This window comes from Peromyscus eremicus, chromosome 3 (genome assembly GCF_949786415.1).
Source record: "Peromyscus eremicus chromosome 3, PerEre_H2_v1, whole genome shotgun sequence".
Lineage (NCBI taxonomy): Eukaryota > Metazoa > Chordata > Mammalia > Rodentia > Cricetidae > Peromyscus > Peromyscus eremicus.
This window is the reverse complement of record NC_081418.1, coordinates 17,912,913-17,985,001: the sequence shown is the minus strand read 5'-3', so window position 1 is coordinate 17,985,001 and position 72,089 is coordinate 17,912,913. Positions and strand designations below refer to the sequence as shown.

The 72,089-nt window shown below is 37.5% G+C and overlaps 2 protein-coding genes across 2 annotated transcripts; both read left to right on the top strand.

Annotated features, from left to right (window-relative positions):
* Positions 1-30,528: 30,528 nt before the first annotated feature.
* Calcr (calcitonin receptor) lies at positions 30,529-64,272 on the top strand. Its single transcript, XM_059256498.1, has 13 exons — positions 30,529-30,600; positions 35,750-35,909; positions 37,261-37,371; positions 39,707-39,819; positions 41,566-41,657; positions 43,260-43,386; positions 44,325-44,435; positions 53,850-54,003; positions 56,984-57,044; positions 57,126-57,192; positions 58,044-58,262; positions 59,593-59,634; positions 63,860-64,272. Exons 1-13 carry the CDS (start codon positions 30,550-30,552, stop codon positions 64,139-64,141), a joined length of 1,590 nt encoding a protein of 529 aa, XP_059112481.1. The 5' UTR covers positions 30,529-30,549; the 3' UTR covers positions 64,142-64,272.
* Positions 64,273-70,472: 6,200 nt separating this feature from the next.
* LOC131905661 (GTPase HRas-like) lies at positions 70,473-71,069 on the top strand. Its single transcript, XM_059256497.1, has one exon. It carries the CDS (start codon positions 70,500-70,502, stop codon positions 71,067-71,069), a length of 570 nt encoding a protein of 189 aa, XP_059112480.1. The 5' UTR covers positions 70,473-70,499.
* Positions 71,070-72,089: the final 1,020 nt, after the last annotated feature.

Genomic DNA, 72,089 nt, shown 5'->3' with positions numbered 1-72,089 from the left:
TCTATTGTGGTAGGTATCAAATCTATCGCCAAATACATATCAGGATAGCACTCTGTCACTGAATTACATCCCTGACCCCTTATATATTCTTGTTATTCATTTAGTCCTCATCTTACAATTGAGAAAAATCCAGTTCAGATTAAAGCATGAGCTGAAACACCTCATCTAGTTAGGTGATGGAGTTAAGGCTCGACCCTTTCTCTTCTCATACTCCAGTTTCTTTCATTATCCTCTCCCACTTCTGTATGCATCACGACCTTTGTTTTCGTGGTAGCCCACTGCACAGCTCTGCTGATGGCAATCTCGGACTCATGTGGTTTGAATGTGCCTCCAACATTCTGAAAATGTACACCTTATATGTCCTTGTACATATGGACACAGCATGAGAGCTTCTCAGTAGGAAAAGCAGAGGAAATCTAAAATGATTTATTGTACGTATCAGGCCAGTGAGAGATGCTTTAAAGCAGACTCACAGAAATTGTATAAGATCGTCAGAATACACAAGGAAGACCCTTCAGTGAATAAAGAAGGTTGTAGCTGAAGGTCATAGATTTAATGAGAAAGTAGACTCGAATGTGAACCAAATGGTTGTGTATCTGTAAAAGAAGGTTCACTGGATGACCAGGGCACATCAACAGATCCCTTTTCCTAAAGTGCCGATCCTAAGTTTCCTCATGAATCTTTGCTTTGTGGTTAAGTTACCTATACAGTGACCTGCTATGTCTAGAGTACAGCATAACTTTAATTGTTGATAGGAGGTTAAAATAGTTGCATACATGGATTTTTTTCCACCCTAATGCTAAAGAATAAGAGGTTTCTGTCTTTTTAGTAAGAAAGCAGAAGTGTGCTTTAGTTCAGTCCTCGGGAGAGACAAATGAGGAAGGAAACCAATTCCTTTTCCTTTCTTCCACGGGGCTTTTTTTTTTCTTAGTGAAGCATTCTACTTCTTGTTCAAGTCCCTCACACATCTGGAACTGAAATAGCGGCTTCTCATATATATAGATGCAAGCTAATATGAGTACACCCCATGTTGTGAGAATGAGTAGCTTAAGCTTTTTTTTTTTTTAACAGTTATCAATTAGGTTTTATACTTTCTTGTAATTTGGGTGCAAAATTGCAGCAGAGAAATTGTCACATGGTGTGTCAATCACCAGATAGGGATATAGCAAGACTGAGTCCCCAAGGACAGTTAGCATTATACTAGAGAAAGACACCAATGCGAAGTGTGAGCGAGGCAATGGGAGATAATTCTGAAAATTTCAGTTGTTATACTAATTTATGAAAATGGCTTTAAAATATTTATGCTAAAAGACAAAAATATTCTTCAAAGATTTACTTTGTTCCATTAAAAATTAGTGAGTAGAAATATTCAAAATGCTTTTTCAAGTGCCTGGGTACTTTGCCAACACCTCCCCGCCACCACTCAAAGTGAACTAGAAGAGACATTATGGCATCTATCTTTGTAACTACAGGTTCGTTGCAGAGAGTGGGAATAATTTGTATCCAATAATAGTCTTGATTTTTAATATAAATCCTTTGCTGAGCCACAAAAGGACAAAGGCCTTAGCCTATATCCCAAAAGACTGTGCAAGACCCCTCCTGATAGCAATCTGGAAAAACGCAATCAACCCAGCTTTGCTGGAAGGGGATGATGAGGAACTGATTTATGCCTTAGCAGATGGGGGTGGAAATAGAAGAGTCTGTCTCATTGGCATCCAATTAAGAAGGTCTATCCTTAGGATATTATTCACTTGGGAATCCTGGTAAAAGATTCTATGGAAACTTGCTTAACTTTCACCAAATTTAAAGTTACAATTTGTTAACAGTCTTGCCAAGTTTTCCCCCATGCTTTCAACTTCTTTTTTATCCTTTTGACATGGAGGTTGATGTTTGAGGCAAGGATTTTAATGTATGTCTGATGTTTTAACCTCCCAAATAATTTCGGCCTACCCATCACCTCGTTGAACCAAAGCAGTGTTTCTAAAACTTAAGTCCAGAAAAGCATCACCTGAAGAGTCTGTCAAGTATCAGCATATGGGCCCCATTCCCAGAGTGTCTGATGTAGGCTAAGGTGGGCTGATACTCACAGTTTTTGTATCTAATACACTACCAGGTCTTCTCAGTGCTCTTGGTCAATCTATGACATTCACAAATAACCCCAGGCATGTTTTTTGACCTGCATTCCTCCCTGCCTTCCAGTAGTTCCAGAAGTTTCAGGTTGGCTGCTAGTGTCCAGTGCTGCTTGGCCTTCTCCAGGCTCAGTATTTTTCTGCACAGTGAGAAGGTCAGCAAAACACTGATAGAGCATGGTCGCTTCTGAGGGAAGCCTGCCTGGAGTGGGTTGCTTTGTCATTACTTAGGCTTATAGTATTTCTTGTCCTTCCAATATTCCCAATTTCAATATTTCTCAATTCACATCAGGAAAAAAATAGGTTAATTAAAAAAGAAATTGACACTTGTTCTACTTAAACATTGATTAATATAATTTAAAAATTATATTTAAAAGTCTATGAAGCGCTCACTGTCTACGTCTTTCCTGAGCTTCGGGGAGGTGCAGAAGGAAAATGAAGCTCTATTTTCTTCAAACAAGCATTCATCTAGATCTTGAAAGATGAAATTTTCAAGAAATAGTTACATTTTTCTTTCTAAAACAAATGGCAGTGCAAATGATTTTCTTTTAAATAGAAAAAAAAAAAAAACAAATAAGCACTACCAAGCCACAGTGTGCAAAAAAATCACAACCTAACAACATGACTGCCTTTGAAACTAACTGCCACTGACAGAATACTTACATGAAAAGCAAGAATTACTTTATTTCCTACTAAAATTAGAGGTAGGACAGTAGTTACACGAGTTTCTGTGTCTTTTGCTTTGTTTATTCTCTTCGTGACCAGTTTAACAATGGATATATTTGAAGAAATAGCAGAAAAGTCCAAGTCTAAAATAGGTTTGTTTGTTTATTCAAGTTAGCCACTGTTTTAGGCAGTGTGGCTCAGTGATAAAAGATGAGGCCACATATCCTTGCGAGTACATGAAAGCTGAAGATAGGCAGTGAGTAAATGCATAAACACATTACATAAATAATAATAATAATAATAATAATAATAATAATAATAATAATAATAAATTGTTTAAAAGTGAGGGCTTTGTTTATGAAGGGCCAACATGCCCTGAAGCTGAGGAGAGAATACCAATGGTATTGATACAGAAAGGAAGAATAAGGGTCTAGCTACACACTGGAGTTTAACTTGTGACACTATTGTCAAATAAAACCCACTGAGAAAATAGCAGACAATTAGCAAAGAAGTATACCTTCTACAATATTACAAATGAATACTGGTGTACTAGGAGAAATATAAGAAAATATTTTTTTTTATAAACCAAGACCTAAGCATCCTAAGCAAAACATAAAAAATGATGACTATATTCTAATAGTGATTATGTCTTAAAATAAAAAGAGTATTACCTATACATAAAGCAGACAGATTTCATTTAAATGACACTCTACACACAGAGATGTATAGACACACACACAAAGACATATAGACATACACACACACTAACAACACACACACACACACACACACACACACACACACACACACACACACGTGTACCATTCTAAAACCTTACAATCATTGTCGTAATTTTAGCACTCAAGGGGAAAAAAGCTGTTCCTTTCTTCCCACATTTTCATTAGCTTAACTTAACCATTCTGTAGTATATGCACACATTAAAACACCACTTTATAAAACACAGGCATGTATAAGTCTTGCTTGACAACTTTAATTTTTAAGGATATTAGTAAGTATGTGTTTTTATCATCACTTGTATATACATGATCTGAGAATTAGCAACATCAGGGAACTCCCCAAATCACTGTCAGAAATTAGGCAAACCGAAATCTGAACTCAGACCTCCTTGAATCATAGATAAATTATCAAACACAGGGAAAGAAAAGTTCCTGTGAACTTAGAAGAAAGAGGAACAAACGTTTTAAATGGAAACGTTATAAGCAGGGAGTTGCAAAAGAAGAGAAAAACAGCCAAAGTTATTATACTAAAAGACTTGACTTCTGTAGTTATCAGGGAGAAGCAGAAAATATTATTACTAACCCAATATTTCTACTTATTGTCTCCTTAACATAATTGTAAATCCGCCGGGCGGTGGTGGCGCACGCCTTTAATCCCAGCACTCGGGAGGCAGAGCCAGGCGGATCTCTGTGAGTTCGAGGCCAGCCTGGGCTACCAAGTGAGTTCCAGGAAAGGCGCAAAGCTACACAGAGAAACCCTGTCTCGAAAAACCAAAAAAAAAAAAAAAAAAAAAAAAAAAAAAAAAAAAAAAAAAAAAAAAACATAATTGTAAATCTTTTGTCCCTGTCTTTTAGTGTCTCTAGAATGTTCTTTTTATTACTATTTGTAATTCTTCAAAAGTGGATGCTGCCTAAACACAGAGAGGACCCTTCAATGTGTTACAGCAGACACTGAGCTGCACTGGAAAGATGCCCATTGCATATTAAGAAAAGAAATTCCCAGAAAAAATACATTTAAATGGGTTAATGAGTCTGTTTACAGTGTTGTACATTCTATACATAAAAGTACAAGGAATGTTAGAGTTGTTGATTTGTTTTACTTCTGAGAAGTTATATTTAAGAACTGGTGTCAGCCTATTTAATCTGTTCAAGTACAAAGTAAAAGTTCCCTTTAACTTACATTTAAATTTGAATTTTTAAAATTCCGTTAAAAGAATTATAAAACAATAAGATATTTTAAAATAAAACCTATTAAAAGGTGATGAGCACGTAGCCAGGTCTTGGGATGCAATTAGAACATCCTTTCTATCTCTCAGGTGGGGGCATTAATGCCCTGCAGATTTAGACTCCACTTTCATACTGAGAGCAAAGCACCCAGGAAAATCCCATCCTTATTTTCACCATCCAGACCTGCCTTGCTATTTTAAAGCAGTCTTGCCCTATTCTTGACAAGCTATAGTTAACTTATAGCTAGCTAGTGGATTCAGGAAGCCGTCCGTACCATGTCAAACCCCTTTTCTCTCTAGGTTTCCTTTCCATTAAAGGTAAATTTTATCCTTTTTACACAGTTGAAAAAAACCACAGTGGATACGGGATGTTTTAACTAAAATTAAAATAGAGCACAAATATGATTTTAAAAAAAACAACACCTCAATCTACCAGCCAGGCCAAGTCTAGTTTTCTTGTCATCATATTCTTGTTTTCTAAAACTCACTTTTTAAAGATATGATTTGGGAATATATATTATTTCCATATTTCCATTTCTGCCTGTTTTAATAAACTTGGTAAGCACTACGCTGTGCTTCATCAATGATTCTTTGATATTGTTGCTTGCCTACATCAATAAACACTTTAAAAAGTTTGGAACTCAGTATCTTCACTTGGACAACTGTTTGAAAGGATTTTTCAAACAAGTTGAAGACAGGCACCATCCAAACTGTTGCTTTTAATTCTATTTCATAAATGACTTTTTCACATGTGAATCATAACCAATTTATTTGTACCAGCCCTATGACCCCAGGAGTGTGAGGCCCTGCCATTTCCTCCATTGCCACTTCCTAATGAGTTAGCCTTCCACTAGCTTCCCCACGGCCCCTCAAAGGCCTGAGTTAACTGGGCCTGCTCTGTTTTGCAGTATGAACATGGTGGGGCATAGGTGAAACCTGATTGCATCAAAATCCCCTTCTGACAGCTCAGACTCCTGACCACCTACTATTTCTCAAAGGGATTTTCCAGCCCCATGTAGAATTCTGACAAAGGAACAGTAGTTTTGCTTGCTCTGGTCAGTACTGCTCATATAGAAATTCCTAACACCCATCAAGTCCCAGGGAGATGGAGCCTTGACGTTTCCTGTAGCCAGCTTCGCCAGGCTGTTTAGTGCGGTAGTTAATTATAGGGACTGTGATGTCAGAGATTCTCAGATCAAACATTCTACCCTATTTACTCCCGAAGTGGCCTAAAGCAAGCAGCTTCACATTTCGTGCCTCAGTTTCCTCTCGTTAAGTAGGGCTGTTAGTTCCTGCCTCCCTAGGTTACTATGTCACTGCTAAAGGTTCGGGGTGTGACGGTAATGTGGGTAAATAACCGAGCATTCCTGATAGTGTGTACTACGTGAAAGTGCCCTGCCGGCCCACGTGTTATACATGTGACTTGGCAAATGGGATATCCACTGAGTCTGTTTTTATAATTTTGCATTTGTCCTATTCCTAAAGAGTAGACTTCCATTTGGATTGACGCTTGGCTTAAACTAGGGACAATATTGCTGATGGGTCATAAATTTTCTCGCCAATAAGCTATTGATGCAATCTGTATCCCTATTATCCGGCTATATCACCCCCCATTTCCTTAGCTTTAAGATTCTATTTTGTCAATTAAAAGTGGAATATGACATCAGGGGGGTCACCCTTAATCACGAGTCACTTGTACCTCTAACTTCTCCCTCATTCACCCTCCTCCCACTCACACCCCTTCTTTTAGAAAAGCATGTATACCCAGTGTGCTTCTAAATCTACAAAGTAAAGCACAAGCAGGTCCCCTTAAAGTGTTGAAAACTTCTGTCTGTTTCTAAGAAGTGTGACTTCATGATAAATATACTGTTGAGTAAATAGAGCTTCAAATAAAGGTTATATTTACAATAGAAGCATAATTTATACACCAACTTTCATGATCATTTATTAAAATATACACCCTCTCATACACCAAAACCAACAGGAAGCATTGAAGCAAACTTTCATGGGAATTCATCAAACCCCACAAAAAGCTCACACTGTGTAAAAAGTAGATCAACAGTATAAAGGTTTATCTTTTGACCTTGGCAAGTTTCAAAGTTGATGTTAAGGTACAAACTTCTTGAACAAGCTAATATAACAAAAGCAAAAATGGTTGGGTCATGTTCTTATGATTTTTGATGTTTCTGCTCTATTTTGAGAAAGACACTAGTGCCACATCTAGGCACAGTGAGAGTAAGTGCCACACTAGAAGATTGGTTGTGACCATGGAAGTGTGGAGAGGTAGACTCCGCCCTGCGTGGTTGTCCTCCCCACGTGGTCTTGGATCTCAAATATGTCTCCTTGACCCGTCATATGTAATGTACATTTTGTTGAGAAGGGATTCTGCTAACCCTGATGGAAATCTCACTCCATACTTCTTCATCACCATTACCTTAAGCTTCTTCTAAAATTTTTAGGGAAAATTAAAAACCCACAAGAGTAAATTTTTTCTTTCTACAAGATGAAGTTGTAAACCTAGCACCATAAAATGTTAATTCAGGAATGGGCCCTGCTGGTGATCTTAATGAAACCTTTGCCTGCTCAGGGATCCTGTCCTTAATCCTTCCTCAGAACCTCCAGGTCTTTTCCTTATTGGCCAGCTCTCTAACAAAATCTGTCCTGCAATTCACACCTGTGGCCCTTTAGAAGCCAACCTACACTGTCTTCCACAGGGTCTCGGTGAACAACTTGTCCATGATGTATCTCCACCATTTTGTTTTAAAACTTTCTAAAATAAAACAACACATGTCAAAAGAAAAAGAAAATCAAGATTCTGGCTTCCATTGGGTAAATATAAAAGCATATTCTCTTGTCTTCTCCGTTCCACAGAAACAAATGTTGTGTGCATATTATCTAGTGGGAACGAACGTCTGTGGTTTGTTCCCAGGAGCTGTCAGACATGCTACACTGAACATGGCCTATCCTGTCTAAATGAGCAAAAGAAATTCCATTTTTATCATATCAGAGGTGCATTACATAAGAGATAAGAGACTTCTATTCAGCCTCCTTCCCCGTCATTTCTTCTCATCGCCTGTCATTTGAAATTCACATCTATTTAACAATAATATATATAATTATTATAATAATATAATAAATATTATATATATATTAATATAGCAACACTTCATGTATGGAGATACTGACAAAAGATGAATAAATGCAAATATCATTCATACAAAAGCTATAGAACAAACATGATTAAACTATGCTTCAAGCCAAGAAGTTAGAATAAACCTTGGTTTATTTTAAAGCATGTATATGTGTATACCAGTGGAGTTTAATCTGTGCCACTCATAATCTCTTCTGAGTACCTGCTATGTCTGAGGTCTTGAGAAGGGTGTATCATCTTGCTTAATTCCACAGCCACTTTGTAAGTTAAACAACTCACCTTGTAGAGGAAATTAAAAGTTTGGGAGGCAAATTAACAATGGCCAAGACCACTTAGCCTTAACTTATATCTTCGCAGAAGTCAGGACTATGTGCGTTCTATTTTTTTGTAACACTGATTTTCTTTGTTTTCAGTATAAATATTTAAATTTAGTGGACTTTTTAAATTAGCATTGATAAATATTTTACATACTGCTAGTTGATAACTTATGTTATCTGTGTGCATAGAGGGTTTATAACTGTCTATTTCCTCTATCCATGAGCTATAACCCCTTCCCTGCCAAAAAATAAAAATAAAAAATTGTTCTAAGATGTGTTTTCCCAAAAGGTCAGGTGACAGTAGCTAAGACATTCCTATAACCTTTTGGAAAAATGCCCTTCATGTTTGCCCTAATGCCTATCAATAAACCTGTGATTGTGGTTATGGGGTAGATCTACAACAGCTAACACTGAAAAAACCCGTGAAGGAAGGTTGTATGCTGAACGTTCTTGTTTGAACATTTTAGTATTGTTCTGAATATGTGGCTCTCATTAGCAAAAGAAAAAAAAAGCCTTCAATAGTGAAAGGAACATAATTTGTTACCAAAGTTTTCAGAGAGTTTTGACTACATAGTTCAGACTTCATCTGGCTGAAGCCTTGTGGCTGAAATATACATTTCCAAACTGTTGAGTGCGTTTCCTAGGAGTAGACGTGATGTCCAGCAGGTGGCACAGTGCTAACATCAGTGTCCTTTGTGTTCAAAGAACTACCTTCTTAAACTTGGTTGCAAGTCTCAGGATAGCTTTATTTTATACCTAGAGTGCTTAAATATATACCTCAGGGCATTTAGTTTATTTTTGAAAAAATACATTTTAGGATCAAATGATTTTGAGTTCTGGTATTTTTGGGGGGGGTAATATGTTAATCTGAGAGCCACTTATTCCTTCTTGCTTCAAAGATTTATACTCTCTGTTTATTTTTATTTTTTTCCTCGGATATAAGAAAAAGCATATAAAACTTGGAAATGGGTCTTTAAACATTACAGACTTTTTAGTAAACTTCTTGTAAAGTTGCAAAGCCAAGATTACTGCTGTAGAATTGGGGGTCTCTAGTGCCACTGGTATCTCCTCTGCATCTGAATTGTACTCAAAGCTAGGCAGACAACAGGCAGCTGAGATCCAACAATTCTTCAGGCAATTCAGATTAAAGCCACAGCACACTGTAACTATTTGAATATGTCATGTAGGTACTTTGTCATCCTCCCCACACCCAAGTGTATGTGTGTGTGTGTGTGTGTGTGTGTGTGTGTGTGTGTGTGTGTGTGTGTTTAATCCAAATGGAAACCTTGCTTAATTCTAAAGTCATTCCATCAGCTTTGATTACATTAGCAGCTTTGTCTACAAATTTACTTATGAAAGAAAAATAGTATCATATAGTAGTGAACTGTAAACAATTAAATGTCCTATACTGAGAAAAATCAAAAGGATCGCACCTCACATTTTGACATCTGTGATATGTACTGAAAGCAGGGCAAAGAATGTTGAACTCGGTCACTGTTCTGGAGTAAATCACTGTATTTAACTGTGTTGCTGGTCTGCCTCTTTAAAAGATAAGACATTGAGTGACTGGGACGATCATTCAGCTTAAAGCCCTCTGCTATACCAGCATATGGCCATGCTGGAGAATTTAGCTCCCTTTGAATATTTTTACCCAAACATTGCTTACTGCCCACACGTCACAGTTAGTTACAAACATAGGCCTTTGCTTTCCATCATCTCCACGTTGTAAGGACTCCATCAAGCCCTTGAGCTACACTTGGGTCCTATAGCCAGCTGGCCTGGGCTTATTCTCAGATCAGACTCTTAGTTCCCATTTTGGTTCTTACCCTGACCATAATTCTTACCCTAAAATTGTTCTCTTGGGGGACTCTCTATGAAAAATAATAACCTCATCCTAGCCCCAAGAGTAGTGTTAGATCATCTAGGGTCCTTTTCTGAAACTGGATGGTTTACAAATTAAGCAGTTTACAAACTAAGAATGCTCAAAAAACAGCTGGAAACTTTAGTACAACAGGTCTTAGTCTCTTTTTTCTACCCAATACCCTCTTCTCTCTCACTCTATTTCCCTAGTGGAAAAGTAGTACAAAATTAATAATCATGAGAATCACATGAAAAGTGAGATACTGCCCATAACTATCAAAAAAGAGGGTCTGGGAAAATGACTCAGTGGATAAAGCACAGCCCAAAGTTGAGGACCTGAGTTCAGATCCACAGCACCCATGTAGAAGCCTGGCTCAGTGAGATACATCTGTAACCCCAGTATGTTGGGGGAGGAAATTGGAGTGTCCCTGGGGCTCTCTGGCTATCCAGCCTCACAAGAATGCTAAGCTCCAGGTTCAATGGAAGATACTGTCTCAAAATATAAAGCCAAGAACACTAAAGGAAGATACTCATGTCCAACACTGACCCCTGGCCTCTACTCAAACAGCATGGCTGTGTACATCTGCGTACACACAGACACACACACACACACACACCCCACATAAAAATAGATAAGTAAATGAATAATGAAGCAAGCAATGGAGGACTAAGTATCCTTATTCACTGTTCAGTCTCTAAGATTCTATTTGAAAGAAGACTTCATTGGCCAATAAAACAGACAACTGCATTCAGGCCCCCCACTGTCAGCATCATTAAATGAAAACACACAAACCTTACATGACTCTCTGTCTATACAGCCTTTCTTGAATTATTGGCAGATGTCTATCAACTAAAACTTTTACATATTGTATTTTGATCACATACTTTAATTTATTTCTTTTCCTCTTTCTGAAAAATAAGGAAATAGCATACTCAGTGAAGTACTTTTCTTACATGAAAATAATTTTTACTTGATTGCTTTTTAATCTTACCATGAAAATCCTCTGGGAAAAAGGAGTATGCAAATTGAATCTTAAGAGACTCAAAATAAAAATTTTAATTCCTCCACTCAGGTGTAGACACATTCATAAAAAAAATACCTTTGAACTAAATTAGCTTTATAATTATTAGAAATTTACAACTGGCCAACACAAATAAACGGGTTAGCATTTTAATAATCACTAAGAATATGAAATAAAGCCTTATAAAATTTTATCTTAATGAGATTAAGTTTTTGTTTATGGACTTTTTAAAAGGTCTTATTTTAATTAGTTCGTGTGTCCTTGGGCAAAGATTATATAATGCTAGAAGTACACAGAATTCAGCATTAATCCCATTCATAAATTTTTGTATTCTTTAACTTCAGTGCTGAGAAAAAAATGTATTTTTGTTTTAAAGCAGATGATATGGAAGAGAAATATTATGAGTGTTATGTCCTTTGATTGTTTGTTTGTTTGATTGCTTATTTAATTTGTTTTTTATTGGTTTTTCTGAGAATTTTCCCTTAGTTGTTTTAACTCTTCCATGGCTACAGGTCAAATAATTGCATGATAATTGATCATTAATTAGGAGTAGTATCTAATTATTGTTTAACTTAACAACTTATTTATACTCCCCTCCAATAAAGAATCAGAAACCGTAATTTGCAAAAGCACTCCTTAGTTATTAAAGCAAATCACTTTACCAATACAATTGATTCTTAAGGAAAAATTATTATACCAGAAGATGTAGTATGTGAGATTGAGGAAGGATGAGAGGTGGACTTCCATGTTTTACCTATCATTGCACAGCATCGAAGAAGAGTTTTTATGAAAAGAGTTAGAGAATACAGGAAGTGTCATGTCCCTCAAAATCCCTGAAGGAGACGAATTTTCAGAAATAACACATACAGAGTTGGAGCCTTACCGTCAGGAACTGTCACTCAAAATTATTCCTATGCCCACATTACATAGCATTCATCAGCAGAGCTGGGGCTATGTGTGGGCTCATTTGAAGAATACAGGGTAGGGACGTCCAGAGACACTAACATCCAGGCCCCTGAGGCATGTCTACATGAATAGACACTTGTTGCTGGGCTTACACATTAGGACAGTTCCACAAATTCTTCTTTTTTTTGAAGCAACAGCCACTGATTCATGTTCTGGGCACTTTGATAAGATGGCATGTCTGAGATCCTCTGGTAGAAACCAGTCGAATGGATACAGAAGTGGCTGGCTGGGTCTCGTTACTTTATTGCGACCAGCTGTTTACTTTGAGCGTGAAGCATGGTTTTCTAAGTTTAATAAAAGCCTACTGGGGTTGAGTTCTGATGGGGTTGCCTCTGCTCTAATCCAAACTCTACCTGGACAACCTGTGCAACTTCTAGGGGCCACACAACTACTCTGCCTCTTTGTCCATAAAACAGAACAGCTACTTCTACCCTTCTTCAAGTTCTTTATTCAAGGGTAGTTGGTATTAATGTGGTTTTGTGGGGAGGAAATATCACATAAAAATACCCAAATACAACATTTTGCTCCTGAATTTTAAGGCTTTGGAATTTTAAGGAGAAAAAAAGTAGAATTGTTAGCATAGTGACAATTAAAAATAAAATTTACTTAATACTCTCCATTCATTTCTTCAAATAACCGAAAAAGCTCTCTTCATCCAACAGATAGAACACAATAAGCTGAAGTACTAATAGAGCATAGTGAACACCTATGGACTTCAAAGACAAGTGGGTTCTATTAAATGAACACATGATGTCTTCGGGTTGGATGTTATAACTACCAGCTAGAATATGCAGACTAAAGTTCTGGCTACCAGATATAACATGCAGGCTAAAGCAGGCTCTGCCTTCTTACACTTGAATAACATTTCTAGAAATTTCTAGAAGCCCTACCACTCTTCTTGAACAGGTCAGCCCATGAGATAAGACCCAGGAGGGTCATCTAACATAAAAATCCTACCATGAAGAGTCATCCTTGTTAGAGTTAGTGAGCTAAGGATGTCCTGAGAATATAAAGTTATCATCTCCAAAGATATTATGGGCAAAAGTTTCGGGTAACATAGCATTTACTTCAGTCCTCACACTATGTCTGTGCACTTACAGCATCTTATTTGATATAACAGGAAGTGAAATCAAATGTGTGTGTTTGATAGTGTGTGTTGCCATTTTACATACTTTAGCTGATGAGGAAAACCTCACTTTGGGTTTTCAAAACCAACACGGAGTGCATTAAGGAGGATTCTTTTTCACTCCAGCTCTCAACCTTATCATCACCAGGGTCATGTGAGGTCAGTCTTGGAACAGCAACAAAACAAAAGAACAGTAACTTCAGGGAGTGGACAGTTATTTCTGTTTAGACTTTTTAAAAGTTAAAAACACTGTCTCAAAAAAAAACCCAGCAAAAATAATTGGTAATAAAAGCAAAGCAATTCTAGACTCAGAAGTCCCATGAAGTCATCTCTACTCCTCTTGCCAGCAAAGGGTCTTTTTTAAAACATGTTCTCAGGATCCTTGCCAGCCTCAGCATCAGCTGCCCCAACAATGGGGTGTCCATCATTTCACTGGCAAAAACTCCATCCAAGTCCAGCAGGCTGATGGTCTTTGACCTGAATTTCTCAGTAACTGTAATCCCAGCACTAGGAGTATACCATATTTGATTTCTGTTAAATTCAGCCACATAACGAATTTACTTTGTTGGATCTTCTACATCTGGAGGCAGAATTTACATAGTCTAGTTTAAATTCTTTTAATACGCACTATTTAAATCATCTTTCCATCCTAAGTCTCCAGTGAGCAGGAGGCTAGAAATGCTCCCAAAAGAGAGCCACATACGTGAGAGTCATGTTTTATTAAAGAACCAAATAGGTTCTTTCAGTCCTGATAAAAATATCAACAGGCATGGCCTGTGCCTGCATGGAGTCTCCTGGTTACAAAGTACACCAAGAATCGTGTGTGTGTGTGTGTGTGTGTGTGTGTGTGTGTGTGTGTGTGTGTGTGTTTTCCTTTCTACCAATTTAACACACAGCAGATCCAACTGTGCCTAAAGAGCATCATAAGGGAAAAAGTGCAGGCAACAGTGGCGTGTTTTCTGCCCTTCTTGAAGTCTGAGGGTAGTGTGGGACAGCTAGCAGGAAAGATGAGCTCATATTCAGCCTGGGAAAACCGCAGCAACGCCCTTCCTCCTGTTCTGCGTGAAATGAGCCCCGAGCAGCGTGAAATCCCTGACCGCAGGTGTGGAGACGCGCTGTGACATAAATATCTTTGCTGCTTAGCAGTTGGAGGACGGCTGTGGGAAGATTTGTCACAAGCTTCCCTAGCCAAGTGTGACTCTCTAAAGAAATGGTCAGTTAGGCTACAGTGCTGCCAAGGCTCGAATCCCGCTCCAGCTCCCAAATAAAGGACCCATAAAGCAGAATTAGAGGAAGGGGCAGGTGAGGGCTCAGACCTTCTCCTTCTGGAGAGAAGAAAGGGTAGGGGGAAAGAGCATACAGCAAACCCGCGTGGTCGAAAACAAGGCTAAATTACATGCATAGGACAAACTATTGCCCATACCACACTACATAAGGTATTCTAAAGTGCTTTCCAAAAACGACCAAAATTAATAAGAAAATATGTGCACACACATACACTCACTGTAAAGCAACTGACGACGGAGGGAGAAGTGTGCATAAAAACTTCCAACTCCCCTCAAAACGAGTGGGACACGTAAATTAATGTAGTAAATACACTATAATTGCTTATTGGTCCAGAAAAGTTACTTTGTTTTATTTTACTGTTTTTAGTTGTACCAACCAGCCTTACCTCAGAAGTGGAGATGCCATGCAATTTTAATTTTTTTAAACTTTCCTTCATTTTTGTTGGTATCAGATAATTTTTCTTACGTTGCTCAGTTCTGCTTCATTTTATTTTCTTATGAGCATAAGCAGGATTCGGTATTAGTTTTAATAAAATGAAAAGTTACTGTGTATTGAGAGGAAAATATATTCCAAGCATGTTTACTGTTATAATTGACATTTTGCTCTTAGGATTTTTTGTAAATTTTCTGGATTCCATTTGTTCTCCTGTTTGTTTTTATTTGTTATTCCACATAGTCTATGTGTTGTTTAATTTCAATTTTCTCAAAACATTAAAAGCAGAAATCCTCTAGCAATTAGTAAGTGCCATAAGTATAAACAGGTTAATTTTAACAGGAAAAAATACAAATAATAATAACAAATGTAGAGACAAATTGTACCCCTCTAACTTCAAGCACTTAATTTCAATTCTCATGCTCTTTGATCCAAAAAAAAATTATCCAGTGTTCTTTTTGGTGTTTCATTCTAAAGCTATAATTTGATTTTGTTGCTCTGGAGTTTATAATCCAATTTGTATCTATTGTTCAGCCCAGTGGAGTGAATTTACATGGAAATCGTGTATTATAAGTTATAAAGTGAAAACACATCTGAATTCTTTGAGTTTTTATCAGATGACAGTGAGTTTTAACGTCAAAATAATTCTCATCTTTCTTAATGAAAGTGAATTTTTGATACCAATATTGAAGAGGTTTCTATTGAATCTTTCCTGATCAATGATGAATAAGAAAAGTGATGTTTGTATTAAATTGACTTATAGAAGTATCCGAATGCTTATTATTCTGATTCTTTTGTGCCACTTCAGTATAATACAGAAGCATATCTTTTCCTTAGAGCTCTCTTCACATTTGAGTTTATTTTTAAATTTTTGAATACAAATTAAGTTGTTTTAAAATTTAAATGAACAAGAAAAGAGAGAGTTTAATGTGTGTTTAAATAAATTGCTAGTAGATAATAAAATTGCCTTCAATTTTGCTTTAAGCCAATGTTAAAAAGAAATAGATTGAGTTACAGTCAGATCAAAATAGGGGAAAATAGTGTATGGTTAAGAAGAGCTTTGCCCTGGATCTCACGACACCCCACACATTATCCTTTATTTTACTGAGTGAGACATAGCACAAAAGACGTAATTCCGGTTGTACAAAGGGAAATCAGCTGCAATCGTGCTAGCCAATTGCTGTGCGATTGCCTGCTGTGCACCCAGGAGGGCGGGCGGTGCATCCACAACCACCAGTTCTTGCTCACCTACATTCACGTTGTTTCGTTGGACTGAAAACTCACCAACTCCAAAGTTGAACTACATGCTCCTCAAATCCTGTTAAACTAATTAGTATTCTTGATCTACACCAACAAAAACTAAATTTCAATTGCTGTAGCAATTAAGGGTTTTGCTCAGATGACCCTTGAAGGACAGCTTATGGAAAAGGAAGGCAACAACCCTGTTGCTTCTCTCAACCCCCACTCCCCAAATCATGGCATTTAATGTGGCAATACTATAACTTAATTCATAGTCCACACTTAAAAAACTCCCACCAGTTTCTCATATCAGAAGAAAATAATTGCAGAAGGACATGCTTAGCACTAAGGAGAACAAAGAGTTAAGACAGGACCATAGACCTAAGGAATTTAAGCAAGCATAGAGACGTACTCTCCTAGTTGGAAACTGTTTAATGTGAAGAATAAAATTTCACCTTGTTTGAGATCTATTCATGATGTGAAATAGTTTCTAGTTATCATGACTTGAGTCCAGAATAAATTATGTTAGTATTACAAGAAATACTGGTTATACTTGAAGAAATAGAGGATATGTATGGAATAAGAACCTTAACTAATAAAATTTTAATAGTAGTGAAATTTGCATTCATTTTTGTACATATTCACAGGAAAAAAATATTGGAGGATTCCTAATGACATAAAATGGTCTATAAATAATATTGAATTTAGAGAGTTAGTATTATCATCACGACTTGATCACTCACTAATTTAATAAGAGTGATCAAGTAAGTGTTCAGTTTTCAGAACCTCAGTCTTCCTATCTGAGAAATGAAGACAGTAATGATCCTCTGGTGGTTTCTAAATAGATTGAGGCATTCCATGAAATAGCCAATACAAGTTGTTTCTTTATATAAATATTGAATGATGCTATACAGAATTACCTGTATATGTCATAGCACTGCAGGCTGTATGGATTTTGGAAGGCTAGATGTTTCTAAAATCAATATGCATTTCTTCAGTATATAATTTTATCAAAAAAATATTGGAGGGAGGGAAAAACGCAATAAAACTATCGCTTCACAAGAGCAGTGTTTTCATAAGAATAATGCTAGTTCTCTTTGGCTTCTGGGCATACTGGAGACAAATGAAAAAAGTCAGAGGGCCATTTTCCTCAATAGTTTGACAGTACTGACCTTATAAAGCAATTAGGCCAAATGAGTTTAGCTCATGTCTAGTTTTCAAACATTACTGCATTGATCAGGATTTGGGAACATATCTTTCACCCCAAAGACAGAATACTTATGATTTTTTTGAGATTATTCTACTTTGGATGTGAGCAATCAATTCTCTGTGGCATAGGTTTGTATTGGATTTCTACAGATAAACTCTTGGGTTTTTGGATGAAGTCACCTCTGCCATTTATATCATGAAGAATTGTATCCAATAGACTACAATGTCCTTCCTCCCAAAAATCCAGCCAGATGGGCTGTTAGTACATCTGTTATAACTGAGAGAATCATTCCAGCATTTGAAATCAAATGCTTTACTAATTCCATGTTTATCAGCCTCTGACTGAGGTTTTGGCTCACCAGGCAGAGCAACTATACAGCTTTCTTTGTTTAGTAGCACCACTCATCTGTAATGATTCCTTCAAGTAACTGGCACTCCCTGATGGTGGGAGTTTCTTCTATTCACACCCCCTGAAAAATTACCTTACTGTTATAGGGCAATAAAAGTGATTCAGCTAACATCAGACCAAGCAACAGGGCTTCTCGGGGTGAGTTAGTGGTTAGTGGAGAGTGGAGGAAATCAAGAAAAGCTGAACAGAGCTCTCACCCTGTCCTCAGCACTGCTACACTCTTCCAGCTCAACCGTATCAGCCTTGGGAGCTCTTTGAGACCCGTGGATGTAGCCTTTGATTTACTCTTGGGAGGACTTCATTAGAAACTGTCTTTACATTTTTCCAAAGGTTGAGAAGGAACTTTTGAAGAGGGCAAAAATTATGTTACCACTCTTTAAAATTACTATTGATTATTATTTCTTCATACTATCAATGGATGGCACTTTATAGAGTGTGTGGTAATGGTCCACTAGTAAAACTTTGTTCAGTAATGCTTATGGTGGGAAATGTGGTACTATCAGAGCGTGGTAAGCATCCATCACTGTTCTACAGCAGCCACATAGAACTTGTATTATCCTCATAATGTATTTACATTGCTTTTAAAAAATATATCAAAGAGATTATTTTCAATCTAGAGTATATGTTAACAACATATTCGAGCTTTGCTTATTGATTTATTCAGAACACTGAATATGTTACAGCTATAATAATTAAAAATAGTGTCATGCTAATTCCTTTATGATGATTAGCATATTATTAAAGCTAGCTTCACAGTGAGTTTTGATTGGGAGCTTGTTAAGTATGTTTTTGAGGTATCTCAACTATTTGACATTTTTGAACTGGAAACTGGCATGAGAACTGAATAAAATTAAATAATAGGAGGCTAAATGTAAATATAAGATCATGTATATTTGTACTCCCCTAGAGTTCTGGAGTTGACCTGATGAGTATGAAAAGATAAATTCAAGGGAGATTTAAAAATTGTATATTGTCTGTTTAGATTGAAAGTTTGCTAATTTTATCATGTCTTAAGATAGTTTATGATTTTCTGCACTATTTTGTGATATGTTAAGGTAATATGCAATTGAATGAAATATTCCTGAAATCTTAAGGCATAAAAACTTTAAACCACATTGAGCCTGGCCTTCATTCTTAATGACCCCCACCTTTAAAAAATTCTTTACAGAATGAAGTTATGTTTTTAACATCCTAATAATGTTATGTTAATGAAATCTTAATTCACCTACATTAATTCTAAATAATTCAAAATAAATACATGAAAGGTAAAGAGTTAAGTATCCCACCTGTAACCAAACAATGCTAAGTTAAATAAATATAAAATAAGAATTTAATTTGTACATTTCCACTTTATTTTCAAGAGAAACTTTTCTTCAAACACATCTTTAATGAGAATCATCTGGGTAACCTATGGCCTCACCACCAAAGAATGCTGACATCTAAGAGGCTCATGAGTGTTGCCCATGTGGCTGTCTATCCCAGAGACCACTGAGAGAAACATTAGCCTCACTAAAGAACCTATTATTCTTCTAGGACCAAGGGATGTATGTACAGTATAGGAGGTTGTATAAGATGCTGTCAGTAGCATCCAATAAGCCCGTTTGTCTCTGTAGATTGAGAGGCTTTTTTTTTTCCCATGGACTGTGCTAATTTCCTCAATCAGGAATGTTAGCCAGCAGCACCTGTGTGACTAATTACCATCTGTGTTCTCTGGAACCTTGCTAAGAGTAAAGCATGTCAAAGATCTCTAATGAATTTTAAAATGCGCCACTTGTGGATAATCTTAGCATTTTGTATGTTAAGGAAATTATAGACCTCCTGCCCAATATGTTACATTAATCCACCAAAATAAATTTGAGCCAACACTTTTGTATGCTTGGGCATTAAAGTTAAGTTAAAAGGTGGAAATGGTTATGTAATGAATGTAGTTTCCAACAATGAAGACAAAACCCTGGTCAACCTGCTGAGTTTTCAGATAGTCTGGCACTCAGGACAGAAGATTATAGTCTTGATTATTTTTATTTATAAATCCAGTAAAGTGGAACTGTTTTGATTTATAAATTCAAAACTTCTGTCAGTCGGGGCTTCCTGTTGGGACTCCCTTAACCTCTCTGTGTGCTCCCTTGTTTCCATAATACAACATGATTGTGTTGTCCTACCTCCTAATTGAGAGTAATATTGATGGAAAGAGTTCTTGTCCAAACTTAACTTTTTAAAATAAAAATAATAGTCAAAATGTCTATTAGTATACACGTATTCACTGTGGCTAACCAACTTGCTGAGAGATCCTGCTGTAAACAGCATCACTGATAAAAAGCCCTGGGGACAAGGACTCTGTTTAGCATGTAAAGATACAGAAATACTTATTTGTGAGTCAAAGTGGAACACAAATTGAACTGCTACCTGAAACACAAAGGGGAAATGTGCACCTTATTGTGCCAGCTTCCCAGGGACTGTTCAAAATGAAATCGTAATCACTGACGAGCCCCAGACCTTTGTCTACTTTCTGTTCACCCATTTATCCAGTGTGCAAATACTAACGCCTAGTGTTCTACATTCTTAAAACTGTACCTTGGATGTGTATTTTAATAAGCATCAAATACCTCCCAGATATATGATGTTTAAACATGAAGTTAGAAGACAAATTAAAACATCCCTGATACACATCAGATAAATGTTTTAAAATTAAATGGGACAAAATTGCAATAATAAACACACAGCTTTTGTGGGTCTTCAGATTGTGGCTTTATTTTGCAACTATAAGAAATATTTATGTTTATGTTTTGTTTGTTGTTTTGGGTTTTTTGTTTGTTTGTTTTGTTTGTTTTTGAGATGAGACTTCTCTTTATGGCCCTGGTTGTCCTGGAACTTGCTTTGAAGACCAGGCTGGCCTCAAATTTATAGAGATCTGCCTTCCTCTCCCTCCCTAGTGCTGGGATTAAAGGCATGAGCCACCACCACCCTATTAATATTTGTGTTTATCACATGTCCAAATATCCTTCCATTCATGCATGAATACCTCCACATGTTAAAACCCTAAGTTGGTGGGAATCAGATGCTTACAGCTACCAAGCACAGTATAGTTACAGTTGAAACTGCAGGTAGGAATTTCCTATGGAAACAAGGGCAGTCCCTCGTCTCTCACAACACTGAGATGAAGCAGTTGTTTAAGTGCTCTACCAGTGTCGGTCCAACAGAGAGAATTCTTTCCTCCTTTAAAGCACATAGGAGGCATATGGAACTATGTTAAATGCATTTCCAAAGCCCCTGCAGCTATATGTAACACATGACACAATTATCTATCTACTGAATTAATGCATGAGGAATATTAGCTTGTCTCTTCCTGTTTCAATTGCATTACCTGCTTGATGGAATAAAATTTTGAAAAAAAAATCTTACTTTATATTATTTAAAGTATTATATTTAATATAATATTTAAAGTATTCTATTAAAATGTCATGAAATCTTCTTGTAAACAGCCACCTAAACACACATAGGCAACTCAAGTGCGGTAGTCTGCAATGCTGATCTAAATGTATATTATAAATCACACCCTAACCTTTTCCTTTTCTATTGTCTGTAATTCAGAATCAGTGGCACACTTCCTCATTTCCCCATTGCTGTGTTTTGGAGCAGGTAATGGGTATTCATCTTGAAAGGACAAGTGTTAGCATGATGGATTGGTAAGATGGATGCCACAGGCGATGGCATCTCACCCAAGCTCTGCCACTGTGGGCAACATCACCTTGGAGAAAATTACAACATCATCCAGAGCCCAAGTTTTCTCACTTAAATAAATAAAAATAGTCCAAACAGAATTAAACATGAAATTCATACACACACACACACACACACACACACACACACACACACACACAGACATGCTTGCATGCACACACCAATTCTTCCCCAAAGAGTACTCAATCACTTTTAAATTAACTTAATATTAAATACTCTATAATCCCCATTAATAATAGTAATCAAAAAATATTTAAAGACATACTGAAATAATTTATTTTTTAAAAAATAATAACAACTTAAGGATGAATATTGATGGCTGCTATCCATCTATTTCCTAATATCTGAAAACATTTAAATTGACAAGCTTCCATGTATAGATTAAATTATTTACTCTTGATTTCATGGAATAAAAGAACAATACTTGTGGCCATAAAAAGTAAGATGTTCTCAGTAAAAGTGAGGTACTGGCTCCTCTTGCTTTGGACTAGCTGATGTGCTGTGGCTTGCTTCTAATTCATCTTCTGTTCTCTCCTTTAATTTGGAAGGCCCTCTCCTCCCCCTGGGATAATTGCCATAATGTTAGTATAAACATAGTTATAAGAAATTCTCCCATGTTTTTTCTTAACTTGTAAGCAAGTCAGTGAGCTCTGGTTCAGGGGGATATGCTTCCTCAAAAAATACAGTAGAGAGCAATGGAGGAAGACATTTGTTGTTAGCCTCTGGCTGCCACATGCATGGGCTCGTGCACATACACAACACACACCATATATTCGAATGAAAGGGCTAAGAGACAACTTAGCAGTTAAGAGCACTTGCTGCACAATCGTGAGGACTGGAACTTAAATCCTAGCACTCATGTAACAAGTCTGCTAGCCTTCAAACACCTGTCAATCCTGCTCCAAGGGACCTGATGTCCTCTTCTGGCTTCTGCACAACCATCTACACACACCCACACACCTGCACACTGATGAGCATATGCTAATGCATGCGTACACATAGACAAGTAAACAAAAGCTTGAAAAATATGTGAGCCTTATATATTTAAAGATAAAGAGACTGGCTTTTACAAATATGCTGTGACCTAAACTGCAGACCAGACTCATACTGAAAGCAGACTCAGGTGGAAAGTATACTTCATTATTTACTCTGTTGTCTTATGAATTGATTTTCTAGAATGGTAACAAAATCTTATCTACATAGGGACAAAGGATTAGAGTACAGATATTTGGGGAAATCACACACACACACACACACACACATTTCCATCTTTGTGAAATTAGTTATACGTATGTGATTATCATGGGAGAACATGATGAATAAACAGGGAAAAACTGGAATCATATTTGCTTCCTTTGAACAAGAAAGCATTTCCCCCTTGGCACACACAAAAATAAAACATATGAGGTATAAAAATATAATTAAAATTTGATTATAACTTTGTATACAGTGAAAAGTCACAGATACATCTTTTTTAAAACTGTAAAGAGATAAAATATTAAAGATAGTTACTTTAGAATGGTGAGATTTGAGCCACGTTGCTTTCTTTGAAAAAGTTTTTTTCCATTTTATTTAATAAGGGTTTATTATCTCTACAATAAAAAATTAACTATGGTAACTAGAAATATAATGTGTTATAAGTAGAGTCCTAGAGTCATAAATACATCATATAATAAATTTTTATAAAATATGAGAACCCATTATAAAAACTTCTACTTGTTTGATTTTTAATATCAGAATCTTACTACTTCAAAAGGGTAGTGACCACATTATCAAACTATCAGATTTAGATTAGACACTGGGTTTCTACCAGCTAATGACTGGAAACACTTTCTGACTTATACTTCAATATTGTGGCTCAGATTTGCAAAATTAAGATCAATTTCTGGGTTTTGAGAAGTAGTCTATAGAATTTCGGGGGTTTTGCTCAGTGGTGGAGCACCTTTGTAAGAAGTATAACTTTCTCTGTTCAATTCCCAGCCCTGGAAAATACATAAATAAGTCATTGGTAAAAGAAAAATTGAAAAGGAAATCTGTTTCCCAGGACTTACTGTTTTAGTTTGTTGAGCCAGTGTATGATGTTGCCCTCTGGTCTCAGACTTACTAAGGAGACACTTAAATGATTTTGTAAGACCTTCTGTGTGCCTGCTCAATAATGGGGGTGAATATGGATTAAGTAAACACATGTGGGTCACAGTCCTTGTGAAGAGAAACATCTAGAAAAGACATGGGCATTTGCATTATATTATTGGAAAGAAAATTCAAAGCAATTTTCAAGGCCATACATGGCTGAAAAGGAAATACATTAGCAGCTTGATTAATAGTTTAACTTACTATATTCTGTTATATGTCAAAGTGATCAGTACTGTGAAACAACATGATTAGCATATTCATTTAAAACGTTCGGTTTTGTAACATGCAGTTATATGGCAGAGTCATCTACATCTTCCCAGCCATCTGTCTGTAAACCAAACAAAAAGGCAGGAAACTAACTGAAAAGAAATTGATTTTTCTCCATCTTTGCTATTCTTTTCTTCTGAAAGTTTTGCTATTGCCATAAGAGAATATAACTGTTTTTACATGTTAATTATTTACATACTTGTCTCTTCCCTTAATTACATATATTTTCATAGCAGCATGAGAGGGTTTATAGAAAATGAGATAAGGTGAATGGGTTGAAGCTTGGGTCACAGATGACAAACTGAATTGCTCCTGGCTATGCCTTAAATGAACTTTGTACTCTGTATAAACCTCTCGAGTTCTTCGTGATCTGGTTTATTTACTCAAACGTGAAAATTTGAAGGGAGTTGTAGAAGTAATTAACTTTAGTTATAAAATATAAAATACTTCACCATTATAAGTTAAATTCTTCACACTTTAAATTCCGCAAATGGATCAGTGAGACGGCTCAGCAGGTAAATGCTCTTGCAGCTGAACCTGAGACCTGAGTTGTCCCCAGGACCCCCACACGGTAGATTTTTTTTTTTTTTTTTTTTTGGTTTTTCGAGACAGGGTTTCTCTGTGTAGCTTTGCGCCTTTCCTGGAACTCACTTGGTAGCCCAGGCTGGCCTTGAACTCACAGAGATCCGCCTGGCTCTGCCTCCCGAGTGCTGGGATTAAAGGCTTGCGCCACCACCGCCCGGCACACGGTAGATTTTTGCTGCCATGAACAGTCTAAGGTTAGTGTTCTTTCAGCCAAATCTATGCTCACATACGATTTCCTTACAGTATGTTCTGAGCAGTGAATTCCTGAATTAAGGTGTACTCAAAACTTTAAAGCTCTGAAAATGGATGTTAGCCAAAAACGCAGAGCTCCTGAGTGGAACTTTCTAATGACTTCACAGTGGAGTTTGGGGGTCACATAAAAGCCGCCTACTTATTTGTATTACAAACTTGGAATTCACAACATTTTAAAGGATTAAATTCAAACCATTTTACATTTTAACAAGAGGCAATGTTCCAAATCTAAAATTGATTTCAACAAAAATTTTAAGTAAGACTAATAAGTAAAAATGTTAGGCAAACTGTTACCCTAAGTATGCTAATGATGGAAATTATAAGCGTCCCCATATTCACATGCCATTACTTTGTGTCTTTATGGAAATTAGACCTTTCAATTATAATAAACCCCCACAGTCTTAGTTTATAAATTTTATGCATACTGAAAGAATTCTTTCAGACTTATTTAGATGGATTTTTATAACATGCTAATCTGTGGTTAAATTGAAATAAAAAATAAACGAAAGAAAAATTGTTTAATGCATCCTAAAACATCATATTCGATTGACATTTTCTGAACCACTTTTCAACTCAAAACTGCCTGTGGTACATTTTTCCACTTAACATTGAACTCAGATTGTAAGATCCACCTCTATTTTAGAAATTTTTCAGTTATGGAAAACATGTCAATAGAGTGTATATATATTATTTCATCAGAATCAAGCACTGTAATCAATGTATGAAAATAATATATGTAAATAAAGCATACACACATAAGGAAATGCTGGACACACATCAATGTAATGACAGCTATAAATAATTATCCATATGGTGTATTGTATAGATATTATCCATCATTACCAGTCAAGTGACATTTTGCAACTTGGCTCTTAGACTTCTATCCAGCCTTAAGCAAATGATAAGCCATGAGCAAACTCTTTCTTATTCTGATGTCATTTTCTTTTTCTATAAAGTAAGCAGGTTCATATCTGCTGTCCCTCTTCATGGTTCTCATGAGATACAATAGAATAACAGAAGAAATAGCCAATTGTTCTGTACTGTTACTGTTAGGAGTGGATGCTATGACAAAAAACTTAATTAGTTTAAACATTTGTTAACATAAATCATCACATTGATCTTTTTTGGAAATGGAAATTGTTTTCACATCCTCACTGGAACATTTGAATATATTAAGTGTCATTTGGTATTTCTTATATTCCAATTTTCTTTGAATTCAGTACATTTAAGACTTTCCTAGGAGTGCATTGAGAGAAGTCATATTCATCTACCAGAGACAAGTAATACAAATGTATCAGGAGAGCATTGGTAGTCAACTCTGGTGTTCTCACAGTCTCCAGTTTGTGTGAAATGTTTTGTTATGTTATGTAGCAGGCTCTCCTGTGACAGTGAGATAATAGCTCCTAGGAACAGTAATTATTTGCTGGGGTGGGGCAAGGAGCTTATCATAAATCATTTGTGTTGTCACTCATAAGGAAAAAGGTTTCATAAGGACAATTTAAGACCATGTAATTTTCTTTAGAATCCTATAATACCCTTGTGTGTGTAAGGGGCAGGTGCAGGCCCTTCAAGAACAGCCCGAGAGTATCCACTCTGTAGGCACAATTACCTTTTAATTAGACATTTTAGGTTGTCAACACAAGTCATAATAATTCGTGTCATCAAAAGAAACATAATTATCTTAAATATTGTAAGATATCCAGCTGAATTTAATTCATCAAGAGTGTATCCCCCATGTGTGTACTTACCACATGGTTGCTGATTCCATGTAATTTTACAAAGGTCTCATGAAAGTATCTAAGGCTCTGGATCACTTGTATTTCATACTGTAGCAATCAAACAGAAGACTTTTCTAACAAGAAGAAACTAATATGGTGTACTTGGAAAAATAAAAGCATGGGCTGGCGAGTCAAAAAGACTTGGGCTTGAAAGTTCTCCGATGAGTGTCTTCATCTCTCTGGAAAGTGGTGACTTCCTCTAAAAACTGAAAACATCATGAACCAAATGGCATAGTGGCAAAGAAGGCAAATAGCCTGAGGCCTGGTCTCTCCACCCAGGCGTTTAGTTCCCTTTACCCACAAAGCATAGTCAGCTGAGACCATAGAAAGTTTAACCATTATTCAGACTGTATCCTGTCCATCACTGAAAAGGCTGTGATTTGTGGGTCTATATTTCAGCAGGGGCTCCTACAGAACATTAAGCATTGCTTGTTATAAGATAAAGAACTGTTTCAACTAGAAGACATTTAAAATAGAGATATATATATAGCTGGTCTTAACTAGGGGGATCTGTTGGTACCCTTCCCTACATTGCTTTTATATGAGCAATGCATGCCTGTCCCCCAAGCAGATCTCTTTCATTTGCTGAGATCAATCTGTTGTTTATTCTAGCTGGTATTTTATTTTCTTCCAGATATTTGATATTCATTCCTAAAATTTTCATTGAGTACTTCATTAATTTTTCAATGTCTCCTGATACTCCCTGTCACTTCATTTGCAATAGCTACCTTTCATAACTATGCTACTAGTTCATCTACGTTTAATAATGACTTTAAAGTACTGGCCAGTGAAGCCCAACAATTGGTCTATGAATGGGTTTACTTCTAAATATTCTTCCCAACTTTAAAGTATAGGTTATATTTCCCACTTTTTTTGGGGGGGTTAATCAAGATGGGGTTTCTCTGTGTAGTTTTGGTGCCTGTCCTGGATCCCGCTCTATAGACCAGGCTGGCCTCGAACTCACAGAGATCTGCCTGACTCTGCTTTCCAAGTGGTGGGATTAAAGGTGTGCGCCACCACTGCCCAGCTATTTCCCACTTCTTAATGTCTAGCAATTTCTTCATTTTGAGTGATTCTTACCTAAGAGTCAATGTCAGTATGCTCAATAAATTCTTGGCAAATTACTCCTTATAAAAATACATGTAATCCTAAAACCATAAGCTACCCATTTCCAAGGATTGGAAATTTAATTAAAAACTCTCCTAAATATTAATTTACCCTACTCTCTAGTGTATTTCTTAAGGAATTTATATTACACCTTGAGTATACTGAACATTTGTCATATATATATATATATATATATATATATATATATATATATATATGCTCCAAAAATTATTATGAAGCAAGCATCATGATCAGACTTCACTGGGTAGATAAGCTAAATCAGTTTCCTTAGGAGAAACAATGGGCATGTTCTGCTCTTTACTAACAGAGTGAAGTTATTATTTTTTTCAGAAACGTAAATTACTTTGTTGTACTAAATGGGAAAACAATGAGGTTTTTCCTAAGTGGGGGAAGAAAGGGGTGACAGTTAAGGACACTAAACCCTTGGGGGTCTGACATAAAAGTAGGTCAGAGACTGAGGCATTAGATAATCATGAAGCTAGACGTAAGTTATCACAGACTCTATGAGTGTCTACCCAATATGGCAGGTCATGGATTTTACAGAGTAGAGGGGAAAAACATTACTGATTAGAGGTAATATTTGGTTAAATAATTTGTGTTATCAATTGAGTACCAAATATTGCTTACATTTGACAGTACAACTAACTATCTTGTGGTCTATTAGTGAGCAGCCATGGGTTTGTTTCAAGTACATATGTTGCAAAATGTCATTATTTTGGACTACACTTAAATCTTGTAAGAGTGATAATATGTACTAGGTGAGGCAAATATGAAGAGGTGGGTTGGTTTTTTTTTTTTTTTTTTTTTTTGCTTTGTTCTGTTTGTTTTTGTTTTTCCCCATTAGAGGAAATTTCTAATGGATCTAACCAGTGACGAGAATCAAAAGGGGGAAATTTGGACCATTTTCTGGTATATTACTGAACGTGATCTGTCTTCATTCATGTTTTGTTGAGAGATATTTTTAGGCATCATAATTATCTTTCATTGCCACTGAGATTCTTTCTCCTTTATGGTTTTGTAATTACATTTGCAAACTACATTTTTAACACCTAATCACCATCAGGGCTCTCCTAAGGAATGCAATTAGAAAGCTAATCCAATATTCCTTTTTAAATATTGATAATTAATACTAATTCAATTTTTATATCAGCATGCTCATGATAGTAGGAATAAAGCTTTTGTTGTAGAGAAAGGCCCTCACTAAAATGGATTTCCATTGGCTTAATTGTTTTCTTTTAATGTATGAGTTATCCTTCAGGGGACTGTTGTCAAATAGGTTGTATATCTTTCACAAAACAGATTTTGTTTGCCATGCCCAGTGAAATGACTTTTTCCTTATATCCCCATTGCAATACTCATCAATTTTCATTGATAACATATATTATTAAAATCAAATGAAGACCACATGAGAATAGGAAGAAGCAAAGTGCTAGAGAGGCCCACAGAAATCCACAAAGATACCCCCACAACAGACTGCTGGCAATGGTCGAGAGACAGTCCGAACTGACCTACTCTGGTGATGGGATGGCCAAACACCCTAAATGTCGTGCTAGAAACCTCATCCAACTACTGAGGGATCTGGATACAGAGATCCATGACTAGGCCCCGGGTGGATTTCTGGGAGTCCAATTAGCGAGAATGAGGAGGGTTTATATGAGCGAGACTTGTTGAGACCAAGGTTGGATAAAGCACAAAGACAAATAGCCAAACGAACGGAAACACATGAAATATGAACCAATGGCTGAGGGGTCACTGAGGCCTGATCAGGCCCTCTGAGTGGGTGAGACAGTTGATTGGCCTGATCTGTTTGGGAGGCATCCAGGCAGTGGGACCGGGTCCTGTGCTCATTGCATGAGTCGGCTGTTTGAAACCTGGGGCCTATGCAGGGTCGCTTGGCTCGGCCTGGGAGGAGGGGACTGGACCCGCCTGGACTGAGTCTACCAGGTTGATCTCAGTCTGTGGGGAAGGCTTTGCCCTGGAGGAGATGGGAATGGGGGGCGGGCTGGGGGGAAGGTGAGGGGGCGGGAGGGGGGAGAACAAGGGAATCTGTGGCTGATATGTAGAACTGAATTGTATTGCAAAATAAAAATTTAAAAAAAAATCAGCATGATTGTTCTTGATTGCTTAGAATTCCTTTATTTCAGTTACGAAATGCAAAGTAGCTATGTAAATTTAATTTTCATATTTATTGTTATATTTAAGCCTCAAATAAAATATAAGAAAATATGTTGTATATGCAATGTTTTATGTATATATCAACTGTAATACTTAGACTTTCAGATCAGTAGCAAAAAATACTGAAATTGTCATAGTGAAAATAGGTTTTAATGGGCTGATTTGAATATCTGATAAACATTCTAGTAGGTGTTGTTTCCTCTTGTTTGTTTTATAGCATAGTACACATGGCTTGCTAAACTTGAGAAATAATAATAAATTATACTAATTTTAAAGTTAGTGTTAAATTGTACCTATGTACTTCTTGATAATCTAAAATATATTTCATGACCTCATTATCTTATTCATACACATTTCACATGGCTCCCCACCACCCTGTTCAAATATATATCTTTCCTTCTTTCTTATAACCTGTATTAAACTGTTTTATTCAACTTAAAACCTTTTAAAGCCAGGAGATCTCATTTTAGCTGACAAAAAATGTTAATAGACATGATCAGAAAATTTTAATAGTGCCTTAAGGACAACATTCGAGTTAACAGAAGGGACAATGGAACACGTACCTGCAAGTATGTCACAGGCATAATCGTCGTGTTTTCATGTATTATATTTAGTGGGTCTGGAGTAAACAATATAAAGGTATCAGAGCTATATTATTTTAAATCTTTGTTACTTTCATATTTTTGTAGGAGAAGGGGGAATCTTCGCAAACCGAAGATGAGGTTCCATTTGCTGAACAAGTTCACACTGATGTTCCTGCTTCTGATCGTAAGTGGAGACAATTATTCCACTCCATGTTAATAAGCATGCAGAGCAGGGAGGAGTGTCTGAGTGTGGGTGAACTGACAATCGCAAGGGAACCAAAACTGAGCTTCTTCAAACTGTCATTTTTATTCACAGTTTGTTAACAAGTCTTTCCTTTGAACTTTTGCTCGTTTTAATTATTGTCATAGTTTATCTAGACAATTGAGTTCCATTTGTTTGGAAAAGTTAGCAATAATTTGATTCATCTCTGTAGTAGAGAAAGTTGAAAATTTTCTGGATAAGGTTTTTTTTTGTTGTTTTTGAAATGAGGATTTGAATCATGGCTTCTGAACTCTTCCTATACTTTTAAAACATCTAAATTCCACCAGTCTAATGATTGATTTCTGATATTTTTCTGTTCAAAACTAAGAATGTTCAGTACTTGAGGAACCATTGGCACTCTGTAACTCTTCTGCAGCTTTTTCATATCAGGTTCATATTACATAACTTCATGTTTCGTTATTCATAAAGACTTAGCTAGTTAAAAGCATAATTGCTTTAGGAGACACTATCAGCATCTGTTTGCACCAACACACTGTTACATCACCTTCAGTAGCGTGTAAAAGGGAGAGGAGCAAAAAGGGATGTCAGAATCCTTGCTCTATCACCAAACTGAATCACAGCTGTCAATACATATCATTTAAAATCTCACACTATATACCAAAGCAAGGATTGCAATGGGTTCCAGGACATCATTTACTCATTCTCTACCATGCGGTGGCAGGTTTGCAAGTCCACCTAAATTTCTTCACCTGTATAAGTAAAGAAAAAAAAGTACTGGCTTTCTGTAGATATGAAGCTAATTTGAAAGGGAACGTTCATAGACCAAGTAAATGTTTATGGGAATGTCTAGCAGTCACTTTTATCTCTTAGTTTATTCTGCCAAAATAGCATATGATTTTAAACTGTGAAAATTTCTTTAGCAAAATATAATTTTATGTAATTAACCCAATATTTGGAAATTCAGGTTACTTCATATCATAACTCTAAACAAAATACCTCAGCGAGAATGTTGTAGAGGTAGACAGTTTTATTTTGCTTATAAATGCCTAACCCTTACATAACATTTATAAATGTAGAAGTATGGTATTTATTGATCATAAATAATACTGTTATTTTTCATTCCTCAGGTTAAATCCTGATAGAATATACATAAACACCTCTTAACTTTGTGCCATAAAACACATAATATTGGGCATGATTTTATTTTTTAATATTTTTTATTATTTAAAGCAATTTTTAAATTTAAATATATTTTGATAATATTCTTCCCCTCTCTGGAAGGACTTGGGAGAGAGATATGCATGATTTTAAACAACTACTAAAGATTAGCAAGATAAATTAGGCTACAAATCATTTTAGTATGTTACAAAGCCAACACAGATCATATTTATTCAAAGCTTTTACTAATGTATTTTATAATATTGAAAAGAAAATGCATGTATTTACATGAGTTATAGGCTTTAATAACCATGGTTTATAGACATATCTTTTCTACCAAACATGTTTGAATAGGATATACAAATGGCTCCATGGTTTCTACTATAACAGAAAGAAATTGTGTTCTTTGTATCAATTATGTATTTCTTTTGGAGGACATTTCCATCATATAAAATTTGACACACCAATTTTTTTCAAAACAGCTTATTTCACATTGATATATTTCAGAAAAATTTGAAGTAAAATGCTCTTAATAAATCTAAACCATCAATTTTATATAACATAATGATGTGAAATGCCACCCCTAGTATATTTATTAAATTCTACCAACTAATTTCCCTATTTGTCCTTAAAGTAATTTTATTTTGTCTTTGGGCCGCCTCCTTCCTGTGGTCTCGCCTACGTTAATCACACACTGATGGCCACTCTCTGTGGGCTTAGACAGTGGTGCGGACATAGTGAAGACTTACACCATACTGGCGGTGATGCCAGTGGTGGTAAGGACAACACTGAGGAAAACAGAAAAAGAAACAAGATTCTTCTAGAAGTATTTTGATTTTTGTTATCACTTGTCTACTAAGTTGTGTTCCCCCAGAAAATACCTAGGACACCAAACAGGCATCGGATCACAGTAGGAAAACGGGGTGAACACTTTAGAGCACTTTCTCTTCTCCTTAGTTGTTGTGAAAAGTATAACTAAAAACCACAAATAATCACAACCTATACATTCAGTGCTAAGGACAGTGACCTGGAAAGCTTATTAATCATGCCAATTTCTAAATCTAGCCAATATTCTTTCTTACAATTATTTTATCTAATTGTTTTAATTTATGGGTTATAGTGGGATCATTTGACACCTTACAGCGAGTAATGACCAGAATAGGTTATTTACTACTTTCCTCTCATTCAATGTTTAAGAAAGTTGATGAACACTTACTCCATTGTGAGCAATTGTGCCTGATACAATCACAAGCAGCGCTTCCTGCAGCACAGTAGCATGGATCCAGTGAGCTGGAACCAAACAGAAGAAAGACATATTGTCTCCTATCAAAGTAGGAGTTACCTTAGCATATATTCATTTCATTTGAGATGATTTTCTTCTGTCCTTCATGTTTAGTATGAATTAAACCTAGAATATATGCTCCTTGAGGGCAGAAACCATGCTAACAAGTTCACCGCTGAGTTTTCAGGACCTACAACAGGACCTGGCATATGGGAGATATTTAGAGTATTTACTGGAAAAAAAAAAAAAAGACCTTCTGAAACCTCACCTGCCAACTGCCGCTGTGGCAGCTTGGTTGTCATATGTGTGATGCCACTTCCTACGATCTTCCAAAATGGCACCACATATATGGTAGCTAAACTGCTACATGGAACAGCAATTAAGATGTAGATAGGTAGGTAGGTAGGTTGGTTGGTTTTTGAAGATTCATGCAACGTGCTCATGTCCCATTGCCACCTTTATTAGCACGGTATCATATATTTGTTGAATCACTCATAGCATAAACATAATACTTAAAATTAGTAGAATCTTGTGACATCTTCCATATTGCTTGATTGTCTCATGATATCACTGCTGGCTTTACTTTTCCTTTTTATTGTTGAAAATAATATTATCTCATTAGCAAATTTATTTGCATGTAATTATTAGAAAAGTTTATTTAACAATGTAAAAGTTTTATATATATATATATGTTGTTTTTAAGCAGTACTAATTTCATGATTAGAAATATATTATATATTTCTATCTGCATTTACATATTTCTGTCTGCCTATCTATCCATCCATCCATCTGTAAATGGAGTACCCCAAGGTGCATATAATTTTAGGAAGAAATTCATTGAGAGATTCAGGAACCACTGGGAACATCTCACCTTCAATGTTCAAGCAAGGACCAGACCAGGAGCAGGCCCAGAATGCTGTGGCTCATCTGAAAACAGAGGTTCCGATTTTTCATTCTTTCAGTGTTGAAACAATCTCTATTGAGCCAGGCTCCAACCCCAGTTCACTGGAGTTTGTTTCAATATTGCAAGAATGGTAAGTATGAAGCTCCTCCAATCAGCAGAACCATGCCTACTCTCACTCACATGTTATTCCCACTCCTACTAATGCTACAATGTGTGAAACCTAATAAAGATGTCACTGAAAACACACAAGTGTAGAGTTTTTCTGTTTAGCATCCTTAACACATAATATTCCCCCCAGGCTACCATGAATTTCCAATTAATGAAAGAACATTTCTTAATGAGCTGCCAAGCATATAAGGACAGAGTTCAGAATGTGGTTTGGAAAGACCCATACCTAAAAAAAAATAACTCCTAATGTCTAAAATTTCTAGTATAAAATATGTATCCATATATATGAAATTCCAGCTTCTAATTTAATTAGAAGACAATGAGAAGATGTCTCACAGTTAAACATATCAAGTGAACGTTTCTCCTGCATGGGACAGTAATCTTCCCTTCTTTGGTGGTTTAGTCATATTAGTTTGGATTTTAAATACACTCACATACATTTATACACATGTGAGCAAATAAGATACAAAAAGCAAGCAAAAATAAGGAAACCCTTCAAAAATCTTTTTAAGCTGAATAAAAACACGTTCTAACTCCCAATGGGATATCTGAGAATGTCCTCATGGACGATTATTGTTCTCAGTGTCTGGTGTCAGGAACATGCACAGTGCTTGTGTTTCTAGACTGTAAGCTCCACTGGAGCAGGATTCACACCTGTTTCCTTCAGCACTGGTTCCTCAGTAATGTTTGGCTTGTCAGTTTCGGTAAACAATCACACACATACACACGTGGACAAACACACAACTTATAAGAAGCCAAGACCTATGGCACTGATTAAGTGGGAAAACAATGGCAACCTGTTCTGAAAACTGATGCACCAATATAAATATTTAAGAATTACATTTGCCTTCCTCATTGAAAATGAATTACTATGTGTAGGTCAAGTGCTAATGGAACCAATATGAAGAGCTTAAAATCAATTATTTTATTTGTTCTGAGGGATAAACGAGGCAAATTTTGTCAGAGCATATAACCCATACCTGAGCAAAACTTAGCTGAAAATATCCACTAAAGAAACATATTTATTTCACACTTTCTATTTTTTGTATGTGAGCCATGATTCTTAAGATTTCCAAAAATGAGCCAGGTGGTGGTGGCACACGCCTTTAATCCCAACACTCGGGAGGCAGAGCCAGGCAGATCTCTGTGAATTCGAGGCCAGCCTGGTCTACAGAGTGAGATCCAGGACAGGCACCAAAACTACACAGAGAAATCCTGTCTGAAAAAACCAAAAAAAAAATTCCAAAGATAGAAATGTTGACTATAATGGAGATGTTTTGGAAATCAAATTATTTGCTTTGCTTATGTGTAAACTTTATAAAGACAATAAAATTAAAACAATAGGAGATGATCAAGATGTGTGTGAGTGTGTATGGTTGCTCTACATTCTCAATAGCAAATGTATATTGTTACAAATATAAATGGATAAAATATGAATGTGAAGTGTAATCATTTTAGTATAGAATATTTTATTGGAATCTTGCATAAATGTTGCCTATAAAATGAAAAAAAATGTTTTCATACATTTAAAATCATCACATTTATTTATGTGTTAATTTATGACCTACTTGTAAGTAATGATTTTACCTTTTATACAGACCTCAACTCCAGTTCTTCAGGCTTCTTCCAACGACAGTGACAATGAGCCCACCCATGATCACGAGCCATTTGTCTACTTGGTTGGACGCAAGAAGCTACTGAAAGCCCAGTACGGTTGCTATGACAGGATCCAGGAGATGCCCCCTTATGATGGAGAAGGTAAGAGAAGTCATGTGAACCTTTGTGTGAAACATCATTTCAGACTGTGTCATCCTAAGGTATATAGTGATGAAGAGCTAAAATGGAATAGATCCACAGTTCTCACATTGTGGTGTGCTTATGCATTTTGTGCAGCAGATATGATGATTTTCCCCTACTTCATCTAACATCATTTTGGCTGACATTTGCCCCTCTGACAAAATTACCACAATAACTCAGGAATCACACCTAATAAGCAGGAACAACACAGGACTGAATGGTGGCAGGGAAATGGAAAGCGATGAGCAGAGAATCTGCCTGAGGCAGAACCTGTGCAAACCCTGTCTTGTTTGGATTAATTAGGCATATCTTTCCTTCCATGTCAATTCATTGACAACTCTGCTATTTCTTCTCTCTTGCTACCCCACCCCCAGTTCCATGGGGACTAAGAGGGGGAAAGAAGTTGCCACAGTAAGCATTGTTAATCTATGTCCTTCTTTAGAGTAACAGCCCGAATATTTTCAGGGCTGAGCATAGTCTACTGGCTATAGAAGTCCCAAAGAAAAATAAAAAGGAAGAATGTTGCCCGCCAAGCTCTAACACAGCTTTTTAATTCTTTTCCATGTCTCTGCAACTCTTGAAAAGATTCAATTAAGACTTTTGTGTAACCTTGAACATTCTAAGACAAAGCTACTTAGCAAGAGGGAAATGATTAAATATACTCTCCTAATACACAGAGTCTGCGTTAAGTAATGACTAAACAAAAAGGTTTATTGGATGCATCATACTGATATGCTTTATTAAATTAGAAAATATCCTCACCTCTATGTCAATTGATTTCAGATTTTTGAGGAATTCATTTGTGCCATGAATTTTGATAAATAATGCCTTCGCTAAATTTTTCTTCAAATTGTTATGCAGGCAGTGGTAGTAGAGCATGCCTTGCCTTACATGTTACAAATTAAATTCAACTTCTTGGTTGAATACTTTTCAAAAGGTAAAACTTCTATAAGTAAAAACTTATAAACATACCTCAGAGCCCATTTGATTAATTTCTGAGTGGCACTTTAGATTTCCTCCACGATTAAATAAATAGACAGAAACACAGTGTTGGGGACTGCTTGTTTTATGGGAAGCCTAACTTCAGAACCTCTTACAAAGCAAAGAAAGAACCCTGCCTCTCATCCAGTGAGATATTCTTCCACAGATACACTAAAAGCATTTGAAAGTTGGTTTCCAAAGGACGAATGCTCGTTTGAAGTCTGATTAGTCTTGATTGCAGCAGTAGAATCAGCCTTCTGAGATACCTTCAGATAAGCAGTCTTTTAGTTAAGTCGCATCTTCCGATGTCAAGTTCTTTCTGACTTCCCAGGCCCATATTGCAACCGTACCTGGGATGGATGGCTGTGCTGGGACGACACTCCCGCCGGAGTCACAGCCTATCAGCACTGCCCAGACTACTTCCCGGACTTTGACACAGCAGGTAAGGTCTTTAGTTTCGTTTTCTGGTTTTGTTCCGAATTAAAAAAAAACTTGTTAAGTGGACAAGTGGAACCATATCCATTTGAGCTCTGGAAGTTCCGCAGCCGTGTTTCACTTGGAACATCACTTTTCACATTGTAACGTGTTTTCATACTTAGTATCTCCTTTTATCTTTCCGGTATGTCACACAAAACCACAAGTGACTCCACCTCGACACATGATGTTGAGACTTCTCTATTTAGAATTAAATATTTCTTAGTCTTCATGCAAACTTGCAGAAGTTGTACATTCGTAACTTTTAGGAGAAGACATGTTGCTTTTTCAGGCCTTGGTCCTGTCAACATATGTATTGTTGGATGCCGACACAGAACGCTCAAGCAGAATAATGGTCTCAGAGGAGCAGTTTCTAAGTGACATGAGAGACTAAAGGGCTGATGCCACTTATTTTAAGATTGTCATGTATCCAAACGTAGGGGTCTGGAATTGAGGTAGTTCCATGATTAATACTTAGGAGTAGTGCAGTAGCATGTGGGTAGTATGTCCCAGCCTCAATCCAGAAACAAGGCAGAAAGATGTGAGTAGAAAATGGGATTGGGTAAATTGAATCTAATAAAAGATGAAAAAATCCAGGAACAGAGGTGATGAGGGTTTGGAAGGCTCAAATAAATGTACTGAACAGCTGTGCCTTAGAATCAGCGGACACCAGATGAGCCTGGTAAGGCAGGCACCAAAAGGTTAGTGGTGATAGCCACACAACTACAGGATCTGCCTGGTCAGAACCAGGAAAATCATATCCAGCCACTGTAGAAAAAGAAAGGTTTGTCCCATTGGATTAAATTTAGAAGACACTGAAAGGGATATAGAAACCTTAGTTATAAAAGAGGTCCTGATGATACAACTAAATGGGATAAGCTAGACACAAATGTCAGTCTCTAGAAAAAGATGAGATATGAGTCAAATGGTTTTGATCCAGCTAAAGGTATTTAAGTGTCTCTGGATCTCCATAAGAGCAAATAGGAGCCCTTCTCTGAGGCAAGATCTGGAAAACACTTTGGGGGATTTCCTTAAGGGAAGATCTCACTTATCACTGGAGCTAGAACAATAGATGTAATCAAAGTATAATTATAGGGGCTACTTTTAAAACCAATGTGAAACAAAATAAAAACCAGTGCAGGCCAGACACTTCTAGGAATCTCCTTTTACAGAATGGTACATGAAGAACGGGCTCTGTCCAGTGCCCTAATTCTGAACTGCATTCCCGTAAACTGGAACCAAAATGCTGCATGACAAGAATCCTTCAGGCCCTTATTATCTCTGCCCAACACACAATGCTTCATGGGTCTTGATCTGCAGCTTTGTTTAAGGTGACTTGGCTGGAACAGAAAAGCTGGTCTGCAGTGAGGCTAGGGGGCCAGTTCAAAAGCAGCAATGGGCTCTTGCCAAAGTAGCTCTAAATATTGACTTCAAGGCGAGGTTTTGATAAGCAAAGTGGAGATTCCAGTCATAGATCCATCTTCTTGGTCCAGTTTTTGGATGGAGACATATTAGCTAAGAGACAAATTCACTTCTAAAGAAAAACAGATCTCCAATAAATCTGTCTACAACACATTTCAATTTTTTTATGATTTTATTGTTGACATAGGGCTACATCTTAGCATCACAAAAACACTCCAACAAAATGTCAGAAGTTTCATTGGGGGGTAGGCTGAGGAATCTCAGTCAACAAGTTTGTGAAAGCAGGAAGATGTAAGTTTGTTCCCCAGCACCCACATTCAAATCTGTGCACAGAGGTACACCTTTAAATCCCAATGCTGGGAAGGCAGAAGGATCCATTCGGGTTATCCAAATTGGTGAGCTCAGGTTCATTGGAAGATCCTTTCTCAAAGCATAAGATGGAGAACAATTGGGGAAAATCCCTAACACATCTACCTCTGACCTTTACACACACACACACACACACACAGAGAGAGAGAGAGAGAGAGAGAGAGAGAGAGAGAGAGAGAGAGAGAGAGAGAGAGAGAGAGAAAGGAACATATACACATATGTATACCACACAAAAACAAATAGTGAAAGAGTGAATTCAGTATTGGAATTCTGAAGAGGGTGTAGTGTACAGGAATATGCTAAAGTGTAAACAGGAACATTTACCAAGGAGGCATATGATGCCCTACACTTGGACTCACTCTGTCGCATCAAATGTCAAAGTGGCAAGATGGTCCATGTTATCTCTATAGTCACGTTCTACAATGTGGTTCAGTCTTAGGAATGGCTGTAAGCTTTAGTTTTCTTCTTGGGATTTGAGATACTAATGCACCACCATTCTGTTCCATTAATAGAAATGGTTTCCAAATACTGTGATGAAAATGGAGAATGGTTTAGACACCCTGACAGCAATCGAACCTGGTCCAACTATACTCTGTGTAATGCTTTCACTACTGAGAAACTGAACGTAAGTTCTCTTTAGAATTTCAGTATTAGATGAGAGTGCCATTATTTGTACATGGAAATGGATGTAAAACTATGAAATATCTGCTACCAAAAGCCACAAAAACAAACAAGCAAACAAAAAAACCACCAGATTTCTATATAAGGAAAAAGGGTTTCTGAAGGACACTAGAGAAACTAGCATTTACCTTCTTGATGGTACTCAGTATCAATACTTCTGCTTGAATGGGGAATCAGGCCAGTTATGACAACGATAATGCTGTACATGGAGCAGATGATGTGATTTCCTCTGGTCCCAGAAGTTAGGGAGCATTTTAAGGAACTCACTAATATCTTTCTCCTTGTGAGAGTGTTTCAGAGCCTCCAATTTTTGGAAAGCAACAGGCTAAATTTACTTCTCTTAACACACAATGTTAGATATGACCTAAATTTTACAATTGGGTATGGTGGACCTTCCATCAACCCACCGATACAGTGAGGGCAGTTCAGACAGTTTTCAGAGGTGTCAACTAGGATTCATTAATACTCATGCCTTACAGGCTGTGAAATACTTTTAATAATATCTTGGTGTTAAAACATCTATTTAAGTCCATTGAGGAGAGAAACAGATTATATTTTGCCTTTAGCCACATTAAACATCTGAAAATATTACTAAATCTACCCTCAGCTCCTTTACTTTTGAGAGCTGGGAGAAATAGCATCAATATTTAGCTATAAAGAGAATCTCTGAAGGGTCCAGTTAGCTAGTGAGCCACCTTCAAGATAAGATGAGGTCACCAAAGCCTGTGGCCCCTTTACAAATTGCTTAGCTATTCTACATCATAGATATATGTCTATACCCTAATGGAGAACTAGTCACTTGATGAAGTCTGATGGAAGTGATGTGACCGTGTAAGGAATTTCATGAGTGCGTGCTAATTGAGTTCCTATAGAAAAGTATAACTATGTGAATTAGAGTGTTAGGAGCAATGCAAATCTAAATAAATTACTCTCAGTGTTGCTGTGTTTGACCTCCTCAAACACTATGGCCACATATGGGAAGAAATACTCTCCTTCAGGTACCAGATATGAAAAAATAAACTAATGTTATGAATTTACTAAGGAAGATATTCTTTTGAGTCAACTAACATAACAGCATAAGAACAGAAATAAGTTCATTGTCATTTAAAAATAATAGAATTAGCAAATTTCTTTCAAGAAGAATGTTGGCTTCTTCGGCTAAGAAAATACTAATGGGAATTTTCAATTTTATTTAAATTGATATACAAAGGTATATCTCCTTGAATTTTGAGTTAAATAAAGGTGAAAAAAAAAACCTGCCATAAACCTCCCTAATCTCTCTAAGTGTCGTTCTAAGTGTCAAGGGTCAGAAGATTCTAGAAGGATTATTCATCAACACTTTAGTGAATTAGACATACCTGTTGCTGATAACAGGACCCAAGGACTGAAAATCTGCCTTGATTGCTTCCAGGGATATCAACTTTTAATTCACTTAAAATCACTTCTGCAATATTTTGAATGATATTTATCTCAAGGAATTTTGGTCCTTGAAAGTGGCTCAGTTTGTTTCTATGTACACCTTTAATATATAAAAAATAATTTCATCCTCTGAAATATTTGTTATAACTTTGATACATTTAAGGGGTAAACCTTTGTTGATTTATACTTACATTTAGAAATAGAAACTACTGTTGCTTTCCATAGTCACGGTTCATCTACTTAGATGTTTTTCCAACTCTTTCTGCTCTAGAATGCATATGTCCTGTACTACCTGGCTCTTGTGGGGCACTCTCTGTCGATTGCTGCTTTAGTTGCTTCCATGGCGATTTTCCTGTATTTCAAGTAAGTACATTTAAAATACTTAAAGTATGTTACATGTAAATAAATATACAGTGACTCATAGATAGAATAATAGAATACTAATTTAAATTTTATTAAAATATTACCTTGATAATATTAAAGATAACTAACACAAGGGTAGAACAATCACCTGTATGCACATCCTTAGCAAGATACCTTTCCTGGGTCCTTTTTAAGTTTTTATCACTATCATACTCACAATTTCTTAAATATTACATCTAAGCAATTTTTAGTGATTACTAAATGACATAAGCAAATCATCAATAAACTCCTTCAATAAGAGATTTAGCAGAAGAAGGACTGTTAAAGCAACAAGACATAGAGAATTAATTACTAGAATTAGAAGAATGTTTTCAATTATGATGATGAGAACACAGCAAAGTAATCACAACACATGATTAATTTTGGAATGTCTCTTCATTTCTCAATTGCTCTTTACCATGATAAATAAATCATCATGACTCACAACAGCTTTCATTAAAAAACATGATGCTAAAAGTCCACCTTTGAGTTCTTTTCTAATAAAATCACAAGAAAAGTGAAAGAATGAAAAAATATTCAAAACTCTAATCACACAAAAATAATAAATGTAGCCATGGCTGAAAGATAAATGGCAGAGATCGTACTCTGAGTCCTTGTTTCACTAGTCATTTAAATGTATGATGAGGTGTGAGAGTCAAATAAAAAAAGAAACTAAGAATGCTCTTGGAGCCATCATTTCTGTATTAAGCCACTCAAGATGAATGTCTATAAATTCAGTACATGGGCAAAGTGAAACATTTCTCAACTTAGTCTCAAAGGAAAATGATTCTTGTCACACCCTTCACATAGCACCAGGCAGCTCATCTGGGAATAACTGAATATGGTCCACTGCCTCCCAGTTCCCAGAGCCTACCAAACAGAAACTTAAACCTAGGAAGGAGAAACACATATACCTGATTTATAATCTTCTATTTTCATGTGTACATCGACATTTGCTCATACGTACAAGTTAATGAAGTAGAGGGAAACCCGGAAACTTGCTTAGTGCCCACCAAGTAGGAAAGGATTATGCCAAGCAGGAGCAGCAACTGCCAATCTCCTCAGACCCAAAGAGTAGCTGGCCTCACCACAAGAGCGAATCGGATCTCACTTAGAATCCTTTACTGGTGTCTGAGCCCCACCAGCAGGAAAGGACGGAAGAGAAATGGTGGGAAGCACTGGAGTGGCTTTAGGATGTGGATCCTGTGCCTTGTCACAGCAGTTGTGACCACACGCTCTCCCTTCATTTGCTGATGTCTCCTGCTTGCTCACAGCAGTGGACAGTAGACTTTGGATTGGGAGCACATACCAAACCCTCATTGTTTCTTCACTAACAACCTTTCTCTTAATTAACTCTGTAGCATTTACTATCATTAAAAGGAATGTTCCCACTCAATCTTCCAGCTGCTGTAGGAAGCCACTTTGAGAAAAGAAAGTCATGAAATGCCACTGGAAACTGGGTTTTAAGGCTTTCCTCTGAAAACCTGAATTAATGAATATTCTCATCACAAAAATTTCAGCATTTTTGCAACACTTAATGCTTTTATATTGTTTTTCTCCCAGGAACCTTGCGTGCCATAGGGTGACACTGCACAAGAATATGTTTGTGACTTACATTCTGAACTCTATCGTTATCATCATCCACCTGGTTGAGGTCGTGCCCAATGGCGATCTGGTGCGACGGGATCCGGTAAGCACTATCAGCTTTTGATTTTAATTTTATTGTAAAGAACACAGTAATTATACATTTTGAACATGATACTAATGGTTGACTTAATCAGTTGTTTAAAGTATAATCATATTTGCTTCTATAGTTGAGTTTTACATTAAGCAAGCCTATTAGTGGTTCATGAAAGTAATTGTTACAAGTTAAAGGGGTGGGAATCATTGAAACATAGGTAAATAATTATGCAACAAATCATATGTTTTATGACCACCCAATGATTGATCAATGTTAATTATCTCTTAACATCTATGGTAAGAATACTGAGCACTTCTTGGGAATACAAATGATACTAGGCACACCATACCAGTGCTTCCCAGTAAACCCAGCTTGCCACTGATTATTATACACGGGCCACGATAGTAATTATTTCATTGTTATGCTGCTAGGATGGGCTCTTGCAGTCACCTCAGCTGTAAGCACTTGTGCATTTACTAATATGAATCACACAGATATGGTCAAGTTCTACATCTACATGCTTGGAAAAGATCCATATGGACATAAATACAAAAGCCCAAGGTCAACCAGACAGACATTCATGAAACACATGCCATGAGCACCGTCATCTTATGCATTATTGAAAAGAACTCAAGTCACGTGTCTCTACTGCCAGCAACTACCATGGATTCCTTTTATCACAATTTTCCCCAGGGTTGTTCACAGTAACTCACACTTGTCTTTAACATTCTTTCTTTTTCTCTAAGATTGTACTCCTCATAATAGTTTCTGAATGTGGCTTCGCTTTAGTCAATGGGGGGAAAAGAAATATGAGCTAGCTGCTATTCACATGATGCTGAAGTTCAGTTGCTGTAAAGTCAATTCAGAAAAACAGTTTAATGATGTAATTATTACATTGCATATGAAATTGCCAATATTTGATCATTTTTGTTCTGAAACATTGACAGATGCATATGTTTCATCATAATACAAATATGTGGACAATGCAGTGGGAACTGTCACCACTCTTACCCCTGAGTGCAAACGAGGGAAAGATGGACTCTAATGACAGTCGAGTGGTATGATGAGGATTGACCTTCAGAAACTCGGAACTTCTGTCTCCAGACACAGCCTGGGACAAAACCACAAAGGGTGGTGTGGGTGGGGGTTTGCTTCCTCCTAATTCATTCTCATCTACTAGTTTGTGTAGAGGGTCCCATTAACTGAGTTGAATTTAGAAACTAGAGGTCAGGGAAGCCCTACTACATGTAGACAGATGTTTGTATGTGCCCAGGGCAGTGGGAATGGGGAGGAGAGGGAACCTGGAAGCAGAAACTGAAGCCATCTAGCACACAAGACTGGCCAGGGCATATTTTAACTTTTGTTTCTCTGCTTAACTGTATTATGCAAGCATCTGTAGATAGCCTCATCTTTCAAATCTGGCATTTGACAGTTCTTCCAACCCAATGACAAAAATGCGTGAAATCTGCCCAGAGCATGCATCCTGCATAACAGTGGCATATCATGGGAAAGAAGCCTAATTTGGCTTCTAATGAAATCCACAGTGTTAATCATTTGCCATTTGAATATATTCAGAAAAGCATTATGTTTCTTCTTTAAAATCCATGCCATCTGCTAATGGACACAAAGTCCTGTCTTACCTGAAGAATTATGTAACCAAATGGTTTCCTTGATGACTTTTCTTTTTAAATTCCAACTGATTGAAATAAAATTAATCTCATTTAATTTAAAGCTAACAACATCTCCAGTGAGAAGTGGATATTACTCTATTTTTAAAGTTAGGAAAATAAAGTTCTATGAAGGCAAATTTCTTTCATGTTATAAATACTTGGAGATAGGATTCAAAGACAGCCCAATCTCATTCAATTCTATCCCTCTTTCCTATACTCTTGACTGTCTGTTATTTCCTTATGTTCTTGAAAAAAACAAGTCTCATCCATTGCAGTGATTCTCTGTAATTAGCCATACATTGTATGGTTAACTAATGAGCCAACCCTATCAAAGTAGAAGTGATGCTCTAAGCATCTCTCCGGACTGTCAGAGTTTTGGCTTTTTCATTTCTCATTAAAGGGTGGCACTTCAGTTATTGAATAACCAACCACACTGACCTGGGATTGGTGCTCAGTCACATTGTGAAGTACTTATGCTCACCAATAGATTTTCTCCCATCTGCTCAGCTTGCTCCCCTGCTGTTACTAGCAAAGAGGACCCTCACAGTTTGTGAGATCTTGCTGACCTTGTTATCATCTTGAATAGTCTAAAAAGCTAGTCTCTACCCCATTACCAAGTTGACTACTAAGTTGTGGAATCTAGTGTCAACTTATTCATCACATGAGAACAACAAAAAACACTCTGCTTGGTTTTAAGGAGTTGCCCTAGAACACAAAAGATGCATAAAGTTTTTTTTTTATGATCCCTGAGAGCTTAATATTGTAAACTCACAAGGTTTTTGTTAACTGTTACCTTGTAGTTCAGTCCATGCATCTCTGTGCTTGGCATTTCTAATGAGTTTATTACACAACTTCTTACTCATGATAGTCTCATTAGCTATCTTTGCTAAATGCTTTTACTTTCATAGGCTGTCTTAGCAGAAGACATGCCAAAGCACTCTTCCAGTTGAGCTGTTCTTAACCATCACCAAGTCATCCTGTATCTATCCTGTGGCTCCTCCATTGCCTAGAACCTTTATTGAAGCTGGTGAGCAGATGTCTGGAGGGCTAGCTTGGCCATTGTGCTGCTGACTTCCTGGGAAAATGTCAGTGAGACCTTAGGAGAGCCAGAGAAATAAACAGAAAGCTTTTCTCTAGTGTTCAGGAATGAGGTTGGTTCTCTCACATATGTTAGAACACAAGGAAAAAAGTTTGTCCTAGTGACATAAAAAACAAAAAGCTGCTTCTCCCATCAGTACATTTCTAATCTAACAAACTCATTAGTTTAGATATATAAGAGCAAATCTCCTAATGAAAAACCATGGAACACTATAACAATTTTATCCAATCAATTAAGTGTTTGCTGCACACTCAAGATTCAAATGTTAGTCCTCAACCTGAACAGAAGTGATACTATTAGGTGACAATATTTCTTCCTGCCATCATCTCCACTGTCTCTCAGAATGAGCCCAGGCTCACACGGCATACTGTGCTTTACAGCCACACTTGTGAACGTCTATGATATTTTGGCCTGTTTTGATACGTGGCTGTTTTTATCATGAAAAATAAAAGAACACAAATCTGAATATATTTCTCTTTGAGTCTAAAAATGAAGCTTCCTTTTGTCTAAGGCTACACAAAATGAGAATGGGCTGCCAGTACCAGCTCAATTGCATGGTAAATAAATGATACCATGATGTGTTCTTTCACAATTCCAAATGCCTGTTTCATCCCTGAGAGATAGTGTGGAAACTCAAATCTCTCAACAAATCATTTAAATAGTATAGGCTAAAAGTAGATGATTACAATCTAAAAATTAACTCAGGCTTGTAAACCCCACAGCCTACCCTTCTCCCAGAAGAAAGAAATGAGACTATTTTCTTCGGGTACTTTCTCTGTTTAAATAGTTACTGCTTCCCAATGAGAATTGGTTAAATCGAACCCTCCATAAACAAGCAGCATAGGACCACTCACTCCATCTAGGGAAGCAAAATTGCTTCAGGAATTTTCTTAAACTGGCGTATTTGAAATGTTTCTGGTCTTTGAAGCTATTACCATCTATGGAGGATGCAAGGTGAAATTCATATTCTCTCACCTTGCAAATAGATAGTCATCACAAGTATATTTATGAAAGCCCAATTTCTTGGGAATCTTTTCCCAACCAGAACATTATTTCTTTGGTTATAGTAGATCCCATCATTTAAGTAGGAGGAAAGAAGACATTTTCCCTATTGTCAGAGAATTGAGTGTAGAAGGAACAGATGATAACAAGGAAGACTCAATTGTTTTTCCCAAACCCATCTTTCTTGGAAGTAAAGGTCTCCTGTCTAATGAGACAGCCATGCCAGCATCTAAAGCCTAAGGACCATGTTCTCAATCCTATTAAGTCATATGCAGAATCATGCATTTAACATTACTTTAAGGCAGTGATTTGAAGTATCTCTCTTCAAAAAAAACAAAAGCAGCAATCCAAATAGTGTTAAATCAAGGTTCTCTCACACCATAAAAAATAGAGACAAGGAAGAAAAAAAGTGCAAATAAATAAATAGGAAAAATGCAAAAGAAAAATCTTTTGTAAAGGGAATGTTATCAGGCATTGTCAATCTACAGATATTTATTGAAATATAATGTGAACAGTATAGTCATAGTCATAAATTCAAGAAAAGCTAATTCACCAGCATACTTTCCATTTCTGAATATTACATGGGCATCTATCTCCTTCAAAGAAAAGCACAATACTTAATTTTCAATGACATTTTTTCTCTCCTAAGCAGACTAAATCAGAGAAGGGACAATTTTTCCACTCTGTCCCTATTCTCAAGCCACTGAGTCAGTACTGAAGAGGCACAAAACTTTTTCTATCCAAAGACTAAAGGAATTATTAAAAATAAGAAATTCATTCTCAATGAGAGAGGTCACCTCATCTTGTATGTACCAAATGTGGTGGTACTCCTCTATGATCTTTTATTTAGTTGTGAAGGAAAGAAAGGACATGGGACATCCCACCCAGCAGTGGTGTATCTCTATGGCTCTGTGCCTCCTTCTCTGTCAAGGTAGTCACTCTCTCCCTCCAATATTTTTGAAAGGTTTATTCTTTTCTGTATTACCCAAGATAAGATTCTTATTCCTTCACTTTCTTCTATTTTGGTTTTTTTCCAAATTAAATTCAAAATAACTCATGCCATAAATAAGGGCTGAATAGATCCTCAGTTTACTGAGTGATGTGAAAATTGCCCACTGTCATTTAAGCATTTCATTTCCATATCTAAATTTTCACTTTTCTTATTCTATCTGTTCGTTTAATGATCTCCATGTAGAGTCAAGAGGCAGCTTTTAAAGCATTGTTCTTTTTGCATCTGAACAAAGCTGCCAGGATACTTGTCATTTTCTAGAAAGAAATATCTGTCTGAACTTTCTATCTGGCTCTAAAGGGGACAATATGGGGAGATTGGTTTTTACTGGGAACCAGAGAGCACTTTGCAGCTCAAAAGTTTGAGACAATCTTATTAAATTTTTTTGTAGCATCTTAAGTAAAGGCAAAAGAGTCCCAAGCTCAAAAAATGGCATGATTTTCTTCTATCACTTGCTCAGAACAATTGAGCCATCAGACTGTACAGAGCATCACCCTACGATTTTATAAAAAGGTCAACTTGAAAGAGTCCTCAGCATCTAGACACTGGGGTTTGTAAGGTCCAGGGTGGAAAAGTCTGCTCCTGCCCAGTCAAGGGCTGCTGTTGCAAGGCAGAACACATAAACAAGGGAGAGATGACTGAGAGAACAGACTGGAATGGAAAGTCCACAGTAGGTTAAACTAGATGGCGGTTACCTGTTTCAATATCCTGTGGACAAGGAGACTGGAAATAAACATCTGTGACGGATTTCCTTGGGTGATATAGGAGAATAATGCCATGATGTGGTCCTATTATGGGCAGCCTACTCTGGACTACTATATACTTCATTTTACTTAAAGAGTAAAACGAGTTTTGTGGGGGAAATGCTTCTTTAAAATTTGGTTTATGCTTAGTCAGCCATTATAATCATCACAAAGGGTTATAGATTATATGTCTGATTGAAGAGGAAATGGTTATGGCTGAGTAGCTCCTGTATTGCATATTATTAGATATAGGGCAATTACAGTGCCCTAAAAGTAAAGGGTATTCTTCTCAGAAAGGTGAGGCGCTTAGACTCCCTCTCTTTATACATAAATATATGTTTATGTTTAGATCCCATCTGACCTTATATGTTCAAAGGAATCCAAGAGTATGATTAAATTGAAGTAACTCAGCTGAGATTCAAGATACCAACAGTCCAACTGGAAATTTGTGCTTTGGGTTTAGCTATGTAAAGCACCTATTCAAACAAACAAAATAAGAAAACTTCAAAGGAATATAACAGAATCTAGACTCTAAACCAGAGAGTCTACATCATCCCATTGTTTATCATATCTAGAAGTAGTTCAAAGCTACCAGATTTAAAAAAAAAAAACAATTTTAGAAAATATGACCTACTGTCAAGAGAAAGTGTACATCTGAATTTGGTAGCTCGCATCTGCAATCCCAACGTTCAGGAGGCTGAGACAGAAAAGTTGCCATGTGTGTTAGGCCTGCTCGGGCTACAACAAGAAAGAAAATAGAATTAAGATCAACTGTTATTTAACCCAGATGTTAAAAATATCGAACTATGTAGTAGTTGCATAACCATGCTAAAAGTTGTGAATGAATCGAAAGACAAGAAATCGTAACCAGAAAAGTTGAAATTACTAAAAATAAACTACATGGAAATCCTAGAACCAAAGAACTACATGGAAATTCCAGAACCAAAAAGAAGAGGAACCTAACTTTAAATATGTTACATTAGATTAGCTTATTTCCAGGATGGAGACCACAAAGGAAGGATTCAGCAAAATCAGTGCTTAACCAAGAATAACTATCCAATTCGAAGAATACACGTAAAATACCAGGGTGATGAGTAGTCCCAAGAACATGTAAGCCAAATACATAAAAATTTAAAATACAGATATCATGAATACCATGAAGAGACAACAAAGAACTGACTGGAAACAAAATGAAGCTAAAAATGCCAAAAATGTCTCAATCTTTATGAAGGATAAATTGTCTTAACCAAAATTCACTTCTTGAACAAGGCGTTCAGATTATTAGATTTTAAAAAAATGGTCATAATTCTCACTGCACATACTCTAATTTCAGAAGCTACCAACAAGTGAAAATATACATGTCCACTTTATTTACTTCAGAAAGTCAATGCATTTATCAGGGAAAACCAGAATATCCTAAATTAGGCTTGAGACATCTTTATTAATTTAATCACAAATATTTTCAAATTGTCAGTTTGACACCTGAAAGTTGTTTTGCAAGTTTGTGGAAAAACAAGCCATAGCAGAACAGTATATACTTTTACTTGGTAAAGGAAACTAGAAATTTGGGTTAATGGAAGTTAAAAGTTGACCACTAAAGAATTTCTGCATTCTCCCAATGGAACCTACGCATACCAGTTTTTTAAATGCTGTGCAAAGTCCAACAGCTCTTCTAGCAGGGACACAGGAGAAAAATAACAGGGTTTATCTGGGTGTTGTATTTAAGGAGTGCTGTCATCAAAGGATACCCTTTCTGGACACTTAGAAAAACATGACAAAGATAAAAAATGCAACTAATATAAAAACTCAGTTTAGGAGAGTTTGCCCCAACATTATACATTTTCTATGGATGTCAGCAGCCTTATCTTTTCAGATATGTCCTGATCTCTACAAATATTACCAAGAATTTCAGTACTCTTTCATTAAAATTAAAGGCCCAGAAAATTATGTCCATTCTTGATAAGCAATTCTGGTTTAGGTATTAAAGAATAAATAATATTAATTAAATGTTGAACACTCAGCTGAGCAACATACAAAGCCATATTCATTCAAATTGACTAAGAATCTGTTGCTCACCTCTATCTGAATATTATTGGATGTAAGTAGTGGAGGAGTCAGGCGTATTAAAGTGAACTTATGAGAAAATGTTTTCAGAAGTTCCAGAGAAATATAAACAAACATGTTGTGTCACTGGAGATCACTTGAATGAGTAACAAAGTTTACTTTTGTTTAAAAACAAGACTTCACAGTAGTACAATTGGAAGCTTTAGTTCAGGGAAAAGCATTTAGGAGTTAGCACACTAGCCCATAAGCAATGTAGTCTTCAATATTCGCCATATTTCCTTAGGAATTTGTTTATCCCTCAATAACTAAAGAAAGAGGAGATTCTTTTTATTCTCTCCATTTTGCTTCAATATTTTCACAAGAAATTGAAAAGCAAATTTATAGACAGCCACCTCTCTTCGTATAAAATAGTCCACATTGTCGCCCCTGTGCCCTCCAAAGTGCGAAGGCTAGAGTGTGAGCATAGTGCTTTACAGTACCAAGCAAAGTGTTTGCTTTGTCACAGTCTAATACTCCACTCCTTGCTGGTTGTCCACAAATTGAGTAGAGAATTTAATGTTCTTAAAACAAGCCCCTCTAGTTGGCTTCATTGATTCTTCTAAATGCCAGACTTTGTTATGTACCTGAGAAAACAATTGTTAAAATAATTTAATAGTCAGATTAATAGAAAATATATATTTCTAGAAGTCATCGTGCATGATTACATTTATTTGTTTACTTGTCTGTCTTGCCACCAGAAGGCCACCCCCTTGACCATAAGCATTGAACTCTGCAAGAATAGAACCTTTACGGAATATATGACTATTATTTTTAATTTTCCCTTGACAAATTTGTTTTAAGACAAAACAAAAAAGTCTTGATATACTTACGAGGAAAGTAAGTATTAAATATATTTCTTTCAAAAAGTGGCTATTGTGCTGTGGGCCAAACATTCAGTATCAATAAATTAATAATATATATCAAATAAGGTGTCTGTACGCAAAACATATAAAACAAAAGCTACGTATTGTTCGCTTGATGAAAATGTTGTGACCAGGGTCTCAAAGAACTCTCACCTTGAATTATGCCTAAATGCATGACTTAGTGCTTGCTAATTCAGTTTTTATGATGATTTCTCAGAATGCAACTACCAAGAATAACAAGAATGAGCTTGATTGAACATGAAACCTCAGCTACTCTGGATCACATAGGCAAAAGGCCGTCTCCACCTACTTGTCTCTTCTCCCACAAGAGAAAAATCACCACAGCCTGTAGGAATCAAAGGGAAGCTGGGATTTCAAAGAGTAATCTTCCAAAGGAATCTTGAATCTCAACTGAATTCCTCATTTTACTGATGTTTGGGTGTCTTGGAGTCATCGTAGCAAGTATTTACTTAGTATATACAAAACTGATATACTAGTCAATCAACTAATCCTGGTTAAGGAAGATCACCTGATGGCAAGGACTGCAGGGCCAGAAATATTCTTTCCCAAGGCTTATATAGATATTGCTTTAGATTTCCTGATGTTGTGGATTTTCAACATTTCTATTCCTCCTGGTCTGAACCAGAGTTTGATTCTACCTTTGAAAGCATAGTAACTACTTTTCATGAGCCAAGCTGGCTTTCTCCTATGAATCCTGAAGGGAAAAGGAACATACTAGAATTGGCTCAGCATGTCGCTTCCCACCCAATGAATTAGAACTCTTATGCATACAATAGAAATTTACAATCCCAGAAAGGTGCTTGGATGAAAGTCACTTCATTGTTACTTTGCTTTGTGAAAGGAAAATTGAAATCCAACTAGACTCAAAGATACCCCAAGGAGGAGTAATGTGATAGAATACATATCATTTGGTAAAATAATTGCTGGGCAAACAACCACTTCCTTTTATCTAGAGTCAGAATGCTGAGTCTTGTTGTTATTGTCTTGTGGTTGTTGGAAGGTAATCAATGCTAGGTGTTCCCAGGTAGGGATTCTTAACTGGAGACATTTTTCTCCACCAAGAACATTTGGAAGTATCTGGAGAAATTTTTCATTACAAGTGGGTGAAGGATGCTGTAGACATCACCTAGCTAGAGGACAGAAACACCATTAACTGCCAACAAGCCTAGGGCAATCCCTTACAACAGCAACCAGTTATCTAGCCCAAAAACGTCAGTGATGTCAAGATGAAGAGCCCTATTCTAGAAAGACTAGGGAATAACAGGATATTCTGTTACGTGGTTTGTGGTTTTCCCATACAGGTGGTTAAGAGATCTGTGATTAAGTCTACACTGGTATGCTTCCTAAGTCTTCTCTAAGAAGTCATTCAGGACACGATCCTAATATGCAGGGAGGGTTTGGCAAACGTTTGGTTCCTTATATAGAAAACAGGGCTGCCTATGAAACAGAAGCTGAGATCAGCATGGGTTCTGGGTCCATACAAGAGAACTTGCTCCCCCGGTCATCTCCTCTTTATGGTTAAAAAAGCATTGCTAACAGATCAATCAGCTTCAGAAGCAGCACTTAAAATGTCCAGGGTTATTTGCCTCCTGGACCACAGGAGGAGGAAAGAGTGCAGAAGCCCTATGGTAAACGCTTGGATGCTCTTTAACATTACTAGCCTCAGACACCTTGTAGGAAAATGAACTTCTCTAGTCTAGGTAAGTCTACAGAATTTAATGGAGGAAAAAATATTCTGTGGCCTCAGCTTCCATTGGCCCATGCAGCTATTTACATACCATACTTGTGACTTACACACTGTCCCTTTGATTTGTAAATCTAGAGGGCACACATTAACAAATACTCAGGGTAATTCTTGAGAGTTCAATGCAGATACTTTGGCTCATAATTGTGCTCCTCCCTTTACCATTAGATCTATAACCACGCCTTCCTTCCACTAAGAATCTTCATTTTTTCTAACAGATAAGTTGCAAGATTCTACACTTCATCCACCAGTACATGATGGCTTGCAACTATTTCTGGATGCTCTGTGAGGGAATCTACCTTCACACTCTCATCGTCATGTCTGTGTTCGCTGAGGATCATCGCCTGTGGTGGTATTACCTTCTTGGCTGGGGTATGTATTTCGTACAATTGGGTTTTGATCTAGATCCACCTGGATTCGCATGTTTATAACCTTCTTCCAGTCTTGGTTTCAGAAAACATAGTCAGCATTCCAGTCTTCTGCTGCAGAGCTTCCCTCACGTATTTCTGTCAGATCTATTTTACTTATTTCATTTGAAACCCAGTTGGAATTTTCTCCATAAGTGTTTCAGAACTTCTGAGTTCTCTCACACTCAGAAAATATTCCATGAAAGAAATGCTGGCTATAAATTTGTCCTCACCTATGACATTCAGCTGAGATAAGGGTACCTTGAAAGGAACATTTACATGTTTCTTTCTATACTGGTACACCGCAAGTTAATTATAAAACTTGTTGGCATCATTGTGTACAGATCGATAAAGATCTCTACTTAGCTCATAACCGATACAAAGGAAGAAAGAAATGAGTTGTTCACCCATATCAAAAAGGAAGGAATGATAACAAAGTATTTATACAATACCTTAACCTTCTTTGATCAGCATATATTTAAAACTTCATTAGCATGATCCAAGTAGAATCAAAGAATATTAAACTCACAGTAACCACTGAAGAGGGCACTGCTAGTCAGTGCTGGCTAAGGCAGTAGATAGATCTCTTGTTCAGTGTTCTAGCCACAGAAAATAGAAAGTTTCAAAATGGAAGATTTTCTCCTTATTGATACGTATTTGGAAAGACAAAAAGTTAACTATTGGGACATGTCAAAGTCTATGCTCCACTTCTACACTTCTACCTAACACACACACACACACACACACACACACACACACACACACAAAGAGAGAGAGAGAGAGAGAGAGAGAGAGAGAGAGAAGAAAAAACTAAAATCCACCACTTTCCTTACCATTAAGAAACTTGCAACGCCAAATACAACTCCCTCCAAACAAATATGAGACCATTAGAGAGGCACATTTTTAAAACAGTAGCCTTTGCTTAGAACTTGACACAGCGTTGTCTTTGTGTGGAAGGGAGACAAATAAAGGGGAACCCTAATAACATCTCAAGAAAAGTGTTTCCCAGGAATGTTAAAAGATGTAATGGAACAGAGAAAACTTTCTGTTGGTTAATACAGTTTCCTTTTGAAAATACTAAAACAGTAACATCGGTTATAGAATTTACAATTTCAATAAAATAATGCACAACTGATATTTGAAAATACTCTTCAAAGTTGGGTTGCAGAACATCTAGTATTTTCTGGGAACTTACCTTTAGGGGACATCAAGGCCATCTGTGTGAAAAATGTTTCCAAATCCAGGATCTAAACTGGAATGGAACTCTGAGATTTGTGAGCATCATAATAAACCCATCCTGTGGGTGAACAACCGTCTGGTGCTCAAATTCTCCCCACCACAAAAATGAAAGACTGAGTCTACCCTAGCTGCTTTTTTCCTCATCTGTATTGCATCACTTAGTGTTCAGCATCTCTCATATCCAGGCAATGCCATGTCTCCAGGGTCCTTTCTGCCTTTACTGGTTCCCCTTGCTATAAACTGAAGGAAGGATAAATCTTCCTGTGGATTTACACTTTGAACAAGGAGGATTTCTTTGATTTCCTGTTTTTAGGAAAGGAATCCTATGGACTAAGTATCGCTCTTATTTTCACTATCTTCGGTAGAAGCAGAAAGGTCGTTCCAAGTTTTGGGGACTAGAAGAGCAGGGATAGATAGAAAAACCAAGACTGTACATAACAACAACCACACTAGTCGCAGGAAGGTGTCAAGCCCCAGGAGTTAGAGGTAGGGTCTACCCCAATAGCTAGGAAACATGGTGGTCTTCAAGTGAAGTGGAGAGGTAGACGCAGGTTCCTAAATACCTACTTTTGTTGTTGTTGTTGTCTTATCCTAAAATGTGTTCTTCAGAATAAATCCAGAGAATAACTGAGTCTTTGAATTCAAATGAGAAAATAGTCTGTTAGAGATGCTGTGAATAACACAATCATATGTTGTGTAAGTAGTCCAAGTTAAAATTATTTCAAGCCCAATATGTAATCAATGGTATTATTGAATTATTTCATTTATGCATTTAAAAATCAACATGATTTTATGTGAAAACCTAATAGTTTGAGACCTTCTCTTTTTTCATCTCGCTCACTGAAATTTAAAATATACCAGCTTAATTCTTTCCTGAGACATATTTCTTAACCTGACTATAACAACAAACCTCTTTCTACAGATGCTTCAATCAAATCAACAGTATTATCATGTACTAGGTACATCTGAGTAAAAAGACAATCTTTTTAAAAGGAAAATTACAACTTCAGAATACATTCTTGGAAAGAAAAATTATTTTAAAAACATGTAATTTGACTGGCTGAATAGATAGCATCTAAATTTTCCTGAAGATAAACTCAAAGGAGTTTTGTTTATCTTTACTAGTACTTAAATTTAGTCAAGGAATAGGATACTCCACTTCCTCTATAAGCCACAGCCAGAACTTAGAAGGATAGGAATACACTGACTTCTCCAGAATACTTGTCTTAAAAGGATCAATGTACAGAAGTAAACAGGAAAACAAAATACCCAAAAGAAATCATATGAATATCAAAGAAGGCTTTCACAGCAAATAATTGACCCAGGTCACATCCCTTAAAGGTGACTCAGAATCTTACTATGTGAGAGTCTAATTCACACAATGAAAGACTTTCTTGTTCCAGTTCACAGTATCAGCAAAAGCATCTTCAAAAATGTAACCATGTTAGGAAGGGTCTCAATGCAAGTTGCAAGGTACTGACTACAGCTGCGAGTTGGCAAAAGGCTTTTAATTGTCTGGATCCTCTTAGCCAAACTCCCCAAGTCTGACTTGATGAAATAATTTGTATACCAACATATCAGGGGAATGTCTTGATAGGTACACTCAATTCGCCACCGTCTTTACAAAAATGCTACCATTATCCATGCAATTGCAGTTAAGCTATGACATGGGATCCAAGTTTGATTTGTACTTTTCCCAATTTTAGGGTTCCCAATTGTGCCAACCATTATCCATGCCGTTACTCGTGTTTTCTACTACAATGACAAGTAAGTGTCACATTGACTTTTAAGCTAATGTATTGCACAGTGAGGGCATATTTGTAATGATGCATACTCTCACTTTTGCAGCTGCTGGCTGAGTGTGAATACTAACTTGCTTTACATCATCCATGGACCTATCATGATGGCTCTGGTGGTAAGAATTGATTCTTTAATATATTGGTATCGGTGTCATTGCTCAGCTTTGTGAATATATTTCTATGTGGCACATGTACTGTAACTACAAAATAAAGCTCATTTAATGCCATTCTATCACATAGAAACCAATTATATTCTTCAAAAAATGTCTTTTTCTTTATATGTGGAGAAGCTCATTTGCGTACATAGGAGAGAGGCAATATAGCATTTTAATCTCTAAGACAATGTTTTCTTTTCTCATGGTAAGAAAAGTAACAACAGTTTCCAATCCTCATGCCCACATTCTGTTCTTCCACTAAGGAGGCATCCATTAGTAAGTGAGCAACTTGGATTGCCATCCAGGCTGTTTCTCAGTCTCTCCAGTTGTATTAGCAACTTCCCTTGTTTGCTATGACAAAAGCAACTTAAGAAAGAGTTTATTTGGCTCCTGGTTTGAGGGGAGACAGACTATCATGACAGAGAATGCACGACAGTGTATGAGGCAATGTCGCATTGTCTTGTTCACAGACAACAGTCAGAGAAGGCTGAGTGCTGGTGCTCGTCTCCTTTTGTTCCTCTTATTCAGTTGAGGACCCAGGTCCATAGAATTCAACTACCATCAAAAGTCTTGTTCTTGTCTTACATGTTTTGAACAATGGCCATTTCTATCCCAGGTTTTAAAAACTCACTCTGAGCACTTACAATTAATTTATTTTAAGCTTTTATTTTCAAAAACTAAGCTTCAGAGCCAGAAAGTCTGTGTTTCAAAATGCCAACTTCTTGTATTTTAAAAGTTCTCTACTCATTGATCTGACAGGTAGCATATTTCACACAACAGTCATGAATTATTTGCTCATATGAATCTTGCAGGTCAATTTTTTCTTTCTGCTCAACATCGTCCGAGTGCTTGTGAACAAGATGAGGCAAACTCATGAGCCAGAAACCTACATGTACCTGAAGGCTGTGAAGGCTACCATGGTCCTTGTGCCCCTGCTGGGTGCCCAGTTTGTTGTGTTTCCCTGGAGGCCTTCCCACAAGGTGTTTGGGATGATCTATGATTATGTCATGCACACTCTGATTCATTTCCAGGTAAGAAAAGCAACTACATGTTCACTTGGTGTCTTGTTCTCCTGGTAAGTCCATCTGACTAAAACTCATAATCTTCTTTGTAAGATTATGATCTTAAAACTCACAGCCTTCAACCCAGCAGGCCCCACCAGAACTTTTGAAAAAAATGAGGTTGTATAAGGAGTTTGTTTCCACTTTATTGCTACTCAGGGCCTTTTACTGGTCCCACTCAGGCTACTGATTGCATAAAAAGTAGGTGCTGAGCATTTCTTTCTTTGGAGTGATGAGAGGAAAGCATTTATACAGAGCTGTCCATGCCTCTTGCTCCTTTAACCTTTCATTGTCAGACTCTATCCATGAGAGTTTGGGGACTGTATGGGAACACTGTCCCTGTGTTTCTCAGGTTTCTCATGTAGGAGAGCACAGAGTTACCAGAGTGGGCTGCATAGTTAACCACACAAGAGAAGAGAATGGGTACCTTCCTTCCATTCACTCCAGAGCTTTGGCCCAGATCAAAAACTCTAATAAAGGCAACTTCTAGGTATTGTGAGAATCCATCTGGGCATGAAGATGTTCTCAGGGAGAGGTTCTAACACAGAATCCTAGACCAGACTTTTTCCTTCTTAATTATAAATTTCAAATCCACTGCATTTTTTTCCAACTGTCAAGGCCTAGTGTGAGGAGAAGGCCGAAGTCAATTAGGTTAAAAATAGATCCCGTGTTTCTTTAATAACCTCAGCTATTGGGATCATACTTAAAACTCAGTACAAGGCATCTTACAAAGACTAAGCAAAGCCCCAAAGGCAACTGAGTCTGGACTTCTGAAAGACATACTTTGGATATTCCTGTACTAATTCACAGCCCACAGCTTCATACTCAGACTTTCAAAAGGTTTCTCTGATGATCACAGCCTCTAACTTTTTAAAGTACAAAGACTTTCCAAATCTACCATATCCAGCATGTTCACCAAAACTCTCCATGTTAAATGGAGCAATACATAAGCAAAATCACTAGAACCCTTCTAGTTACTGAATCTTTACAAGAAACATGTTTCTCTACTGATAGAATGATTTTTAAACTTTTGGGGCTGAAGATTTGTCCCTGGTTTCCTACGTGGTAGGTAAATGCTCTACCACTGAGCAGAAAATAAACTTCTAATGGAAATATTTTTGTGGCATAGCACTGAAGAGAAGTAGGTCATTCTTTTCCCTGAATTTCTGTTTCATCAAACCATGACATGCTGTTGAAATAGTGGAATATTCCTTCCTAGACTGTCTATGTGTGTTGATTTTATGAAATGACATCATGCAAACATGAATAACTTCAAATGTACTTTTTCTTTTCTTTTTAGGGGTTCTTTGTTGCGACTATCTACTGCTTCTGCAACCATGAGGTAAGCATGCATTTCATGTGATACTATCACCAATTTATATAAAGCCAACATTTTGCAGTTTGGAAGGACAACAGTGCAATTTCTTCAGATCTCATTTCTGTACGATCTCATAGGGTTTTGTGAGTAATGGGATAGTGGGTTTTTGAGGGGTGTGTGTGTGTGTGTGTGTGTGCGCGCGCGCGCACGCGCACGCGCGCGTGCGTGCATGCATGCGTGCGTGCTACCTCAAGCTGAGTCTAACCTATGAATGTGTGGTACAATTACACATAGGACCCAAAGAGCATGCTAAGTTCATACTTCCTTGGGTTGCGTAGTGAGCAGGTCAGCATGCTCAGCAGAATTAGCAAAAATTTTTTGGGGTTCCCACAGAATAAGAAGCCATATATCTATTCTTTTTTTGAAACCCACACCCAGGCCACAACAGTCAGTGTTCTGCCTATTTTCTAGTTGATTATGCCACTGTAAGACCATGTATTCAAATATTTTGAAAAATTACCCTGAAGTTAAGACTAAAAAGAGGGTTCTCAAAAATGACAGTGATTGCTGTCATGGAGTAAAGACTTATATAAATAATCTGAATCTCTGGTTCAGTGTTCTGCAGAAACTTACACAACCAGGCTACTCAGGTAGTTTTAACCAGAGTCCACTGTCCTCTAACAAAAGCTTTCCTGAGAGCTTAATTATAAAATGTGAAAGGAAAGCTGCTATAGCCCTAGCGTTTCTTCCAGGGTACCTCCATGATCTCAAGGAATACAACTTGAAAGTTTCCCTCAAATTTTAGGTGATAAGTCTAAGCTCCAGGAAAATGGTGTCACTCACCCAGTGTCACAAATACAGCTGTGACAGCCAGAACCATAGTCCAAACTTTCTGACTCTCAATTAAATCAACTAAATTGCAATAAATTATCTATATATGCAATCCTTCCCTAGAAAATATACTCTGCTTTCTCAAGACCACATAATTTTAATACACAGGTATTCTTATCATTGTAAATTAATTCCTACTAAAAATAATTCTATTCAATAGTTTGTTAAGATATGACCATATACTATCCTGTTAGTATTGAGGAACATTTTCTAATCGTTAGCAATTGATACCTTATACCTGCTTTATTATTTCTTTAGATAGTATTCAGTGAGTATCTAAAATACTTGCCTGCTTTACCTGATGCCCATCTCCAAATCCAACTTAGAAAGAATTTTATTATTTCCTTTCCAACTAGTACATCTTATTCTTTCATCTAAAAACTTATTCTTCCATTCAACAAAATGCATCTGTGTACTCATGATTGCTAAGGCACACACTAGCCTGGGATAAAAAGGAGATATCCTTCAGTTGTTAGCTGACAGAGTAACCTCTGGCCCTCTTTTTATTCTTTAACAGTAAAAACTACAAAATGAATAGGGCTTATTATCATCCCATGTAGAATACTACACCAGTGAGAACACTCTGCACATGTAGACTCTTACATTTTGAGTTTGTTTTTAGTACACAAAATAAACTCTTTCATATAAAACAATGTCAAAATAGGGCTAATAGAAAAATAAGACTCAGAATGGCTAAAAGCCTTGTAAAGCACCAGAGGTTTGCATGAATTTGTAAAAATGCTACAATATTCACTGGGAGTCTCAGACATAGAAAGTAAACCCAAGGGGTTTTCTTAACAGTTGAAATATCTGGAGTTTATTGCATATGTTTTCTCTGTTTTTTGAAACATTTCTGTTTTCATTAAGATCATGTAGCTAGAGGCATGACATTTCTAATAATACAAAAATGGTATGCTTTGCCAAATGTATTATCACAGTCCCATGGATATCAGGCATCTGGGTCTCAGCTGGACATTCTGCACATAGTTCCCCTTCTGTCATTGAACTTAAGCAAGGCACTCACACTCATAAAAAGTTATTTCCAGCTACATGTGAGATAGGTACATCATGAGTCTTTGCCTGGCTGGGTATTGAGTTTCAGCAAAGATCCAAGGGACTAATAGGTGAGCAATGCAATGATGCAAGTTGAAATTTTAACTCTGATTAATTATCAACATGTTGCTGTCAGTGATTGACATCATGAAAATAAAGCCTTATGTAGAGGGTCCATGGATAGACTAAGAGCAGCAGGTATGTTAGACTGTGATGGCAGAGTGACAAATGGAGAGGAGGACTTAACTCTTTCCATTATGGGAGGAAAGCCCCGTCTTCCATGCATCAGCACATAACTACAGGTGCCTATGATAAGCTTAACGGGAAAAGAGAGATACACCCCAAAGCATTCAAACCTGACCAAGAAGATATTAGTATCATGTTTGTCTCCACAAGTATGGGAACCAAGACCTAAATACACCAGTCTTCCATGACTTCATACTACACAATAGAGCCAGCGAGAACAACTGTATCTTCAGACCATCAGACCAAGCTTTCATACTTCAAATTCAACAATAAATATATTGATAAAAATCAAGGGGGAAATTAAAGTTATTTGTGGTTCTTGCTTTTTCAAAATGAGCGATAAACCTATATAATCCAGAATGTTGTGTGTTATAATTACCCCTTGACCTCTCTGAACATTTCTTCTGCTTTCCAGAAGCAAAAAAAAAAGTCTCTGGGTTGGTTTGTTTTGTTTTGTTTTCAAGGTCACAGATTTAATGCCCTTATTCATCAAAGCACCATCTAGTCCATGTATTGTGTCTACCTCCTACTGTAAGAGATAATCACCCTTCTTAGACTATAACCATTGCAGTATCTTTTGCATGCTGCTGAGGGCCTGTTTCTAAATATATACTTTATAAATGGAAGCAGATTGCCATCACCACACAAAAGGATGGCTCATAAATTTGGGATGCAATTAGAGAAGGTTGCTAACTTCCTGGAATAATAATTTTTAATATTAAAATTGACTTCACACCCATTAGCCTCATGTTGGACTGGGTAATTCAATATATGTGGATACTCTGGTGGAGATTGTAAAAAGACAGGTGAGGCAAAAGCAAGATGTGTTTTCTGTGGGGCACCTATGCCAACTAACACTACATTTATAACCATCGGAAATGTATACCTCTACAACTCTAAGTAAGGTTCAGCTGTAAGGACAACCTCGGTTTTAAGAGATGCTGAATCCATGGAAACTATCGGTTTTCTTTATCTATAAACACTGCATCTCCAAAGATACCAAACTGGAGCCTTTCCTCGTTTCTCAAGAGTACATTGATGGTTTCCAGACTATAACCCTGACATCAAAGGGCTTATCGACAATCCAAATAAAGGCAGGCTTCACATGGAACTCAAGTTCTGCCACACTGCAGCTCCCTGACTGTGCACACATGCCATAGTCTCAGACCTCCCGTCTGTAAGTGAACACAACAGTGGTGTCCTTATAAGGAGACTGTTGTGAGGATTAAATAAATTAATGCAAATCAAGTGATTATAATGTGGCCTATGGCAATCAGTCAGTAAGTGGTAACTAAATGCTTTACACCATCCTTTGTCCCTGTATGACTTTTATCAAGGCAAAATGCAGCTGCATGGCTCACCCCAGCCCTTAGCGCTTCAAGATCTTGCTTCTTTATCTGTTTAAAATATAATTGAATCTAAAATGCTACACCCAAAAACATATATCCATAGTTTGTTTGAAAAGTTCACTATTTCAAATGATCAGATTGCCAAATTATTCTGACTGTTTTTCTACTGAAAGAGACTGAAGTCTCATTCTTAAAAGGTTGTAGCTGCCTTAGTCAGATTTTTATTATCTGCAACACCTCACTTGGAGCCTCGTTTGGTAAGGGTAAATCCACAACGTGGGTCCGTTATCATAAAATTTAGGACTATGTTGCCGTTTATGGATATATTTTCATGATCCATGAGTTCAGATTTGGATAAAATCATGTCTTAGCATGAATGGCAGCAGGTAAAAATTTTCCTAACTCCTTCCCTCTAATGAGACATGTCTGCTACATTATGAAACAAATCAACGTTCCTTCACAGGCTGTGAGAGCCAAGACAGAAAGCTTTGCTCAAAAATGGCAAATAGCTTGCCCGTTGTTACCCAGACAAGTAACTCACTTCTTCGATTGGCATATTGTTATTCCAGGGTGGTATATTTCATAACCACGGTATAAACTCAGTTCTTAGAGCAGATCTACAATTTAGCCTCTTCTAGCCTCTGATAAGCCCCAAGAGTCAGGTATGTAAGCTGACAGTTATTGACCACAGTCTCCCTTTGCTCTTCAAGGTGCAAGTTGCCCTGAAGCGCCAGTGGGCGAAGCTGAAGATCCAGTGGAGACAGCGCTGGGGGAGGCGCCGCCGCCGCCGTACCACCAACCGCAACCGCGTAGTTGCGGCTCCTCGCCAGGCAGCGTTTGTTGAGCAAGGTGATCTCCCCATTTACATCTGCCATCAGGAACCGAGGAATCCTCCCATCAACAACAATCAAGGCGAAGAGAGTACCGAAATGATCCCCATGAATGTCATCCAGCAAGATCCGTCCGCCGTCCCGGAAGACACATCTGCTTGAACGTGAAGCTACCCCACGCATTGTGAACCGCTGAGCCTTCATTTCCCGGGGGAAAGATAGACCATGCATTTCAAGTGATCCCCACCCTCCCAGGAGCTCAGCATTCATTCGTGAAGAATTATTAAGTGAATTTGTCCATAGTGATTTTGAAGAAAGTTATTCTTGGTACTATTGCTTTGGGAGACAGTCTAGGAATAGAGTCCCCCACTGCAACTTGTGAACTCCATCATTCATCTAGGACTGAGATGAGAGTGTCATAGAAATGAAGGCAAGGTATCCAAAAAATGCCACTAAATTGTCCTAGTTCAGATACAGGGTGCTCCTTGTTAATATTGAGCCATTTGTACCTTTGAGAAATTAAAATCACTCTCAATATTTTTAATTTTAACACTGGACTTTGAATTGGAATATTTCTGTATTTGGCTATGGATCTGACTTTTAATTTTTTTATTTCAACCAATTCCCTATTACATGTTTTACCATCCATACAATTAAACTGCACAAATAATATGACCTCTGGAAGATGGTGTGGCTTTTAAACATACAAACGGCTAAGATGATAGGAGACAATCTGGGCATTGGGCAGGAAGACATTTACAGTAAATTTGCTGGAACTGTACCATACTCAGATTGCTTTTGGATAATCCTGTCCACCAGGAAGACCCAAATGCTGTAAGGAATTGATCTTAATGTTGAATGTGCTTTGGTCACTGACATTTATAAATTGGGAGGTCACCAAGAATCTATCACCAAATCTTTCACAACACTGCCAAAAATATAATTCTCTGTGAAAGAGAACACTCTTTAAAGAGATTTCCACTTTCCTAAACCACAAGATTTATAAAGCAAATCACTCCAAGGTTTCTAAAGCAGATTACCTCTTGCCCTCGGGTGCTATCTAGCAGTGAGAGATAGATTTGTTTACGGCTGGTAATTAAAAGACTCCATACAAGTCCATTAACTTCCTTCCACCCAGCTTCAAAGCTTAACAAGGTCTCTGTATTTTCCAGGAAGACTCAGTGCGGCTAATTACATATCAGTTTCTAGTTGACCTCTTGTTTGCTGCTATTAGCAAAAGAGGGAGAAAAAACACAACACAGAGACTTCGTTTAACCACATATTAATTCATCTTAAAATACAAACGAGCTTCTCATCAAAACCCAGTATTTATATTTCCACATCTCTCTTTACTCCCCAGTATAAGATCTTCAAAGATCCATGAATAAACCAATATCATTACTGATTTCTGAATCTATAACAGCATATAACAGTTATCATTATTTAATTTATATGCTAAATGAGTTTCATGGAAATTCTCCAAATCGGGGCCCATCTATGACATATCACTGCCTTTCAGAAGGGATTTAGTTGTGTAAAGGCAAAAAATAACTGGTTCTGGTTAAATGTTTAGTGCACCTAGAGAAAACTGTATTTTCCAAGTGACCGTGGACTTTGGATACTGAAAGTATGTCTCCTTTACGAAATGTAAGGGAAGAATTGAAAGGAAAGTGTTTTGTTCCAATCACAGTGTTACATAGTGATGTTCCTATTTTTTTGTTTACAAACATCAAAAACAGTGTATTTCAGGCAGCTCTAGTACAAATGTGATAATATTTGAGATGTTATTGTGCTGATGTAGTAGGAGCTGATGAAATCAAACTAGCTTATCATAGCATTGCATGTAATACCTAAATTGTGTGAAACGCTTCTGCTATGTGCATGTATAAATTAATATAGAGCATAATAAAAAGGCAAAGATGTGTGTTTGCTTATTTTTCTAGAGAAATATACTTCCATCTTTCATTCATTCATCTTGTCTCTGCTCATTCCATGCTTTCTTCATGTCAGCCATAAACTACCAACAGCCCACCTTGTCTGTCATGTGGGAGGGAGAAAGATCTAAAAGCATAGGTGAAATGATTGACATGTATCACACGATCCTTATCTTTATTGGTATGACCACTTTTCAATCTAACCTAGTGACACAGCCCTCATACTCTTGAAAATATTAAACCATCCATAACTGTCAGTCTGCTATTAGATATATTTGGGGATTACAGCAAAGAAACCCAGGACAGGGAAGTACAAAATCATTTTGTAGTGTATTAGTTTTCATTATTCTAGAACCAGGCTTGATCTGTCTAGCATCACCTGAGATCATTAGAATTGTTATAATTACAAGTTTCTAATATAATTTGGAAGAAAGACTAAGACTTAATAAAAGGTAACCAATTAAATATCACTAGGGTGCATAAAGGCCACTATTAGAAAGATTTTTCAGATCCAGAAAGCATGAAATGGAAAACCTGAGGATTAAATGAGAACTCCTAAACTAATAAAGGGGAACAAGAGTGATCTGTAGATATAACACCCTAAATTGCTGCCTCCTGAGACCTGAGAATTTTTTGAGAAGGGATACACAGAGATGCATCTTCCCCTGTATGCTCCAGAGAGCAGAAATAACAGACTGCTACACCCTTGAGATTTTGAAGAACAAAAAATAATTTCCCACATCATCAATGTAATTCTTCAACAGGGTGACTTATACAGAGGTAACTGCCCATCTCTTCTAATATAAAATTGCTCAAAATGGGCCTTTGTGTACAACTGGATACTATAATCCCGAGGAAGGTGAGGCATTAGAAAAGATAGGATAAAATGTTTATCACCATAAAGCTACACCTCATTCATTACTCATTGGTACAGATGTTTCATGTATGTCCCATTGTACCATAAGTCTAACATTTATTAATAGTGATGACTGCTTATTTTCTGTGTCATGGGTCAAATCAAAACCTTCTGGGTGAAAACTTAACCACTGATATTATGAGGGTGGGAAAACAAAATGTGTTGTTGGATATGGTGGTGGCTAAATGTGAGGTCTCCTTCCAAGTGGCATCAAAGAGTTCCAAGCACCAGAAATGTTCTCAGAACAACATCTGCACCATGTTGTGTCTAGGACTCATTCCCTAGAAAACAACATGGAAAACTTCAGTCCTTCCGTAAGTATACTATGGCTCACTATTTATCATGTGACTTAACACCTTAGGGTTTAAAATGAGGTGGTTCATAAAAAGTAGAGATCAAATACCACATTTGAAAAGTAATCAAGTAAATGAAGAAAAACTGGATTTGTTCTTTTGAAAGAAAAAACCAGTAGTCTTACTCCTACCTCAGATTTAGGTAAAATTGATGTAATACATTGATAACAAGTGTGGAGCATGGGAAAATGACATGGAAACATAAAGAAAAAATAATAATGTTATTGTAATGGCAAAGGAAGTTAGGAAGCATTTTCTTTTTTTAAAGATTCTGAAATTTTATTTATTTATTTATTTATTTATTTATTTATTTATTTATTTATTTACTAATGTATAAAGGTGCTTTATCTGCATGTATGCTGGCAGACCAGCAGAGGGCATCAGATTGTAAGTTAGGAAGCATTTTCTTTTTTTAAAGATTTTGAAAATTTATTTATTTATTTATTTATTTATTTATTTATTTATTTACTAATGTATAGAGGTGCTTTATCTGCATGTATGCTGGCAGACCAGAAGAGGGCATCAGATTGTAAGTTAGGAAGCATTTTCTTTTTTTAAAGATTCTGAAATTTTATTTATTTATTTATTTACTAATGTATAGAGGTGCTTTATCTGCATGTATGCTGGCAGACCAGAAGAGGGCATCAGATTGTGTGCGCCCATGTGGATGCTGGGAATTGAACTCGGTAACTCTGGAAGAGCAGCCAGTGCTCTTAACCACTGACCACTCTCCAACCCCACATTTTTAAGCTAAGAACTTTAAAAATATTTTTTGTTTGCAACATGGAATTAATTTCCTTTCCATATCTCCAAATAATCACATGATGTATTGAAGAAAAGCACCATTGAAACTACAGCAAAGTTTTATCTGAAAACCTTTCTGATGTTATATCTTCCTTCACTTAGAATAACAATGTCTTTAAGGATTTCAGATTTTATTTTAAATGTTGGCCAGCCAGTCCCTTGTGGTCCTGATCAATGCCCATTTTCCACTTAAAGAAATTCAATACATTCTATCTACTTTCCCAGAAGCCCTTCCAATGAAACTCAAACTGAGCCATCCTTCCTTCCCTATTGACCAGCGATGCCACCTAATGTCACTGCAGTCTTCATTGCTGAAATGATCTATTATCTTTTAATTAGGAAATTTGCCTCCAAATCTCAGACTATGTTAGTTAAGTGTTCAATAGAAATTCAATAAAGCCAGTTGAAATGTCTTTTATTAAAAAAAATAAAAAAGTCACAAATAGACCACTATGTCTCAATTCAACCCTGCCAGTCAGGCTAACCAAAGCTAATACACAGACCTCTCACATGTGTGCCATGCTCCTAGGCATAGACTGAGCTACAAAGTCCAAAAATATTTATGGAGCCAAGGGGGTAGTTAGTCTATGTGCATGCAGCAAGAATTTTGCTAGATATGACTTATCCCTGTGCCAAAACACTGTGACCTCTGTGTACTATCATGGACAACTAGGTCTTAAAGAGATAATGTATGTAAACACAGAGAAGATAAACATAATTCAAGGAAACATTGAACGTTATAAAACAGACCAATAACCACTAGCTCTTCTACATTTTATAACAACTGGTCCACTCTTTATTCCCATTTTATTGATGAGAACACTGCTCAAAAGAAAGTTGAAGAACTTGTCCACACATCACAGTTAGTGGTTATACTAGTTACTTTCCTTGATACCGTAATCAAATGCCTGATAAGAGCAACCTTAGGGAGGAAGGATCAGTCTGGTTAATAGTTTAATAGTGAATACAGTCACTGGACTCAATGATTTTTAAAAAAGACACAAAGTTGGAAGAGTTGTGTGTTTGGAGACTATGGAGGAGTTGGATGGGGAGGGTGTGGATATGATCTAAATATGAAAATCTCAAAGAATACATTGAAAACGTTATAATTTCTATTAAAAAAAGGGATATTATCTGTGGGGCATACATGAGCTCCAAAGATGGTGCTTGGAGGAAGTTAGCTCAGGTTGTTTAAGCTGAGACAAGATACAAAGATCAGGAGATGATGTCAGTGCAAAAACAACTTGTAAACAAGGAAATGAGTATAGGGTAACCTTTAAAACGATTGGTTGGTTCCTTCCACCCACTCCTAGGGTTCTGAGGTTTTTTGCTATAAAAGAGGCTTACTGCCTAACAATAAATGAGTTCTTGCTTTGTCCGCTTCATCTGATTGTCTCCGGTAAGAGGAAGGCTGAGGAACGGGAGAGCGGCACACTACCTTTCCTCGGTTCTAGGCCACCTCTTCAGAGATGACCTGAGTTCCTGGCAGGGCAAGACCCCATGCCTGGCCTTTATTATTGGACATGAAAGTATATTCGGCAGAGGGCAGGTGGTCTTCCAAGGTAAGTGAACCCCTCAGTATGGGTAATTCAACTTCCTCAAGTGGTAAGCCAGCCCCCAAGGCTCTGCATTATATGCTTAAGTCTAGAGGGCTTGCTGGGTGGTGGTAGCATACGCCTTTAATCCCAGCACTTGGGAGGCAGAGCCAGGCAAATCTCTGTGAGTTCAAGGCCAGCCTGGCCTACAGAGCAAGATCCAGGACAGGTACCATAGTGCCACCCCTGGGCTTCTACCCTACTATCACAGCCCTTAAGGTGGCTTTTCACCTGGATTCTCTGCCACTCCTTCTCAGGAGTCAAAGAGGGAGATTGATTCTCCCCAAGGGTTAGAAAAGGGAAAAATAAAAACAAGGGGCCCTGGGTGGTGGGCAAAAAGGACGGGGGAGGTTCTGAGAGTAAAGAAAAAAATAATTGGGCCAAATTCAGTGAGGAGCATGAGAGATGTGCAGAGAAATATACAGTAGAGGTCAAAGCAAAAGTAAAAGTCACTGCGCCCGAGCCCTGCACCCCAAGGCATTCTGGCCCTTGGCCTTGCAACCCTGGGGGCAGTGTATGAGAGGGCATTCTGGGCTCCCAAGATTTCTGTCCAAGGGAAACCACCGAGCTGATGAGCTGGCATCAGGATTTAAGATATTGACCTTAAAAGATAGTCCATGCCTGCAGGCCATGTCAGCCCTTCCTAGAGGTACCCCCTTTACAAATGCAGAGAGTTAACCCCAGAGGCCTAGAGCCAAATATCCTCTGACAAACAGATGTTAAACTTAAATATATTTTTGTTTCAATAGAATAAAAGGGGGAACTAGACCCCATATTCAGTTGCTCTGCACCCCACAGCCATCACACTCTGGTCTCGGGGCTACAAGGACACCTGCATCAGGGCCTTCTGCTCCCCAGCCACTCCTTCGTGCCCCTTGTGGGGTAGGAGCTCCTGGAGTGACAGTCCCTATAGAATCGATGACAGAATACAGGCTTGTGGTTGTGGGTACTGGAGGCGTGGGAAAGAGTGCCCTGAACATCCAGCTGATCCAGAACTATTTTGTGGATGAGTATGTTCCCACCATAGAGGACTTCTATCGGAAACAGGTGGTCATTGATGGGGAGGCATGTCTGCTGGACATCTTAGACACAGCAGGTTGGGAGGAATGTGCTACCCTGCGGGACCAATGCATGCACACAGGGGAGGGTTTCCTCTGTGTGTTTGCCATCAACAACACCAAGTCCTTTGAAGACATCCATCAGTACAGAGAGCAGATCAAGCGAATAAAGGACTCAGATGATGTGCCAATGGTGCTGGTGGGGAACAAGTGTGACCTGGCTGCTCGTACTGTTGAGTCTCAGCAAGCCCAGGACCTTGCCCACAGCTATGGCATCCCCTACATTGAAACATCAGCCAAGACCCGGCAGGGTGTGGAGGAGGCCTTCTACACACTTGTACGTGAGATTCGGCAGCACAAACTGCAGAAGCTGAACCCTCCCATCGAGAGTGACCCTGACTGCGCTAACTGCAAGTGTGTGCTATCCTGACTCCAGCTGATGGTCGTCCTGCTCTTCCTGGCTCCACCTGCGCCTCAGAGGGACCCACACCAACCTCAGCAGGTGACCTGGACAGTGATCAATGCTGGCAATGGACCTGGCCAGAGGATCCTGGGACATTGGGGATTGGACTCCCCTTTCATAAAGGACCTCAGTTTTCCCAAGTCCTCTAAGCCTGGTACCCATAGTGGGGACACAGTGGGCTCCATGGATGGCCTTCTCTCCCCAGAGATCTCATCCTCATACCCACTACTGCCCCCACGTCCTTTGGCCTCCCCCTCTTCCCTGCAGCAGCCTCTGACACCTGCCCCAGGAGAGCTCTACCTGCCTCCAGCATCTGCTTCCCAGGGCCCCACTGCAAGTTCCTCAATGTCCTCGGAGCCTGGGGACAATGATGACTATACGGAGATGGCCTTTGGTGTGGCCACACCTCACCTCTGAGACGCACCCACTCTTCCACCGCAGCCTTCACATGCACAGCTGATGGCGAAAGTGACTTCTGGCACCCTGGGGCTGGGGCTAAAACTGTCTTTGCTGCTGCCACTGCTGGGCGAAGCCCTGCTGGACCTCTCTTTCTCAAGGGATGCTTACTGAGAGATGCTGTATGTGGACCAGCCAGCTGGCACACCTCTGCTCTATGTCCATGCTCTACAGGATGCCCCTGAAGAAGTCCCCAGCTTTCGCCTGGCCAGCATCTCTCTAGCACCTTTCGCACATGGCTGCATGAGAATGATTGGATCTGCGTCCATGAGGACTCTGGCCTCTACTTCAATCAGAGCCTTGACCACAGTTCCTGGGAAGAGATCAGCATTCACAATGGTGGCTTCCCCTTGCTCACCATCTTCCTTCAGGTCTTCCTGGGGTCCACAACCCAGTGGGAGGACAGATGTCATTGGTCAGGCTGTGCCGTATGTGTTTCTCCTTCATCAATGACTCCTTCCCAGCATGCAGCTCCCTCAAATCCCAGGACCTCTGGGCTCTTGAAAGGTGAGAGTCTGCCCTTCCATTGCA

Coding starts and splice junctions, on each gene's coding strand:
- Calcr (XM_059256498.1), top strand. CDS start 30,550: ATGAGGTTCCATTTGCTGAACAAGTTCACACTGATGTTCCTGCTTCTG. Junction 35,910..37,260: donor GCCCCCTTATGATGGAGAAG/GTAAGAGAAGTC, acceptor CTGACTTCCCAG/GCCCATATTGCAACCGTACC. Junction 59,635..63,859: donor ACTGCTTCTGCAACCATGAG/GTAAGCATGCAT, acceptor TTGCTCTTCAAG/GTGCAAGTTGCCCTGAAGCG.
- LOC131905661 (XM_059256497.1), top strand. CDS start 70,500: ATGACAGAATACAGGCTTGTGGTTGTGGGTACTGGAGGCGTGGGAAAG.